Raw genomic sequence first — 72089 nt, forward strand, 5'->3', positions numbered from 1 at the left:
AGATTTGAAGTTTGCATTAGATATCTTGAGATTCAGTGTTTCTTGTGTTGCACTCCGTAGTTTTACCAGGGGAAAATGTCTAAAATAGTTTGGAGTTATCATTCATTGTGTTTAATCGTGTTGTTTTTCGTCTGATATGAAGCGGTTCCCAATCTGTTTTTAAATAAAGAGATTCTCTCGATGCTAACAAGGATAATCCTGTAACTATTCTATTCTTGCTGCACTTAGTTAATATTTTTCTAATTTGATTAATTTAGTTCTGATTTATACATCCACCCCATACCTCTGAGGCGTATTCTAATCGTGATCTATAAAAGAAATTACATCAGCGATAATGTTTTAGGATTAAGTTTCAATGTATAATTTTCTCATAATCCTTGATCTTGAGAGAAAATAATGTCTAAATGTTTGTGCTGATTTACATATTCTAATGGACACTGAAGTTAAGTTTGGGATAGTTTTCAATTTTCTTTATTATGAAAAATATAGCCTATGTTTTTGATTGATGATAATTTTCTACAACATTCTTTTAATAAAAATGGCCTTTGAAAAGCCATTTTTATTAAAAGAATGTTATAGAGAATTGTCATCGGCGTATAATCTACAAAAAGTTACCATTTTGTCTGCAGAATCGTTAATATATATCAATAATAGCAGACCAAGAACAGATTCTTGAGGACCCAGGTACGCACGTGAATGTGTCTTGAAGAAGAGAGCGAGTCCCTACATAAAACTCTCTGTGTGATAATAATTTGCCATTAATTCCATACTATTGTGACTTGAAAAGTAACCCCCGTGCCAAAAACGATCTACAGCTGTAGAAAGATCACAAAGTATATAGCCTCGCAGTTCATACATTCATGTATTTTAAAAACTGAAACTTATTTCTTAATCATTTTCAGTGCATCTTACTAACCAGATCAACGTAATGCAAGTTATAGACAATTCAATTAAGCTTCTAGTGGATAAAAAAAAAAACCTGGGCTTGGAAGGTTGATATTTGAAGTTCAAGTTCAAGAACTCAAAATACTAAATCTGGTTTTAACTTTGAAATTTCAACAAAATAAAAGTTTTCAACTAAAATTATAGTTTTCCAAAGATGTTAAAATAGTTTGATATTTTATAACTTTGAAAAAGGCATGTAGAATGTTTTAAAAATACTAAGTGTAAATTTTAAACAAATTAAAATACATTAACTTGTTCGGATTTTTAAATTGAAATATAAAGTTTCTAAAAGTGGAAAGAGTTTCACTTCTTGCAAATGAATGTTTATTATTAAAAAAAAAAAATTAGCGGTAAAGCATCACTGTTGGTGGTGGAGAACAAACCCAATATTTGATTGTGATGTCATGCGATATTGTGACGTTACAATGCCGTAACGTAACAATACTCGTAACTTTAGCTGGTAGATAAATCTTCGCCGCGCCGCGCCGTAAGTTTGTTAACTCAGTACATTTAATTTTGTTCTCATCAAAGTTATTAGATTTATACCCCTTTGGTGTTCGTAACCAAACGGAAGTCATGTGACCCCAACTTAGAAACAATACGCCGTGCTGAAGTTATCTACCTGTGCATACGAGTTTTAAATGGAGTGAAATACGGTATGGATAGTAAGAAAAACATAATGTGACAGTTGCTGTAAAAGATGAGTAGGAATAACGGTTATGGTTCCTACAGAGGAAGCAGTAGAGAAATTAGACCCCCATCAGCAGAGGTAAGAAAAAGTGTGTGCGCATTTTGAACTTTTAACGTGAGGTGTCGCAATCTGAAGTTTAACAGTGTGAAGTGTTTAAAATATAAAGCGTATATTGAACAAGTTTATTTACTTGTCATTTGTCATAAGGGATGAAAAATGAAATCTCAGAGAAGAAATTTTACAATCAATATGGGCATTATGAACAAAGTTTTAGTAAGATGAGTTCGACCGCACGTTCTAGGCTATATACGTTATAAGGGCCTCCGCTTATAATAGGCATAAATGCTAGTCTCGTAAGAGTGCACATGAATTGTTTCAAATCTATTTTGGATTTTAAACTTAAACAAAACCTTAAAAAAAAATGCATGTTAATTTATTAAAGGTAGGATGCCTTACAAAGACTAAATTATAGACAGTTTGATCATGCAGTGGGAGGGTTACGAGACATTTCATGTTTTACTGAAACAGTGGATAAAATGATCGTAGTAGTACTCGTGTATATATAATAATTTTATTAGATATTAGAAATTACACACCTATTTCTGGTATTTATAACACTGTTGTGACCCCCGTCTCTGTTTACTCTATCACTCTAAATGTAATTTTAACTTATTTATTTGTTCAGAAGGGAAATGTCTTCCTTAGGATTTATCTAATTGTGTGTGACATCGGTTATTTCAGTGAATTATATATGATTTTTGCATTTGACCTTATATCAACTTTGCAGATCCGACACTTGGGTATCAGGTGTTGTTGCAATTTAGTGATACATATAATTATTACTAGGGACATTGAATGAATATGTTTCATTTTATTTATAGAATACCGTAGTATTGATATCTTATAAAATTTAACTTAAAAGAATTTAACATATATATACCTCTAAGGCTGATTTAGAGACTGAACATTGTGTAATGAAACATATGGATTAAAAAAGGAAATGAAATCTATATTGGCTTGTGAATGTGAATTTAATTTGTATAGTCATTATGATAAAGATTAGTCCTCTCTGAAATCATTATATATAAAATTTATCAAATATTTTAGATAAATTTTTCTTCTGTCTAGTAAATTTTGCAACTTTTATCGACTGTGAAGCTAAAAATGCCTCTGTATCTAAATATTTCTCTTGAAATCACGAAGACCTCGGACAAAGCAGGCTCTTGGTGTGCCATGATTTGGTGAGGTCCTCGTTTGATAGGCCATGGTGGTCTGGCTCATTTTCAGAAGTGTCTGTCGTTGTCTCTAGGTGTGTCAGAATCGACTGTTTTCTTACACAGAGTGTAAATTGTCACCTTTAATGATCTGTCAACAGATTGCAGTGTAAAGTAAATCGAGAAATGTGCCATTTACAATTTTGATTTATTTAACCCATCATTGATTTGACAACCATTATTACTAGATAAATAAAAGACATCCATAATATCTGATATATGATTGATTTTCAAAATAGTATTGCAATGTAGGTGTTGGATTTTCATAAAGATTAGGATGTAGATTGTATTGAGATAATACTATGCTTAACACACACTGACTGTACAATAAATAAGATATATTGGCTCCACAAGTTATCTCTACATATATAAATATGATAAAGCAGTCTGCAAATTTTCATGAGACCTCATTATTTGTGCTGTACATGCAATACTGGCTTTGTACTAATTGGCACAAGAGTAACAGAAGTCATAGAGATAATTAAGAGTTCAATTTTTGCTAGCTTGTGACCTTGCACATAAAACTTATAAAAGCTTTATGTAAATAAAAAACTGATATACTGACTACTACTATGTATAGAATTTTGTCTCATATTAGTCATTACATTGGACTTTGTAAATTTTGTGTAAATTGTCACCACTTGCTCCAGGAGTGAATATCTTTTTCAACTAAAATTATATGTTCAGAAAGATCTCAACTAATCTCCTCAAACACAGTCTATTTTCGTGTGTGTGTCCAGTTTGTGTTCCAAGTAAAGAATGATGTAAACATAAGATTGAGCCTGTTCAAATGAGTCCTAATGGTTTGAAGGATTGTGTTTAAAGGACATTTTCTACCATTGATGAGAAAAATTGATAAATCAATATGATAAAAGTGAAATAGATGTGCTATAGTATTAGAGAGGAAACTTAGATTATTATTACCTTGATTGAAGTTTATTATTGATCTGATGATATCAAAGATATAGCATAATTAAGAAAATTTCTCTTCGTGATCAGTGAGAGATCAAAGCTAGATTCTGACATCTCTGTCTGGACTTTTTCTCAATTTTTATTTAGTTTGAATAATTGTCTAACATTGTCTAATGAAAATGTGAAATGATATCATACTAAGTATTGAAATTTGCAACAAAATATGCCAATCTACCAAGTCGCCAGGAAGCTATTTGGACAAGTAGGAATTTTGTGAATTACAGTCTCCATTTATGGCATGAGTTAAAATAAGTACATGCCGATTTATCATACTTGCTCAGAGTTGTCCTAGAAAAATGACAAATTTAATAGTTGGAAAGCCAATGATTTTACGTTTTCTTTTTCAAACTTTTAATGCTATCACTCATTGATCTGGCAAAGTTCAGTCATTGTATAGGGGTTTCTATTAAACATCAAGAGCATGTACATAGTAATTTGATCTTTCTTACATCCCATTTGTCAACAGTGAACAAGGTATAATACCTTCTAAAATCAGATAGCATAAGCACTGTATATGTACCACACAGCACTTGTATCTTTTAGGGGAGAAAATTACAATCTGGACATATTCCTGTCATACATGTATACTGAAATTCAAATAATGGTGAATTCTGAAAGGCCTCCACGAATAATCTAGATACTATCTGTTTAAATCTTTTGTAAATGGTGTAGTGAATTAGTATGGGCCATTTGGAAAATAAAATACTTTTATGTCTATCACATATTGAGTAAATTGCTTGGAAGGTCATTGAGTGTTTTAAGACTGGAAGATCCATGGCAACTAATAAACATTTTACCTTTAAATTAAATTTTTTTGAAGTAGCTGAAGTGGTCATCAAATCAGCTCGACGTAGTAAATCCATTACCTGGTAAATTTTTCTGCCATATTTAAATATAAAAATTTTTTTTTACATACTTAGAAACTTGAACTTTGCAATCCTATAGATAAATATTGAATTTTTTAGTCTTTTGTATTCTTACTGGGTATTATAGATTTCATTATTGATGTAAAGAATTTTTTTTGCTCACAATATTAAAAAAATGGGTAGTATTTTTCTCTGCCCAAGTTTTTATGTATGCATTAGCATTGAATTCAGCACATGTATTGATGTAAAACAAAAATTGATAGATAATTGAAGAGTCTAAATATTTTGGTTTATGTATATATATGTTGAAGTCTTAGATGAGTACACTAATATTCGTTAGACACTGCCAAATTAAAAGCCAAATGCTTTGGGGGTAATATAGAACAATTCAAGTTATTTGACAAGTTCATGTTTTGTACTCCAATAGAATTGCACTAGATTAGGGAAACACATGTTATTTGAACTTACTGTAGACAAAAAAGGTACCCCTTACCACCACCACCACCAAACAACCCCACCTATTAGATTGGTGCATATCTGTTTATAACAATTTTTCAGAGTAAGCATAAAAGTCCTTTCCATTGTACGAATATATGCGACTGCTCTCAATTGTGGCACTCTCTTTGTGCATGCACAATTGTTGTACATATAAAAGCATTGAAGATCTAATACTTTACTCCATAATGAATCTGCTTAGTGTTTTGAAAGGCAGAGCAGATTTTAAACTCATCCTTTGAAATCAAAACAACCACACAGGTTTGGCACATGTTGAAACCTTAATCCGTTATACATGTGATTTTTAATAAAGCAGGTCTATCGAATGTTAATCAATGACACATTGTTTTGCAAATTCATTTTGAGGATTAAATTTTAGATTTTGTAACCATTTTCTACTACAAATAAATGGTTGTCAGTACTTCAGTTTTAATAACCCATGTACCAAGTGAATGTTTTGTATTCTGAACCTGCTGATTAATATTTATTTATTCTCTATCAGGAACATGAAAGTGTTACTCTAAAGCTATTTAACAGCATTAGATTTCCTCATTTTATTCTCCCATATATAACTAACTGAAAACAAACATTGCAATCTACCCAGGTAAATGGTAGTTTTGTATTAAAAGCTCTTGCTACATTCACTTGCCAAAGGATATGTCCCAGCGAGAATCTATTGAACGGACATAGCAGAGGAATAAAATTTTCAATATATCCCAAGCTCTTACTCTACAGACATGCAATGCTGTATTGGAATCGAGGGATTATGTGTGTTTTAACTCAAACATTGTTTTTATCCAACAGCACTCTTTTTACAATGCAGTGTATCAGTGTAGAAGTATTTCAATATAAGGACAACTTTGATATTTGATGATCGCAAAATTTAACAGGCAACCAAGACCCATTGTGGAAAGTCGTTAAGCCATTTGTATTTTGGGGCTAGTTTAACTTTGTGTGCTTTGAGCTTTCGGTTGGTGTTAACCTCCGATAAGTAATATTCCAGAGATGGATTAAGGGGATGCCATTAAAAGTGTGGTTTTGCTGTTAAAGTACCAGTGAAAACAAGAACTGTTTTATTCTGTAGAGCCATACATTGCCCAAATTGGAATTTCTTTTCATCACAGAAGGAATTTATCTTTTCAAAATGAGTTTGATGGAAAGGTATAAAACCTTCAAGAGACCGTCATCAGGGCAGGTATATGTATAGAGAGAAAAATTCTGGATTACTTGACAGACTTTTAAGGAAGCAAGATTTGTATGCGTAAAGTATTGGTGTACATTCCTTAAATCAGGCAAATCATGCTTGATATACATGTTTTAAATTTGGGTTTCTGAGTAAACTCATGTACCAATTTGACAGGAAATATGATAGAGGGTACATGCACTGTTCATTAAGTGATTATCTTTTCAAATTAAGCCCTAGTTTATCTGCCACAATGATTAATGAATGATATCTCATCTAAAAGGAATATTAATCATGAGATCATACTTGAATTGTATACCAGGGATGTTATTTCTATGGTCAAATATGGCCAAGGAATTTTGGTATCGCCCATCATAGATTAAGTTCTTTAGCCACTGCGGTAAATTGTGACCAAACATTTGTATTGGACTTATGGGTATTCCTCAAGATATGATTAAACACTGAGAAGCAGGTAGTTTTTAACCACATAAGGTGCCTTGCCAGATTCAACAGAGACAAAGATTGGTCTTAATTTGTGGGCAAACATAGGGCACCAACCTGACTCTTCAGAAAGAAAATTCTACTCGAAATCAATTTATTATTCATATAGACACAAGTTAATACTGGTTAATCGGTCTATTTTTGAAATATAACTGACGTGAAACTTCCGAGGTCTTGAAGTCAATTTTAATAGTTTTGGGATACCACACCCATACATTACATGCACCTTCAATCTGACGTACATGGTCATGTGTAGCACTTGCTGACATTGTGTAATTATTCCGTTGAAATGACGTACTATCGTTAAGTCTAATCTACATGGAGGCACATACCACCAAGTGCTATATATACTACTCATGCTGACTTGATTCCTGTCGTGAACAAGAAATTTCTAGACTTGTTGCATAAAATCCTTCAGTGTGGTTGGGATTAAAAGTGTAATAGACTTAGAGGCTTAACTATTCTTGAATGTCATTTAAAATTTTATGTGATTAGCTTCATTGAATACTTTCACATGTATCAAATACATTGTATTTATACAGATGTACAATTTATATGTTTTTTGTTTTAAAATAGCTTTATAGTGGGTTTTTTCCTGAACCCTTCCCCATTCTGCACCCAGTTTCAAATGTTGGCCACATTAAACTTCTGAATAATTATTTAGCTATTGTTTATTTTGTAAATAAAGTAACTTGGAAACCATCAGTGAACCCACCTGCTTTATTTAAATAGTTACACTTTGTTTGATAATCTTCGTAACACATAGAACTATAACCTAGCATTTAAATGCAAATACGCCACTAAAATTTCTGAAGTTTTTAAAGTCATTAAGAAGTAATTTGAGCATTTACTGTATTGATATTTGAATGAGTTCCTTCTTGTAAACAGCTATGAAAGAATATATCTATAAAAAGATTTGTTTTAATGTAAGATATAGAAGAAAATCTATATTAAATTGCCATACTTGTATAGTTGGGACTTTTGGTACAGATTGTGTTAATTGTTGGTTTTCATTTTACCATTTTGAAATTTTTTTTCAACTTAAAACTGTTGGTTTTGCACATATGTATGATTTGATCTATGTCATACGTTGTATTCATTTACACCCATAGACCCAAAGATGTTTTTCTTTTATTAATAACTCTAGTTTTGGGATTCAATAATAATTTAACTTGAGATTTTTATCTCAAAAGGTATACAAATATATAAACTTCTGAACCATACAGCTGAGTGCTTGTGAGACACAATTTTCTGTCCCAAGTTACCCATTTTCAGTATTATGGACCAAAAACAATTTCAAATTTTTAGGTCACCTGAGTAAACTTGGGTCAGCGTGCATTGATTGTCAGTCATAAGTCATGTGTTAACAATTGAACCTTTTTTTAAAAAAAACTTTTCTTGATAATTTTTCTACCATTTCAATTTTTTTCAAATTTGGTATGAAGCATCTATTGGGGAAGGGGGACATAAATTGTAAATTTCATGGCTCCTGTACCCCTTGGGACTTGGGGATGGGGCAAAGACTGTAAAAAAAAATTTGACCAATTTTCAAAATTCTTCTCTACAACTGAACATTTGCAAGAAAAACAAAATGCATAGCAAGGGAAGAGCAAGAAGGCTTCTACCAAAATTGAAAATTTCATGATCCTCGGGGTAGAGGTTCAGACTCTAGGATTGGGCCAAATGCTTGTGTGTGTAAAACATTTTATTAACATTTTCTTTAGTGCTATTGATATTATATTGAAACTAAATGGATATTTAGATAGAGTAGATGTTCTTGACAACTACCACTTGATTTTTTTTTCTTCTTCAAATTTTGGAACCGCTGTGGTGGTGTAGAGGTAGAGCGGAAGGTCAGGGTTCAAATCCCGGTCGCGACAGACCTAAGTTGTTAAAACAGGTAGTGACAGTTCCACTGCCAAATGCTCGGCATCAGGTGTGAATGTCATGGGTCCTCGGAGATGACCTTAAAAACGGATGTCCCGTGTCACAGTAGGTGTGGCATGCTAATGAACCCTCACTGCTCAATGGCTGTAAGTGCCGAGCATAGGCCTAAATTTGAAGCCCTTCACCGGTTTTGATGACGTCTCCATATGGGTGAAAATTTTTTGAAAGGGACGTTAAAACAAGATACAAGATACAATTTTCAAATTTTGTATGAAGCATCTTGGGGACAAGGATATTTAGACGGAGTAGGTAGTCCTTTACCAAAATCGTAAATTTCATAACCGCAGGGATAAGGGATTAATGGTTCCACGGTGGGACCAAAATTATTCAAGTGATTATTGTTTTAGTTATTTGAAAGACTTCTTTAAGTTGCTGATACGGTATAAAAACTAAATGCATATATATAGGAAAAGCAGAAAAGGATGCTCCAAAATTATGAATTTCGCAACCCCATGCAGGGTTTTGACTCTAGAACAGGTCCAAATTATAGTCATATCATGTTAAATGTTACATATATTACATTATGCAAAGTCTTTCATCAGTATAGGCACTTTCAGGGACATTTAAATATATATATTAAGAACACATCTTGTTTTATACTGTTGCTGAATATCAGAATGTAGCTTAGATGTGCAGAACAGGAAATTTTTTCCTAGATTTCGTAGCCTTTGGTGCTATAATGATACTTTTTACTAATACACAGGTGACCGATAAGGCTTGTGGGCCTCTTTTCTTTATAAATATTGCAGTATTTTTCTTTTACTTATATTGAACTTAACCATTGAGTTATGATATATGGACTACCAGGAAGTTGATATGTGAATTAATATATTGATATGACATTATATGGCACCGCTAATACTATTGACATTATGTTTATAATTAAGGTTGTTGAACTTTTAATTCGCTTGTAAATTATAGGAGGTTGATCACTCAGCCTCAAACTATGTAGTGTTTGTGTTAGTGACAACTGCTTATAGAATTCAGAATAGAATATAATGGCACATCTTCCAAAACTTGCTTGTTTACCCGTGTAAATTTCATGGCATATATACCATAGGACCTCATGCTTCCCCATGGCATATAGTCATGCCATAGTATCTTTAAATTTGATTCATGAACAAAATTGTTAGTATTCTGTTTTCTTTTCATTGAGATCAAAGGTTGAGGGGCATTTTGTTTTTAGCTCTTTATGGTCAGACCATGCATTCATGATAGGACCACAGAACAATATTCTGGCAAGATTGGAAATATACGGTGTATGTGACTGTCATGATATCGGTTACAGTCAAAATCATCTGACATCACAAATGAAATGGGCAGGTACGATTCAGCGTATTGGATTGATATTGTAGTTTATTAAGTCAATTTCTTTCCACTTTGCAATTACATGTAATATGATGGGTATCAGGTGCAAACATTTGATGGCTTCTGAAATGCATTGATAATTATTGATACATTGTGGTGAATTGTAGAACTTTTATTTGAATATGACAATTGTCCAAAAGAATTATTGGATGTCACTGTGCAAAAATAGAAAAATCAACCCAAGGTTTTTGAAGAGATCCTCATTAAGTAATTATTGTGCATTAATGTTTAGTCGATAATTTGCAATGAACGTAAATTTTATTTACCAACTAATTCCTCTTGTTTTGGCATACAATTTATTGATATACATTTTGAAGGAAATTGGTCCATTATCATCGTACCTTTCTATGTTTAGTAATTAAGAAGATGTGGGACATCTCTGTTTGATATGAAATACTTCCTTTTGAACTAAAATCATAAGTTAATCTGTCTCCATCTATATTTAACTCGCTGTCAATGTAGCTCAGTCAGTTACAGCATCAGCTTCTGATTTCTGTTCACAAGTTCGAATTTCAGTGCGGGTATACTGTGTGAAGAAATTTAGAAGTGGGGCATTAAACCTTACAAATTTTGAAAACTGATTATATACTGCGGTTATCATTTGTTTAAAAAACTCAGTGTTGGACATTCCTATTTAAGATGCTTTACTTCATTTTGACGAAATTATTGTTGAAAAGTGTTTCATTGTGCTTTTAATTAACAAGGACTGCACTGAAGATTAAAAATGGATTAGAATTCAATTATAGCAAACTTTAATCTTCGAATGACGTAAATTAAAGGTAAAAACAGGATGGTCTTTTACAGTATTAATTTATTATCCATCATGTTTGTTATGATACATGTAATTGTAAAATGGATTGGAATTGCCTTCAAAAACTACAATTCAATCCATTGTCTTCAAGGTCGTCTGCACTGAATCTTCATCACCTGATACTTATTTTACATTCTCCGTCTGAATTGTGTCTGCCCTTTTCATTGTGACGTCGAGTGTTTTGACTGTAACAGATGACAATCACGAATGCTGAATCTTGTCAGTTAATGTTCTACAGCCTTAGCTTTAAGAAATTTCAAACTACACCACCCAAATCTTATGCCTTATAACTAGTAACAATGTTTATGCCCTTAAAATTAAGATTAGGGGGTGTGTGTGTGCCTGTCTTTATATCATCTCTGTTAACCTTGGTCTTGCTTTTAATACATTTTACCGTACAAGGAAGATGCTGGACCATAATGAGTAAAGGTCAAGGTCATTAATATGTGCGTAATTACTAACTTAAATTTGTTGCAATTGAATATGATCATGAGACATTTTAACATGTTTCGTTGATATATTTTATATTATTCAAAACTGATTTTTCTTATGGAAAAAATAAATAATCATAAGGGTACAACAATAACATTAATGTCCATTGACATCATGATGTCGATATAACAATCATGTTGACATCTCAGTGCCAATATATCCACCTACATTCAAGAAAGCAGCCATTTCTATCCCGTGGCTGTTACATTTTGTTGATTGACAAGCACAGAAATTTCTTGGATATTTGAAATATAAAGGAAAAATGACATTTGAATATAACACAAATATAAGTTTTAAATGGTTTTGTTTTGTTTTACATTTATTTTACAGATAACAGTAGCTGATACATGTGTATGTGTAAAAAGATCTTTATAACATGCCAATATGTGTTACATCCAATTGGTCTGCACACTAGCTGCTGTTAAATATGAATGAATATCTAATGCTTAAATAAGCTTACAAGGATGTATTACTTCATAGAAGGTATTTTCCATTTTGATTTTAAATTTTGAAAGAATTTATTTTATGTTGCAGCTTGTAGACCTTCATGTATATATAGTGCCACCAGACATTTGGAGGGAACGCTATAACAACTTCTTAAATCAGAATGTAACAGAGACAATCTCTGCAGGAATCATCAGGTGAGTGTCACTGCTAAGCTCGACAGTTTTAAACAGTCATATAAAGTTATGAAAATAACTTCTTATTGGCAATAACTTTAATGTATTCACTTAAATCCATTTAGCAGGAAAGTCAGGTTCTTATGACTTGTACATAAGCGTAGTAATGAAATAATGTTCATATAAAGTGTGTTTCGGTATTAAATCTGAACCTGATTTTTACATACTAAATTCATGAGGTTGCTTCATTGTGAAAATGAGTTCCTCAGATTCATGATAGTGAAGAAATTGAACATTCACAAAAAAAATATAGCACCCCGAAAAAGTTTGGTAGGATTGCATATAAAGTCTTGTGAAATATTGAAGTGTTTTACTGCATGGATAAATTATTAGTTACGAGCAAATTAAATGTCTTACACCTTTTGATTTCTAGTATATCTGAAAGGGTTCAATTTCATTGTTTAACATCCAGACTAATGTATAAATGATTTTTGTGTTGCCTATCAGATAGAGTGGATGCATATCCATTATTTTTATCTATGATCCCATTGAGGGGGGGGGGGGGGGGGGGGGGGAGCGTATTGGTTCGCACCTGTCGGTAGGTAGACCAAATGTTGTTGTAAGAACCTTTTGATTGACCAACATCAAACTTGTTTTACTGGTTTCCCCAAAAGAGTAGATGACCCTATTGATTTTGAGATCACAAGGACAAGAGATACCCTACTTAACATTGGAAGTTAATGTCTGATCAATATTTTGAGAACAATTTGCATTACAGATATCAAACTTGACACACTAGGTCAAAGGTCAAGGGTAAACCAGACATATAGTAAGATTTTGTCTGCTCAGTATCTCAAGAACTCCTTGTTTGATAGACATCAAATTTGCTACACTGGTTCTACCTATAAGCAGTAGATGACCCCTATTGATTTTGAGATTACTACATGTAGGTCAAGGGTAAAACTGAGCATAGTAAGATATTGTCTGCGCTATCTTAAAAACTCTTTTCACCTTGTCATATAATCGACATCAAACTTGGCACACTTCTTGGTTAGAAGTAAATATCCCCTATTAATTTTGATGTTGCAAAATTAAAGTTCAAGGGTTAAACTGGACATAGTAATATATTGTTTACTTAATACCTTGAGAACCATTTACTTGATAGACATCAAACTTGTTTCACTGGGTCTACCTAAGGAGTATATGGCCCCTATTGATTTTGAGGTCAAGGGACAAACTGAACATAGTAAGATATTTTCTGCTGAATATTCTGAGAACCCCTTGCTTGACAGACATCAAGCTTGGTACACTGGTTCTACCTAAGGAATAGATGACTTCTTCTGATTTTGAGGTCACCAGGTTAAAGGTCAGTGGTCAAATGTCTGCTTTGTATCTTGAGAGATCAAACTTAGTATTGTGGTTGCCCCTGACTAGTAGATAACGCATATTTTTCACTGTCATTTACAGAAATTCAAATTTTAAAGTTGATCATTTTCAATATTGCCACATGGTGGGATATATTTGTTTCTCAAATATTTATTGTTTGGAAATTGCAACATTTGGAGGACACTGTCTTCTCTGAAGATAGGGTGAAAAACTCAACAACCTCAAAAAAGGATTGACTAAATTCTCATTCAACTGCTTTGTTTGTTGTGCACTAGAAACACATGTACCTCTTCTGCCTCTCTCAAACTTCTGCATCCCATATTTTACAGGGTACACCCAGAGCGTTTAGTGTATGATCTCCGTGATGAATTGGATCAGCAAGTGGGGGTGGAAATGCTCCCCAGAGACTATGTTTTCCTCAAAAGTGTGGGTCGAAGCATCACACGGGTGAGTTGTGTATTTTACAGACCTTCCATGTTTACAAATTCCCGAAAGGACAGCTATCAAATTTAAAGTGCAACTGAAAAGGATGATTTTGAATAGTGTGTTTGTTTGTTCTGGAGAGTACCAGAATAAATCTGTTCTTTGAACCATGTTTGATTCAAAGGTTAAGTATTATACCCAGTATAGCAAGCCTTTAAATGTTTGCAAACAATTAAACTAAGAAATGGCTTTTTTATTGCCATGCAGAGAATATGTTAATTTTATAGGTAAATTGTTTAAACATCACATATGGAAATTTTAGTTTGATCCTTGCTGTTAATAGCAAAAGCAATTCTTTACTACCTTTGCACAAATTAAATTTGTTGATTTCCAATTTTCTTTGATAAAATCACGAACAGAAAAAGGGGCTATGAGTTATATACGAGTCTCAAATATATTGAAGGTTACAATTTAAGAGGCAGTGTATACAAAAAAAGAGAGATATCATCAGGTTGGGTGCTCATGCCTATTAAATATCTTGAGCACTAGGAATGGGACAGCCATTGTAGTCGTATTTTGCCTCAAGTAGATCGTATTATACAGAAACAATGAATGTCATCTTTTACGCTGTCAACACCAGCTGATTCTTGTACTAGGCACCGTTTCAAAATTGTAACACCCCCTGACTTGAGGCAAGGAGCCATAGGGTAAATTGGTATTGTATGGCATTCAATTGTAATTAAAATTCTTCCTGTGTGTAAGGAACACAGAAGGGGGCAAAAACTCTGCCTTCATCTTTTTGGGTTCTAAGACTAATGGAATGAGAAAGAGATCAATTAATCTTTTGATAATTAGATTGAATGATTTATATCTTGATTATACTGTGATCCTTGTTTGCCTGTGATTTGTGTGACTATTTGAAAGAAATGTGTTACTTTTGATTCAGTGTGCCACATTGATTTTTGTCACAAGTGCAAGGAAATATGTTATGTGTGTGTGTGTCCTGCAAAATAACTCAAAAAACCAACTGATATTTGGTCAATGTCCCAGTATATCCTTGGACATTTCAAAATTGCGCTAAAGAGACAAAGTTGTTCATGTTGTAGTCGAAACAAAGTCCATAAATGATTGTAATTGTCTTAAATATAAGTGATATTTGGATTTAATTTGAATGGGGCTTGACAAGCCGATAAGTTACCTTCCATCAAATTTACCCAAACATCACTTATATTTCAAGACAATAACCATGCCTTATATATATAATGCTCTCCATGTAGACACCTGGAATCCATAGTTGTATTCTATTGAATTCAAGTACTTTCAATAATTTACTTAAAAATACTTTCAAAGTAAAGTAGGACTTTATGTAAAGCTAATGACGTTGTTTTCGTGTATTTATGTTTCTTGATACATGTTTTCAAATACAGATCTTCAGCAAGGTTAAAAAAAGATATCATTGTTTACTTTAGCTAAGAATTTAGATATGGATATAAATGTGTAGAGGTCTAATTTAGTTTCTCAAGGGCTTATCAATAGGGGAGTGTCCAATGCATAAACATGTTCATTTTCATGAGGGCTGTTCACTCAAGTTGGGTTCTGAATGTTTGTTTAACACTCCAGTTATCCAAAGCTTGAAAACTCAGATGTTTTGGAAGCCATATAAACTTGCATTAAACAAATTCAGATGCTTCTTTTGTATCTTAAAATCAGGAAGTCTATTTTTTTTTCACAAATTGAAATAGTGAAACTTTGATGGGTGTCCTGTTTCAGTTTGATTTAATGATATCTTTTTTTTTTTACAATAGACAAACAGATAAAATGAATATAAATGCAACTATTTGCACAGGTGTAATGAAATTCAAAGAAATGAAATTCCTCCAGTCCCGCTGTTTCTCTGTATCATGTACAGATTAACCTGTAAACCAATATATTGATCATATATCTCGTGGCAAAGACAAACTGTTGATATTTTAGAATGCACCCTTGGTCCCAGGACATTTTTTATCAGTATTGTATTTCAGGGAAGCCTGTCTCATCCAACATGCACTGGGAGACAAATTGTGTGTCGTAATAGACAGTGAGTTAGATAAGACAGTACACGTATTATATATAACAAAAGTAAGAGAATTGGGGACGAAATTTGATGTTGGAATGCACAGTAAAACGGACTGGACAGGTGTAATATTAGACAGTGCCATCTGTACTTGTATAGAGACCAATTCAATATGCTATAAAAATCTACCTCCACCTGTTTCCTAGAAAACATATATGCAAATTAGAAGGTGATATACATGCACTTTCATGCTTCTCTGTAAGGGATTGTTATAAAGGGCATTTAGTGTCTATACATGCATTGAAAATCAAAGTACTGGTTAGTAATAGTACAATGTGATATATGGAGTAATGTGTTTATTTTGACATATAAGCATTTCAATCACCAGTTGTGCATTATGATGACAAGTTTTGAGATGCACCATATATATTAACTTTCGAAAACTCTCCTACTCAGTGAGGTATGAAAGTTTATGACACTTGTGATGGTATGATGATCTTATATTAGCATTTCATAAAAAGTATGCTGAAGTGAAGTCGCAGTTCCTACCCTCATGTATTTTCAAAAATGAAATTTCTTTCTTTATACAACTGTATTTACATTCTACTTTCATTTCTGTCAGAATTCCCACGTATTGAAATAGATGTACTATATGATGTTTATGAAGATTTATACGGGCATTGTTCACAACTGCAGCACATTCAGGAGGAAATGACTTTCATTACAATTTTTAAAGATATTAAATCCAAAAACATTGGAAATGTAACTATTGTAGGATTTTTATTTGTAAGAACTTCATATTTGTTATATATTAACATTAAATACTCACATGTTGCCTTGACACAGTGATTTGTCAACATTTTTCAAAAGGGTCCTGTGGCTTTCGAATTGGGGGAAAAAGTCAACATTTTGATCAAATTGGGAAAACCTAGACATTATTGTATACATGCCAAATATATCAAACAAGAAATCAAACACAAATTGATGTCATTCTTCTTTTATTTTACATATATTAACTTTCTTTTCTTTAAGCTAGCTGTTAAATTTTCAACCATTCTTTCTAAATCATCTTACTAGAATTGATGCGTCTTTGTCATGTCGTACATAAACTATTCACATTAAACTTAATTTTTAACAAATATGTTTTCCGCCAGTTTTTGTTATTGGGAAAAGTGCAAGTTAAATTGGGGGGGAAATGGTAACTTTTGGGAGGGGAAAGGGCCGATATTCGGACCTAAAATGGGTCTTAAAAAATCACTGTTGACAGAAAGTAAGGTTCATATGAATAGATTTGTATATATACTTGTAGTGACCAACAAGTACATGTTTATGAAAATTGTCTCCTCACTGATCCTATATGTATATCATGCAAGACAAGATCGTGAAATATAAGTGATATACAGTACCTAACATCAGTGGCTCATTTTGTACATTTCACGGTTTTATATCTATAATCTTCAAAATTTGGTATATTCCATGGATTAGCCTATTCTGTATGGATTAGAAAGAAACATACTCTTATTACTTGAATAGTGTGCCAGCTAGGTCAGACCTATGTTCACCAGTGCTTTTATATATATAATCAGCCGAAATACACACACTCTCCAATTATTTTAAATAGAATTATAACAGGTTGCTCCATTTTGGCAAGGCTTACAGTTTACGTGTAAATATCGTTAATATGGAATGGATCTCGAACACATCATTATCTATTGTCTCGGAAATCCTCAATATTTATCTTCTAAGCCTTGAGTATGAATAAGTGATATTAAATTGATAATTAAATGTCTAGTCGCTATTTATTTAAATCTAATAAGCACTACCAGTTTATCAACTAACATGGGTAAGAGCCAAATGATATCAAATTGAATTCATGAAATATCCATAAGATTATTTTAGTACTTTAATAGGTGAACAATTACTAAAACGGGGAGGTATTTGTTTTTCCCCCAGTGTATTATGAAAAATGCATCCATTTTTCTAGAGTCGTGCAGAAAAAGTATTCTTTTTTTTAATAATTGAAATGAGCTAGATTGTACACGTACTATGTAGCACGAACTTGTATCATATAGTTGCTCGTGGTAGTTTTAAAATATTCCTACTACTGGTATGGAAAGATTAGACATTATGATAGAGTTTATATGAATGAACAATAGTTGCCTCATTATCGTACAACACAATGCAGATCTATTGTTTTGTCTCAGTCGATAAACAAAGACAGACAGACTTTCATTAGCTGCTTGGCTTCTCCTTGTGTTCCACCCATTATGAGTCTGTAAAAACTCCATGAAAGTTGTAATAACTGGTTACAGTCCATTAAATTTAAATGATAAGCTGATTTTTATGTTATATTTTACAGTGTAAGGTTTGAAAAATCAATTTGGTGAAAGATAGAGGTCTGAATATAATTCCTATTTGAACATGCTCAGTAAATGTGCTAAGGGTAATAATCTATAGAAATTAAATTTTAGTCCTTGCCGTGCATTTAAATGCGATGTGAGAGGAAATTCATGTTCACTATCTTAAACCTTTTCAATTCTAGACAGAACTGTAAAAGAAACCCTTTCTTTGTCAGATCATGGACTTTACTTGGCAGAAATCTGTCAGGGAGCTTTGATACAATGTTTTGGTGGGCTTTCAATCTTGGCAGTAGTTCACATATATATATATATATATATATATATATATATATATATGTGTTTAAATGAGTTCTCCTGTAGATGATGAAGTCACCATTGCATAATCCTTCATTTTCTATCATTCTTAATGTTTTCCTAAAAGGACAAGGACCAATATATGTACCCGTATGCCCTTCACTGGATAGTGTAGTTGCAAAAGAGTTTGTAGAATTTAAAATTGACGTATTTTCAATAAAGTTTGGTAAATTACTCTGCACTGTTGCAAATTATTTAATATAACGTGCCTCGAGAAGAGAGTACACAGTGTGTGTCCCAAAAGTGATATTCTTGTCTCGGCTTTTGACATGACGTCATTGGAGATTTATTTGTTGAATTTGGCAGAAAGAACCGATTCTTGATGGTATACAATGTGTCATGCTTATCAAATAGAAGCTAAGGAAGTGTTTTTGAATTAATTGCTGTTTTGTGACACAGAGTCAATATTTCTTTACCTATGCCCCCGATGCTCACAAATTCTGTCATAGAACAGTCACAGCTGAAGATTTACACAGTATCAATGATATCATTATTTTTGAACTTAAAATTTTTAAAATTTGTTGTTTCCTATAATGAGTTCTTTTCTGTCTTTTTCAGTTAAAACAAAAACAAGAATATCAGTTGAAAGCAAAGCATTTTATTCCTCCTCAGGTAAGTTCAGTTTTGTCAAGAAGACTCTTTTTGTATATAGGGTAATGCGATACTCAGATCTACCACCCAAAAGACACTGAATTTGTATATTCTATATAATTATATGCTCAAAGTTTGAACATCATCAGTTCTCAGTTTGTACAGTGTCCATTGTCAAATGATAACGTGACCTGAAATTGACGTGTGCGTTAGCCATTCAGAAGGTATAAATGTCTGAGAATTTAGTGATTTCGCTAATATTACACAATCACTCAATACTCAATTAGTTAAACATATTAGAAAATTGATTCGCAATAATAAAAGTATTGAATTTGGCCATTTTGTCAACTAACGAGAAACTGGAAATCATTAAAGTTATGAATTTGTTTCAACACTGAACAGGTATCACAATAAGTGTTCAACATTCTTTGATTTTGTATATTTATTGTAAAAATTAGTTTAAATTGGGACTGAATGGCAACAAACATAGTGTTTATGTCCTCATTTTCATTATGTTGTGGATTTTTTACTGGTGTGGGAAAGAAAACTAATTTCCATCATGCCTAATAGTTCCATCAGCTGAGACCTTGAAATATACAATGCATGTGTCAGTTAAAACTTGTAGCTATATTATCATGGGAAATTTCTCTCCTTCCTCAATTTTAGCAGCCACAGATTTAAAGGGGGAGCACAGCTCGTGCGACCCTCCTAAAATTTTCAAATTTAAGGTAAATTGTGGTATCTTGTGTAGAAAAATGTACTAAACAATCAAAGAAGCAATTATTTCTTCCACTCACGGAGAAATAAATGACAAAATCTGTTGATTTCTTAAATTACTTTATTGGGAGAACTTAATTCTTTCCAAAAACCCTTAAAATTTGCGTCATTTTATTAATTTCACCATGCATATAAAAATGATAGAAAATAGTACAAATGACTAAATGGGAGACATATTTCAAGCCCTATAAAATCCAGGAGCTTCCGGGGGCTTCGCCCCCTGGCCCCCCACCAGGGCTTTGCCCCCTGGCTCATAAAGTGGTGCCCCCGTAACTGCAATTCCTGGATCCGTCCCTGTTTAGTTTACCTCGAAAAATTCCCCTATTGTAGCAACAGCTAGCGTGTGTTCCAAATTTGTATGGGTGATGAATGCTACCAGTCATGCTTCAGATGCTGCATGTAACAAACAGTAATCAAAACAAATTTCATATTACCAAGAATCAAGATCTGAATTTGTATGCTTGGTGAAATAAAAGATGATGATCAAGGTTATGTGATCACTGAAGGTCAAGGTTATATCAAGGTAAAATTTCCTTATTAAAATGACAATTAAACTAAACCAAGCATAGAGCAATGTGGAGAAAAGTATCTTGTTTCAAAGTATGAGACTGCCTAGAATTTTTACCTTGTGTATGTGAATTCAAGATTTGGCCAAAAAAAGAAAGATGATATGGATGTTTATTTAAAAGAAATTGAGTAATCGGTTACTCTGTCAGCTTTCCCCAGATACTCAAACGGAACAACATCTTCATCAATCCTTCATCCATCTTGAGTAGATATTAAATTGTTGGTATATTTACATGACTGTCAGTCCTTGCATTAGAATTGAGAATTTACCATAAAATATATATGGGCAAATACAATTGGTACATGTGTGTAAACTGTCGTAACCATTTCATCATTGAAAATACCATTCTGTTGTTTATCATTTCAAAATATTTCCAAACTCGAGACAGTAGGATAACAATGACTATTTGTCCAAGGACAGAAAGAGGACATCATTCACTGAATATTTTATTATATACTAAGAAAGAGGACATCATTCACTGAATATTTTTAATTATTTTGCTACATGCCCTTTCAAACACATGACAGTCTCTATTAACTGCCAAAGACATGAAAATTTAAAGCCATTATCTCTCAATTGCAAAATAAACAAATACCATGCAAGCACTTATCAGAAAGTATAAGTTAATTAATGAATTGGTTATTGATTTCAATTTGCAGATAGAGGTTTAAGAATTCTACCAAAAAACATGCTATATTTTATCCGAGTAACCAAGTACCAATTTCGGTATTCACTTACTGGATGTTTTGAAGTGTGCACAGTTTCCCAGGTGTACTCAGTTCTCCAGGTACACAGACTTCCCTGAAAATATTTTTGTACTTTTCTATTTGCCCACAGGTCATAGTGGTGGGTCACAGAGGAGAAACAATGATTTCATTTCATTTAATAGTTGAACTGCAGTAAAAGCTATAAAACTCCACTATAGTTTAGACATACATGTAATTTCAAATGTGCTTAATTTCTTACTTGGCATTTAGCAAGCTAAAAGTGAACTACATGTACATTATTGATAGTTAGGATTAACTGTGACATTTTGTCTTCTGGCCACACAGGGTCTATAAGTGTTACAAAATAGATCTTTAAGTTGATAGATTATTCAGTTTTCTTCCAGTAATGAATTAACCCTAGATTTTGAGCAAGGTCAAGTGTTAGAAAAAATGTCTGAGGAAAAGTCTGCAGTTTTTGTGGAAGTCCATTCATTTTTGATAAATGGCATTATTTAAAACTGGTCTTAAAACGTATGTATACATGTCCTAAGCAAATTACAAGGTAAAACGCCATATTCCATCTTCAATCGATATATTGTGGTTAATTTCAGAATAGTCTCTCCATGGGACATAAGAGAACACAGAATAGGAAATTATAATGTCTTTCAACTTAATTTGTGAGATGCTGACATGCGATAAAATATCTTTTGATTTTAGCAAATGCAATACACTAAAACTTCAATTTCAGCAAATGTAATCTACTGAAAGTGATGTAATTTGTCAAAGGTGTTTCCTCTGGTTAGGTAAATGGCTTTCAACATGAATAATAATTAAGTTAGTGGTTCTTCACAGCCAATCCTGTCATTAAACCCCTTGAGAAACCATTTTATAGCACTCACTTTTACCAATATAGTTGAAGGGACATATATGTAATTTGTTCTTTTAATTTGTGGGGGTGGGGATGTTATTGGATCTGTTCATCTGTCTCACTCTTCTGGTCTGATATTTCCTCTCAGAAATGAACCATTTTAAAGCCCCCCCCCCCCCCCCCCCCCCCCCCCTCTGGCCAATGAAGTCTAGGGGAGTATATTGGAATCGAATCAGCATGTCCGTCTGTCTGTCTGTGCATGGATTTTCCTGAAATGTGTACACTTTTTATTACACCATGATTATTGATAATATCAAGATCAATTGAATATAGTGTTTAATATGAGCCTGTATCTGGTATTCAGTTGAAACAGAATCATTAGCTATCCAACATTTAAATATGCACCAATATGGATGAGACCTGTGGGGAATATATTAGTCCCATTAGGACAGATTTGATTATATGTATAAGAACTATATATTGGAAAATGTTCACCCTAATTTCGTTTTGAATTACTCTAAAGTAGTAAAAAATAGATTTTGAGGATTTGAAATGTGACAAAATTGTTTTTCATTTCAATGTGTCGGGTGAAAATATCTTCATATGCAGCTGTTGTGTCTGTCCGAGCTCATATCTCCTAAACCTTTCATCAAAAATTTATCATGATTAATCACAAATATTCCTTGGGACAGGGACTTTTGGACCAAGGTTATTTTTGGAAAGGTCAAGGAACATATATCATATATTAGGAAAAAATTCCCTATTTCAACAGTGTTTGAACAGGCATTGATTATATATCACGCAAATAAGTAACAGGAAATTGGCTTTCAGACAAAGGTCACTTATGCTCATTTTGTAAAGGTCAAGGTCACTCAAAACATACTTTATTTATGCGAGTTGAGTTTAAAATCGACAGTCTTCCACTGTGAGATCAAATATCTGTAGTGCTGTTTGATGCAATGACTTTTTGGAAAACAGATCCAGTGGTCAATTTTCTTCTGGAGAGAATAAAAAAAATTTCATTTTCAAAAATCATTAAAGAAATTGTTTGTTCCCTTGTACTTGTAATTTTGGTTTGAGTTGATAAAAATTGTACATATTGATAATATAATCTCCTTTAGAGAGAACCCCAGTTCAAGTATCTATTTCTCTTATGACGAACCAAAACTGATCCGGACTGAGGTCATCAGTCTCCCTTTTTTAGCTGAGTTGTTTAGCAAATCTCGGCTTTTGAATTGGTGAAAAAAGTGTACACATTTGAATTAGCTTGTCCGGTCTCTAACTTTCATACTTTTTGGTGCATCTTTGTGGGTTCCTATTTATATTGAGGTCAAAGGTCAAGGTATCTTTTTCACCATATACTGTAGATTTGCCTCTAACTTTTATACATGTACTTGCTGGTGCATGTTTATCAGACTTCAAATCCTGATGACATTCAAGATTCATGTTGCTTTTGAAATCCAAAGGTCAAGGTCATTATCACTCTAAATACCTATTGCGGCCATTCAAAGCTTCATACTTATAAACGATATTAAATTCGTGCATGTTTTTACTTCGTGAATGCAAGCGTGCATAATAAACTGCAACTCGGCCATACGCATCTTTGATGTGTTTTAGCGATTTTTCTTCAATTCATCCATGATAAAACCTTCATCGGAGCAAACTGACTTTTAATTTCTTTGGTTTGATTTTGAAAGATGTTATAAATAACAATAAAGTGATGTCACAAATGGTTACTTTACCTTGCACCATTGGACTTTGGTGTGTCAGACCTTCGTACTTTGGTATGGTGCGCCTACAAATGATAGATTGGCCATTACATTTTGGTATCTGCAGTGTCAACAAACTATAGCAGTTTGGTGCAAGCCATCGCACTTTGGCATGACCAATGCACTTAAGAGTCTTGCATATATACATGAAATTGTATATCATATAATGCCCTCTTGTAGACATTGAGTTCAACATTTCTTATTTCAAAGAAGGGAATTAAAAATCCTTGATTTTTCAATTCCTTTTTTTTTTCTAAAAGTAAAAAATAATTGAATCAATGGGTCCATAAACCAACAAATTAAAAAAACTGTGGCTTTAGAGATGTCAAATTAGGTAGAATTTAAAAGTAACTACATGGTTACTTGTTCATCACCCTAAACTGGATGGAAACAGTATCATTATGAATTCTTTTACAATTGTCATTTTGATTTTGTACACAGTGGATCCGTAATCTTTGCTCTTCATTTTTAGGCCTATGCCCCTGAGTTATATTTATTAGAGATCAGCGCAGATGACCGTGAGAGCAGTCGGACCTCAACACGCCCACAGTCTCCGTACTCCCAAAACCCAGAAAGTAAGGAAGCACGTTCTTGTCACATTTTCTTCTTCTTATTTTTAAATGTTTGAAACTCATAAAAGTAACAAATTAATAGGCATTTTTAAAAATAATATTGTAGATGTTATTGTATGTATAATTGCCATTAACATTTTACTGCATAGTACTTACAAAGTGAATGCTAATTTTGTATGAATATTGATTTTAAAATGTATGACATTTATATTTGATATATTTGTTGAACGGTTTTGATTGCTCACCCTCACGTGAACACTGCATGCGTATTCCTTTTTCCCCTGGGTATGGGTTTTTAAGACATGTTCCATCAGTAGATGTTTTGTTGGCTAGTTTGGACATTGAGTGTGTGTCTAGATGGTAAAGGGGATATTTAGCATTGCAAGTGAAAGAAATTTTCTATACTGTAGTTTTCCAATTAATCAATTAGTGAGAAATTTGCTAGTTATAAAAGATTGTGAAAAATTATGTACCTTTTTTGGCAGATACTTTTACAAAACCTGGATGGTCTTACTTTTAACAAATACATCTACCGGTAATTGTTTAAATTAATCGATATGCTGTTAATGTTTGAATGTCATAAGTCCATGTTTTTAATTTTGATGTCATTTGATTGTGCATTTTCATTGTCATGGTGATACATCTGGGAACTTCTAGCCTCAAAGTTAATTTTCTTGTAAGTAGCTATGCGTCTTAAACTTTATGGTGCATGGAAGTCTATTGAGAACCTTTCATTTCAATTTTATCCATGGTGATGGTTGTCATGGGTTATTTATGGTGGCTATAAAAGCATGGCAACATTTTACATGTTTCCTTTTTTAACTGGATTTTCTTTCATTAATGTTTTTTATTGACTTTTAGGAACCTATTTTCAGCTTTTTATCTCAAAAATGCAAAATTGGTGTCTCACATATCTCAAAACAGATAACACAGTTACTTTTTGAATCTATACTAGTTTTTCATATTAATTAGACGTAATTGAAATATATCATAGTTTAGAGAAATTGAGTTTTATTTAATTATAACTAATTATAAACAGTTTCATATTTTTGCAAGTATCCATATATTAGATATAGAAAATTTATAATGTACAAGAATTTTGCCTACATTTTATTCTAGCTTTGTGGTGCTTTCATTGGGAAGGGGATCAGTATTGTGTATTGGGTGTTGGAGGGGTATAAGGGAGTTTGTAAAAGAATCTGCCAGTTTTATTTTGATCTACTTTAATTATTATACAACAGTATGAATAAAAACTCTAAATTGATATTGAGCTAACCTACTGCTAATGGAATTTCCATGTTAATTTTGCAAAATCAATGGTATTAACATTATTAGAAATCTACAATCTTTCACCCAATATACAAATTTGAATTATTACTTCATTGGAGAGGGGGAAAAAACCTTTTATGCACATTACAGTCAAGAAAGAGCAGTAAATTCCTCCTTTTTTTTCATGGCATTGAGGAAATAATTTGAAAATAGTGACTTTTTCATAAATATTCATGTCTTTTAATGGAAAAATATGTTGAAAAATTCATAATTCTGAATTTGTATGAGGTCCCTGTCCAGAATACCTAATGACTGATGAATTCATATTATTTCTTAGTAACACACAATTTTGTGAGAATTTTATATCCTAGTTATGCACTAAGTTTAGTTTTGAATTTCACGTAAGATATATATATTTCTTGAAATGACTTGGTAACATGAATGTAAAGCCAAATTTTAAAAAAAAAGGAATTAAAAAAGGGAATTGAAAAAATGAACAAACAATAAACTAACAAAAAGCAACTTTTATATCAAATTTTGGCATATCTAGACATTTCACTGGTGGTTTTCCAGGAATAAGATTTCAGGAAAAATGATCACTTGGGAAAAGGTGTTATCTATGAATTTTTTTTCAAGAAATATGTACATACTGCTTTATGGTGTCTTAGTTAACAGTTTTGCACATGCTTTGTGTATGCTCCCTATAAGATTTGTAATTCACTTCAATTACTCTGGAGTTTTCTCTGTTTAATATTTTATTCAAGTTTAAAAATGTTCAAACTTTGTGTACTTCAATATTTATTGATCCACATCTTATGAGAAATCTTCAAGATGATGAGGCTTTAGAAATGTTTTTGCAGTGTATAGATTTTAGTTTGTAAATAAAATTGATTTCCTTTAAAGAAAAAAAATTCTCTTTTGATTGCATGAATTTGATTGCTGGCCACTGTCGTTATCTGGGAGATGTATTTATTTGATGTGGAATGTCTGTGTATACATGTACATGTGTATTTGGTGATACTTCTTGTCTTGTAAAAGTATGCCAGCAGCTTGAAAAATTTCAAAGATGATCCAAATATTGCTTCTTGAATCAGCCACTGAAGCATTAAATTGAAATTTGATTGAATATTTGAATTTCAATTGATACATCTTGGGAATTTTATACCGAGTATTTAATTAAATGGTTACATGAATTTTCATAGCTCATGTAGGGAAAAGAATATATTCATTAAAAAGAATTGCATTTTGATTGAAGTTTTTAAAGGAAGAGTTGCTGATATGCTTTGTAATGTTCTGCCAGTCTATAAACTTTTGCACAGTAGATGTTACATCTGTGTTTTTTCTCTCTATCTCTTGCCAACAGGTGAAGATGAACGTCGCTCTGGCAACAAATCTAAACATAGAAATAACGAGTCATCCCCATACCGCTATTCCCCCCTCCCCAAAATTAAACCTACCCATAGTCCCCCACACAGAGTTGAATACAATCACAATGGCGATATAAAAACAGAAAATGGTCGGTTATCAGATTCCTGGGGCTCCAATAGAGACAAACGCACCCCACCCCCACCCCGAAGTGTGCCAAGAACCCCCACCCGCCCCAAAGTTTCTCGGGAATTCACTCCCCGTAATCAAACCCCAAGAGAGGAGTCCCATAGGGCTCCTCCTAGGTCTTCACCATCTCCAACAGATCATAGAAAGCGAGCAAACCAGAACCAAGAACCAGGATCAGGGACATATACTAACCACACCAACGAAGATTCAGGGATCAACGTAAACTCACCAGAGGACCACTTTGATGCCTTAGACAGGTCAATTGTTAATTCTTAAGTTTGTAGAAGATAAAGAATATTACATTTCTCATTAATAAAATCCACTTTGGACATGATTTGTCTGTTGATTTTCTCAATGTAACATAGTATTTTGTATGTAAATGTTTTCAGAAGGAAACAAGATGAGGACAGAAATGATGACCTTCATCGACGTCTTCACCCAGAAAACGATGAACATCGAAGGAATGGTGAAGAGGATAATGATGAGTGGGAGCGACGACGTCGTGAGGATGAGGAACGAAGACGGAGAGAAGAGGAAGAACGTAGGAGGAGAGAGGAAGAGGAACAAAGGAGAGAGGAAGAAGAAAGACGTCGTCTGGAAGAAGAAAGAGCAAGGATATCGAAGCAACAGCTGACAGGTTCAGATGAGGTAAGCATGGAATATTTCATGTTGTTACACTGTTAAAGTTAATGGTCATTGGAAAGTTAATAGTCATTGACACATTCTCATAAGCAACTGCAGATGTTCCTCTCAGAGGGTGGCAAATATTGAATGTATTGAAAAGTGACAGGATGTTTACTGTGCTATCATTTTTTTGGAATGTGTAGTTAATGGCAGATAAAATCGAAGGCTTGGAAACGTGGAGATTAATGTTAGAAAGGTGACTTCCCAATAATCAATTTCAAATTCCAACATCAACCCATAAAGAGATAAATAAAGCATGTTGATTGCAATGCAATTATGGAATCCTATTTTTCAGAGGAAAAGTTCATTTTTTTATGATGAACTGAATGATGTGTAGCTTATTATACGGTAATCTTGCTATTGATTTCTCATACAGGGTATTTCCCTAGTGGTTAGACTTTCCATCAGTGAGAGATAATTTGGATAACTATATAATTGGCTGTAATTTTTGGTGTATTTTACAGAATTATGTCAGTATGACACAGACTTGATATTGTTATTTTGTAGGAGTGACAAGCAGATTTTTTATTTAGGATTTAGGCATTAGGTTACGAATTAATGATGAAATGATACATAGCTGATACAATTATATCTTGATGTTGAATAAGAGTTTTTCTGAAGTGAATTAATTTTGAATAGAAAAACTTTTTTTCACCAAAAGGATAAGCTAGACGTAAAGTTCTTTTTCTATCAATCAATGTAATGGGATATTCTTTATGTCTGCCTATGACGAACTGAGTATTGATGACTGTCAATTTAATTGTGTGGCCCCATACAACGTAATGATAATATACCAATATTAATCTTTTCAATGAAGTTTTATTTCATGTCAATAGTATATCCATTCATGAAATAGCAATTTTATACTCTTCTAAAAAATCCAATATGGAAGACCCTCAAGGCCATTGTACTTGAAGTTGGTGGAAAATCTTTTGTCTTGAAAAAGGCATAGAAGTTGAACCACCATTGGTTAATCATGACTGTAGTCATGGTTTGAACATGCACATTGTCTCAGAACTAACATTTATGTGGCAGTTCTGTGTAATATCTATGTAATCTCAAGTATAAAATTTCAATATCCCAGGTATCAACAGTAAGCTCCGAAAACACACCAATTGCTAGTAATGAAGGGTCAAGAAAGCCTACACTGGTAAAGCAAACATTTGCATGCAGAGTTTGATGTGAACATTAATAATTAATTATTAATTTTTGTAAATAATCAAATGTCTGACATTTTAATAATTGTTGACTAGATGACTATTACCGGTATGTAAGTGCTAACAACTGATTATTGATAGAATGAAACTTGGATTTGCATTATATGTGAGGTCAAATTGGGGCCAGTAACAGGTAGATCTCATTCCCAATGAGAAAACGGTACTCGTATCATTTTTCCCACCAAATTGGAGGGGTGTTCTTACTAATAAACATAATACAAATAGAATTGAGTGTAAAGTTTCAATCTATTGTCATTTTACGTATAATCAGTAGAAGTAGTTAAATTATCATTGCTGCATGCATGTAAAACTTATCTATCTGATAACAAAATTCCCGATTTTTCACAAGATATCACTGCCTTTTCCACTTTCATGGCCCAGGCTTAGCCCAAAAATGTGTTTGAAAGCCCTGTGTATTCACAGAGAAATTGCATATGTGGGAGTATTGGTAGTAATGTGTGAATTTTTGTTTTCTGAACACAACTTTAGGGACACCAGTATCAACAGATTCCATCATCTGCTTTCACTAAGAATTCATTGAATTTCAATGAAGGGGGAGATCCTTCAGTAAACCCAACTTCAGTGAATTATAGCAAAGAGCAAAATTCAACAACCGTTGATAATTCAGTATATGGTGGTAAACACAGAATGAAAGTTCCAGGGGGGAATAAAGATTTAGTAAACACCTACAATAAAGATAGAGAAAGATCTCTCCAAAATCCTGAAAATTCAATGAATTACAATAAAGAGAGATTGAAAGTTCCAGAGATGGTAACTTATGGAATCTACATATTGCATGCCTAGATGTTTCCATGCTTCACATGTATCACTTTATGGCAAATCATTAACATTTTGCTGTAAAATATATGGTTGAGTTTTGATCAACCCAAAGTATGATCAACATAAACTAAGTACAAGGCATTATTTTGTAACGTATAAGCAGAATTTTTAGCGAGGATTTAATTTTGGCATTATTGGCAAAAATGATGAGGGGAAAAAATGGAATATTGCCAACAATTTATTCCAGATAGGAGGTAATAGTTATTTTTCCTGGAATTATAAAGTCTCAAAAATTAGCTCTCACAAAATATATATACCCATTTTAATGGAGAAATCTCTAAATTTGTGTCCCGCTAAAAATCCACTTATACAGTATATAACTGCATGAAATGCATGTTTCAATTATAATGTTGAGTGAGATTCATTATTCAGAGGAAGAAATGATTTGATGTAATGCTTACAATATCATGCTTTAGGATACTAGGAATCAGATAGAGGATACACCTTTATCACAGTATGATGAGACTTATGGCAGACAATCCCATGTAAATGATTTACAAAGGGATGGAACCAAGCCAGTTTTAAAAGACTCCAACGTAGTTGTGCAAATAAATGATGAAATTCATGGTAAACTGACACCAAGGGTTATAGTTCATGTCAATAGTGGTTCATCCAATAGAACAGTAGAGGAAGAGAGTTACCGTAGAAACAGACTGAAGGTTTCTGACACTGGTTACCACAGTGACCGTGATTGGGATGGCAGAAGTATTAAAAGTTATCACAGTGATGGTTACCTTTCTGATACAAGTAGTTACAGGAACAGACCCCCTGTGAATGACCGGACATTTGTTAATGCTAATGAAAAATTGGGTTCACAGAACAAAAATGGCAGAGAGGGGAATGGTAATCAAAATGGTTATAGATCTGAAAGGAGGCGATCAATACCAAGCAGAGAAAATACTCAAGATGGAAGGAGAAGTAAGAGAAGGACATCTCTGGGAAATGGAGACACCTCTGGTCGATTTATGATAGAGGAAGAGGAAAATGGAAATGAGAGGTCTGCTGAAAAGAGCAGAGCCAAAAAGGAGGTGTCCTGGTCAGATGGTCGCAATAAGGAAAACAATGAGAAAGGAACCCTTGAGGATAAAATAGCAGACTCAAATCTAACAAATCAAAACCAGAGGGTCACTCCCAAGATTGTCACACAGCCAACTAGTTCTGAAGCCGTTGCAAGACCGGCCAAGGAAAATCCTACCCAGGGGCCAGATCATGAGAATGAAGCTCAAACCTTTTTGACTGAAGATGTTAATAGTGGTTCCAATAAATCAGATTACAATGTTGCAAAGTCTAGTGCTGTTGAGACAAGGAGTAAGTTTGGTATTGAGTCATCCTTTGAGAAATCAGAAGCAGATACCATGATTTCCAATGCTAACAGTGGGTATCAAGGGGATGTCAGTGATATTGGACTAGATGAGAAAACAGATTACAGCAAGGTGCCAAAGAACACATCTAAGGTTTTACAGTGTGAAAATGCACAAAATGTCCCAACTAATATCACAGAATATGAACAGTGTCAAAACTCACTTTTGACTGTGTTTTAATATGGTTGACTTTGAAAAATAACTGCATGAGTCCGTAAAGCATATAACCATCTTTCCATCATTAAATATAACATTTGAGGTACTATATTCATACACCAATATTTTAAATGTGTTATTTTTTTTTTTTTTTTTTTTAACATGTAAATAGTCTTTAAACCACAGATGATTATATACGTGTGAGCACTACAAGTCTTATTTATTGATACTTATTTGGTTCAGTGCAATGATTCAATAACAGATCCACAAAAACACTGAATGAAAGTTGTGTTCTCACATGTCATGTGTAACTGCTAATGAGATATTTGAATTGAACATTATGAATACAACTTGAAAGACCTAATTAACCATGTTTGAATTAGTTAATTTTCATATTACTAATTGATTAATGCCAGTGACCTACTCTTAATTTTGTTTTTTAGGACCTAAACAGATTCCCATCTCCTCCTCCACTACAGATGAATGACTCTAATGAGGGCCATGATACAGAATCATCAAAGCAAAACAGAAAGGCTGAAAGTATGTCACCTTGTTAAATGCCAAAATAATAAGTGAAATATTTACAGGTTTAGTGTGAGTAAGAATGTATTTATGACAGAGTGAACCCGTTGTAGATGCCCCAGCTGTTTTTGTGACCAAGCATTCCCTTTCTAAGCAGGAAACAAAGAAGGAAATAAGTGAGAAATTTATGCTTTTGGTAATAGGTTCAGTAAACTATTGGTTTAGGGAGCACTCACTCTGTACAATCTGATACACCAAATTGAAAGATACAGTCGTTATTTAAAAAAGTTGATATTGTCCAGTCCTAGGAGAAGGGGTTATCAAGTTAATGATATTTGAAAACTCATCTTTACTCTTAAATAAGTATTCCTTTTTATTGCAGCTGAGTTCTTTTAAATCTAAATCATTATCAGGCGTCTTTACATGTAAAAGCCCTATTGAAAAAGAAACATAAATTCAAACCTTGCACTAATGAAAGTTCATGCCATATTTATGGATGCAATAAATCTTTGTTAATTGATTTTTCCAATAGAGATGAATTAACCAGGAAAATTTAATCTGGCAGGAATCTTCAGCTTAAGATGGTCACTTCTAACCTTAATGTTTTCTGTCTCTTAAATGTATAATAAATTTGTAAATTGTACAGTTCAGATCAGCAAATGAAAGACGCTTCTTTCTGTTGACTTCTTTACTATATGATACAATTGAACTTTACTCCACTACACCAGGAAATTAAACACTACATGGTGATTTATAAATGCCAGTAAGACAACACAATGCTGTCTTGCTTCCTGTGAAGTTTTCATTATCAAATCCACCGAGTTGTTCAGCAAATCTTTAAAAGGAATTTCTCAAAATTACAATTATGTTGAAGCAATTTCCCAAATAATTTTATGATTTTTGAGCTCGTTGTGGCTGGGTTTTTTTTTGGGGGGGGGGGGGGGGGTGCATTAACCTTTATTAAATTCTTTGATGACAATTGCCTGCATATATGACTGAAATTTAGAATCAATGTTATTTGACTTTACATATTATAGATTGTATATTTGTTGTTGCAAAATGTTGATAAACGTAGGATGGAAATTGTAAGTTTTAACCTTTTATTATCAGAACCTACCAAATTTGATGCTCACCTGGAACGTGAAATGGCATCAGTGAACCATACAATATTATTTAAAAGAATACACTTGATACCATAAATAAAGTATGTAGTTTTGCATGTTTTTAATTGAGATCAATAGACAGAATCATAGAATGGTTGCTTTTTTTCCTTTTTAAACAAAGTAGACAGCACTTAATTTACATCACACTGCATGGTTCATGGAATTTTTTTTTTTTTTTTGTGGGTGACAATCCTGCACATCTTAATATGCTCTTTTTTTTCCAGGGAAAATACGTGTAGCTATTTGCCTTATTGATGCAAGAGTTTCATTGAATTATATTTACAGAGGAGCGACTGTTGAAAGAACTAGAAGCGGCTCGTGAAGCTAGGAGAGCTGTAGAAAAACAAAGGGAAGAGCTGGTGAAAAAGGCCAAATTAATGCAAACAAAAACTCAGAACAGGCGAAATCATGGTGAGAAGCCACGCAATATTAGTTCTGTATATGTGGAATTGTCTGCTTAGTAATCCCTGTGTCAATTTACCAATTCTTGATATAAAAAAGATCATAAATTACCCTTTAATCCAAAAGCTTGCCTTTCGTTCTTTGATTTTTTTAAATTAAGAATTCGATGGAATGGTTTCAAGCTTTTACCATTTTATCGGAAAACAAGCATCCCTTTACCCCAATTTTTATGTTTGGTTACAGTATTTTATTAATGAAATATTTGTTTGGTTGTTAAGGAGACATTAAATCGCTGTTTTGGTTGTTATGGTGATGGCATATGCTGTTACTGTTTTGGATTGTGTGTGATAAATATATTGGAGATGTCAGAAGTGAATGAATGGGCATGTTACTAGCAACAAAGATTTGTGCCGAAGGCTCTCAAGAGTTTTAGTACTGAAATCACAGAAATTCAATTACTTTCACAGTTGGCAAATTACAGATTGAGATATTTCAGTGCAGTAAAATATGCATTTAAATATTTTTTGGCTAGAAACTGCCTTTGCAAGTAAAGGGAAATTTTTTGTTTAATGAGCTGATGCACAAAAATAAACAATAAAGAACATACTTTAATCAAATGCAACAGGACAACCAAACTTTTAGAGTTTCCTCAAACAGTTCAATTTTGTCTTAATGATTTGAAACGTTGTATATTGTGTACCTATAATACACCTGCATGGGACAAAAGTTAGACAGGTTCATGTTCCGGCATAGTGGGTGATGCCAGCTTTTTATTAATTACATGTTGTGCCAGGTTCTCTGAGATGTCATAAAAACACTTGGTATAATTTGGATGTTTACAAGGCTAGGATGAGGATTAGGGTAACTCTTACATGAGACAAGTGTTTTATCGACGCATGTTTGTAAATTTTCTTTCAATGGCCACCAGCACCTCTGTATTTTTTTGGGAATTCCTCACTGTTGAAGTATATTGTATTTACTAATAGGATGGATATGAATACATAATACAGTAATTATCCAATCTTTCACATAATTAGTGTAATCATGTGATAAGTAAAATGGGAAATGAAATTTAACTAACAAGAAAATAATATTTTTTCTACCTCTTTTTGCCAAATTGCAGACATGATGAATATTTTTGATGGTAAGGTTGCATCCTCTGCATGAAATGTAAATTAAAGAACTAAACTTCTCATATTGCACAGTTGTACTAATATCTCACACACCACAGTAAATCAGCCAGCATCCCAAGTTTGGTTAAAATGAGATGAGACATGTACATGAATGTCACTGTGTGGAATATGAGAAGTCTTCACTGAAAGGATTTTAATATCTATATATATATGTATAGTTCTACTCCAACTTCTTGAAAATTGCTTCAAAAGTGTTTGGGTTTTTTAAAGTAAACAACTCTAGCTATTGATTGCATTATTTTTATTTATTTGTATATTTTCTAATTCTGCTTTGAGTGTGAAAGTTTAGTTGAAGCATTGATACTCATTTTCGTTTTTGATAGCAAATTAGCTTTCCAAACTTTACATCCGTTTAATGAGAATCAACTTCATTTCCTGAATTGGTCCTATCGGTGCATCTATGTAGTCAATATTGCATCACAGTTTTAAACATTAATGATGATTAAAGTGTTAGTGGACAACATCTCATTTCTTGCTTCAGTGGTTCCATTTGAGAAATGAGTGCATTGACATATGTGATCAATTTTCACCATCAGGAAATGTAATTTTAATGAATTTTAAAGTGGAGCGGTTTGTATCGTGTGCAGTCTACCACTTTTGAAGTGTAATTTACTAATAAAGTACTAAGCTATTACAGAAGCTTATGATTAATTAATTTCCCCAGGGTATTTAAAATTATCAGAATCACATAACATAATGCACCTGATATATATTACACAATTTCGCGCTATTTTTAAGGCTTTGTGAGATGTTCGTACCAGACACTTGTCATTTATTTGCTGAGTAAATGTTGATTGCATGTAAGAAATTATACTGAAAAATTCTCTAATCTGAAATAAAAACATTCAGGTAATCAAAAAAGTATTGTAGATGCATGAAATACATGTGTACATTGTTTAAATTCAATGGCAGCTATTTTCAAGTTTAAAATTTGATTGAAGAATCAATAATCTTGGACTTCAACCTACTTTTTAAAAATATATCCTAATGGAATCTTTGGCCTGCATTTTTTATGGTAGGGTTACAACTTTTTTAAAAGTAGAATATGCTTAATGTGTATGGCTGCTTCCAAATCTGCTCCATTGTATAGTGTAAAATGTAAATTGCTTTCAGACAACCTCTGGTTAAGTCTTCAAAATATGCGCTGGCAAAATAATGTTAGCTTTTGTTTGAAAGAGATTTAAGAGAGCAGTGGCAGGTAGATGAAGCAGATATAGAATGGCTTTGCCACGGAAAAAGAACTTATAAGTTTGACGATTACAAATTGTATCCAAGATTCAGCATTTTGTAAAAAATGAGCTGTAAAAAGCTTTAAATCACCACAATGTCACTAGACAGTAATCCATAGGTCTGAAAAGAAACAAAACATTACTACATCTAAAATCCTGATATTAAGTAACACAATGAACAAAGAAAATACTTATGCCATTGTAAGGAGATCCACCATCACTATTTATGTGCATGTGTTCTGGTATTTGTACAGTATAATCCTTATTTATGCCGGTTTGAATCTTTCTTTCAATCCTTCATTCTGTGTTTTGCAGCCAGGGATATATGGAAGAAGCGTTATTTTGAAGAAAAGAAGAAGACTCCGCCATTGGAAGAGCAGTGCAACAGATTACGACATGAACTAGATATCATTCATAGGAAATTAATGAACACGTTGGAAGGACCTTCGAAAGATAAATCCACCAAACATGGTGACTTGAAACCTTCCCAAAAGGTTGGTGACAAGCAAGAACCAGGACAGTTCTATCCTGCTAATTATAGAAACACAGGGCAAGCGCCTCCATATAATCAGAATTACGAGGATGGCTTAATCAGACAGGGCTATCAGAGAGCATTGCTGAATAATACGACTGAAAATTATCAAGAATACCAACCACACCATGCTAACAATTATTATAATGGACAAGTAATTCCCAGGAAAATGGGGAGCCCAAAACTTCCACCTATCTCCCCTCAATCAAAAAAGTCCAGTCGACCCTCTAGTTATTATGATCAGACAAATACCTATCGAAGCCCACTTAATTCAGCCTATCATCGTCCCTATTCCTACCAACCCCCAACTAAATCCGGGTCAAGGTTTTCATCACCTAATAGTGTATCCCCTAATGCAAGAGGGAATTTTCGTTCTCCGGCTAGCTCTGGTAAAAGTGTACGATTTGAACCTTCAAGGAGGAACTCAAGAGGAATAAACTACTATTGAAACTGCGGAGAATAGGTGTAAATTGAGGCGGAGAAAGTTCTAAGATTGCTATATTTCATACTTCATGTTAATTTTTCTTCAACTCCGAGCTGTTAATTTTTATGGTTTGATTAGTTTTGAGATGATGAGATAAATGGATTACTATTAGCAATCATGCCATAGATGTAGTCATTTCCTTGCCATTTTGATTTCTGTGATATGTTTTTATTGAATTTAATGCGTACTTGCATGTAAATACTCTTTGCTTTGCATAATATGTTTACAATATTTTATTAGCAATTAAGATCTTGTTTCATAACAGTATTTCATTATGCTGGATGGAAAAATTTGAAATGAATAGCAATGATAGCAATGATCCTACTTGTAGTAATTCCAAGTATTAAGTGTCAGTGTACTGAAAGGTAGTCGTTTTATAAAATTAGAAATCAAAAACCTTCATCTAAGCCCAAGAATTAAAATTATCCATAATCTCTTGTTAGGTTTTAGACTTGATAAAGTACTGTAGAAAATAAAGAGATGTGGATTCATGAAATAAACTGACTTCTAGCAAACTAAAGTACATGATCCTCTAACTTTATTGTTAAATCATATCTCACTTAGACTGCACTTTAGGAAATCAATTTTGGTATACTTTAAGTTTTAGACGGATTCTCTGGGTTATCTAACTTTGCTGATAAATTGCTTACCTTAAATTGGAGCATTTGTTGGTGCATTTGTTGTGTGTACAAACTCAGAAGGACATTACCAGTATTGTTTTGTGACACAATGTCAATATATCCTTGAACTTGTGTGTGATATACTGTATTCAGTGCCAAGTTTTCTTGTCCATGCATAGAGTGCTGCAATATGTATTGTTCTACCAACATTTTATTCAGTGATACACAGACTGAATCGACACACTATATGATTTTGTTGACATAACCTGCTTGGGTGTTAGTAGGGCGGAAATGTCTCTCATGTTAGGGAATTTATATACATATTTTTTACTAGTATATGATCATGGATAAATCTGATCCTCATAATCATTAAGTATAATTCTGTTAGGTGCCAACATTTAAAACTATAGTCATTTTCTTAAATGTCTAGTGAAAAATTTCCATCAATGGTTTAATTATTTTAAACCTTAGCGGCACCTTATAGAGGACACAATCTTTCCATGATACAGATATTTTTTGAAGTGTTCTGTGATATATTTCTGTCTCATATTTTTATATTTGCTGTTCATTTGGTACTAATGAATTTATGATGTCATGATTTTTCAAGGGCAATATTATATTATTGTATGATTTCTTGACTTAACAAAATAAAGTATAGACTGTCTTTCACACGTTGTGTTTTTATTTTGCAGAATAATTATAAGATACAAGCGACACGGTTGACTCATGAAATCGATGACATGAGGCGGAGACTAGAGAATGCCAAGATGAAACTGACCGCTGAGATGAAGGTATGTCACCTGACTGCCCCTTTCACTGGCACGAAATTTACTCCCACTCTGTATTTTCTTAACCACAGTCCCTATGGTTGGGCAACCTATTAAGCCATATTCATATTCAACCTGAAATTCGACCCTATTTAACAATTCTTCCATATCATCATTTTATTGCTGCATGCTGTAAGAATGTTGTTTGTTGTAACCCGTCCACTTTTGAATGTTGTCTCGTGCTGTTGTTGTCTTTTGCTGATACCATGGACAGTGATTAATGTTTGCAATGTACTTTAGTGTGGTTTATTTTCTGCAAGTGTATTTTTCTCAGGTCGTGTTATTAAACCTGCTGTATCTATTCGTACAGAACCATTGTAACTAATTCAGTTTGAGCTATAGTCATGATACAGTAGTTGTAGGTTATTTGTTTATCATAATATCTTCTGACATGCATTTTTCATCCCTCTCATTTTTTTCATTCAAATTTTCGGTCACTTATTTGTTTTATTAACCAGACTAACAGTACAGATAATTTCTAAACGTTAAATACCAACAGAAAATTCAATGGAGTTTTCATGAAAATTGAATTTTCCCTTTTTTATCAGCCAAGGCCCACTAGAGAGTTGCACTTCCAAGACAATCCAGGATACCAATCGAATTATTATCAATAGAGGTTAGAAAAAGGAATCCCCTATATCACTAGAGAATTCTCTTTCCTCTTTTTGATTTTGGTCTACTCTCTGTTTTAACTTTCCTTTTTCTTTAAAACATATACAGGCTGACAAAGATTTGTATGTATTGAAAGTGTTGTGGTATTCCAGTAATTTTTGAATGGGAATTAGAGGGGTGGTATCTTGTGTCCCAAACTTTCCTAATTAAACTGTCTTTGTGTAGAATTTAAAATGATATTTATGTGTGACATCAGTAACTATATATAGAATCTTTAGAAATGACAACAAATGGTTAAACCATAGAAATGATGGGAATTTTTTTTAAAATTCCCATGTAGAGGAAGGAAAGTGTTTTATATACATGTATAATTTTTGTTTGCTTTTACTAATATTAATCATAAGATATACAGCTTGCTGCAGTAATTATTATTGCATATTTGTGCATTTTTTTTGGTTTGTTCCAAGTTCTGGTCACAGCATTCACACTATTTATAAATTTTTCATGGTCAGGTGACATATACTTTCGCTCAGTCAATCTTGTTAATAGTGCCGTGTTTTCATTGTAAAATTTGTGATGGCATGCTAATATTCAGTTTTAGACTTTTCAACTTGCAGTTTAAATGAATTTATTATTTTCCTGCAATATATTTTGATTCTTTATCTTGTGATCAATTGAATGTACTGAACATTAATTTTTTCCAACGAATGAAAAAAATCAATTTTAATGCCATAGGCATTATGAAAAAAATTGCATATCATGGCCATAAAGTTTATTATATCAAACATAAGTACCAAACAAAAAAGTTAAAGGTCTTAGAACTCAGATGCATGGATGGTAAATATGCTTAACTACACCTGATGAAGAAAATGTTGTGATATAACTGTTAGAATGTACAGGTATTTGTAAAATATTCCTTTCTTTTTTCACTGAAATATGTTAATTTTGAAAATTTCAGAAAGCAAAGACATCAGATCTAAATTGTGTTTACCGACTAAACAGATATTATGAATGCAAGTCTGTAATTTCATAGATGCACTTCTGTTTTGGTTCATTTTTTCCTTTTCGTCTTTTTTGATTCAATATTGGTTCATTTTATAGAATTTATCTTAATTGATTTTTATCAAACAGCACATTCAAAACAAATTCAATTGCCATAAAATTGTAGAGCTAGCAATTCATGTGTAATTTAGTAGAGTGCATAATTTTGTGCATTTTCTTTTTAAAATATTTTCAGCTACGCAACCAGGCAGAGACAGAACTTCGAGCACTGCGCGCAGAACTGACTCAGCAGAAAATCCAGTTGACCTTGACCCGAAACCAGCAGCTGGCTAAAATGACACCCACCACGCATGATTCACGCCTCATGACCTCATCCTATTCGTAGCAATTTGCTGTCGGCATAGATTGTATTTCATATTGATATTATTGGTTAAAAAAATGTTCAGCTTTACAAGTAGAGAGTATATTTTGTATGATAGTGAAGTTTAATTTCATGCCATCATTGTAATGAAGGTTATATACAAGACGAAATAGGAACTAAATTAAACTAAACTATCCAAATATATAATGTGATCCAACTTATTGTAATGATTGGGTCAAATGTTAAAGGTGGATAATTAAAATAGATTTTTAGTTAATTGAAAGCTTTTGTTTTTTTAAATCGTGATTCTATTTAAAAGACTCGTTCATTTTTCCCCCCTGTTTTTGCCTTTCCAATTATTAGGCTTAAATATGCATCAGCTTTGGGTGTTGAGCCCTTATTAAAACTGAAGAATACTTTGGAATACATTTTGCAATCTTCCTATCAATCGTCTCTTTAAAATTCCAAAGTACAATTGATGAAAGGGAAGTTAAGAAGTATTTAAAGATATGCACAACATTTGTGATCAAAAAGATAACTGTTTCTAAATTGTGTTAATGAGCATGGGTAATCGAATCAGTCGTTAATTATACTCGTAATGAGCTGTGTTACGATTTGTTAAATATTTTTTCAGTGTCTGATCTATATGCATGTAAAGTTTGTTGATCTGTGATATTTCATCAGTTACTTTGATTCATTTCTGATTTTAATCCTGCATGTTTTGAAAGATTGTGATGTTATTTTTGTGTTTCTCTCAATAATCAAGATGTTTTTCTATACATATATTTATAACCACTGCATACTACAAGACTCCTTTTCATTCTACATTCAAACCTTAGTTCATTTTAATACGTGTACAAAGTATTATAAATTATTAAATGTGATTTTTAAGGATATTTGTAGCAAAACTGTTATTAATAATGATCAGGAACACACATAAATTATAAAACTCACATAGATTATTTCTTTATATGCTTTGTTTGTATTTATATACATGTACTGAAAGCTTTTTTCTTGTATACAATGTATCAGTATTTTCTCAAACTGTCTCTTATCAAGATGATTTATTTTATTCCATCCCTATCTATATTTATGATTTGAATGACAGTATGTGGAACACAAACCCTAAAGTCTTTTGAATAAATCTTTTACGGATTAAAATTTTGTGCTTCATTTTTATCCCTTTACAGCAGATTTGCAGGTACAGTCTACTCCACTTATTTTGAAGTTGGTGTTTATTGAACTATCTGTTAGAGTGAAGTGAAAATGAATCCTCAATAACATTATATTATATAGTTTAACATTGGTTATATTGAACAATATACGTTGTTCCCAGGATTTTTAAAAGTATATCCAGAAGTAGACTGTGATATAGAAATTGTGTTGATTTGGGTATGTGCATCTGTGACAATATTGTGAATATCATATTAAAAAACACCATTCCCAAACATCAGTCAAGTGATGTTTGCCACAAAGATGGTAGCTGGGACTTCAATTCTGAGTAATTCAATTAAAGTATATCATTACAATGATGCAGTATACACTATCAAGGTCTTGACTACAGATACTGAAAAATAGATGTTTTCAAGAAAATGAGAACTATGGAGCGCCATATTAACATAAACTCAAATAATTGAAGATGTCTTCAATTATTTGTAGATATCATCAATTCAATTATTGCTTTCTTTAATTGAATTAATGCGCGCATTAAATCAATTATTGCTCTCATCAAATGAATTAATGTGTGCCTCAATTCAATTATTGCTCTCATCAATTGAATTAATGAGAGCAATAATTGATTGTGCGCATTAATTCAATTATTGCTCTCTTCAATTCAATTGATGAGAGCATCAATTTCGTAGAAATATTGCTCGCAATAATTAATTTAGAGAACGGTATAAATAATTTGATGATCTCTTTAATTGAATTGAAGATGTCTTTAATTATTTACAATGCTTTTGTATAAGGAGTTAATGCTCGCATCAATTCTTTTAAAGAGAGCAACAATTCAATTAAAGAGATCATTAATTCAATTGTGGATATGTTGAAGATATCTTTAATTATAAAGTTGCTCTCTCTAAAAGAATTATTGCTCTTTTCAAATGAATTTAAGATATCATTAATTAAATTGCAGAGAGCAATAATTGAATTAATGCGCGCATTAAATCAATTATTGCTCTCATCAAATGAATTAATGTGCGCATCAATTCAATTATTGCTCTCATCAATTGATTTAATGCGTGCATTATGTCAATTGCTCTCTTCAATTGAATTGTAGCGCGCATCAATTCAATTGTTGATATCATTAATTCATTTGAAGAGTTCATTAATTCAATTAAAGCGCTCAGCAATTCAGCTGAAGAATTAATGCTATCATCAATTCAATTAATGCGCGTAATAATTCAGAATTGAAGATATCATTAATTATTTGAAGAGATCTTTAATTAAATTGTTGTGCGCATCAAATGAATTTATGATATCTTCAAATTATTGCAGATATCTTCAATTATTTGAGTTTATGTTAATTTGGTGCTCCATAGAGAACTAGATGTGTTGTAGAAAGTGAGATCTAGATTTGTTTAGGATTATGAGAAATATATGGAGCGCCAAATTAACATAAACTCAAATAATTGAAGATATTTTCAATTCTTAATAGCACTGCTTTTGGTATAATGGGTAGTGGTGGGGAAAGTTTTCATTTCTTTAAATGAATTGTATATTTAGTTTCTCCATTATTACTTCAGAAAACTTTGGACTTCAACCTGTAATGTAAAGCTTGTTGAATTCCCTTTGGGATTATGTTCAAAGGGTGTGGCATCTCAGTTTCTCAGCAACAACTTGAGAAGCTAGGGATTGGACAATTCTCTTTAGAGAAGTGGACAGGCATAGCCTACATCCTATGCCTGTCCATTTCTCTAAAGAGAATAGGTTATGGACTTCAATGTTCATTCTTACACAATGAGCTGATCTTGTGAAAAGCTTGTCCAATTTCTATGGGGTCAATAAGCATGGTCTCTTGTAAAAACAATATTGATAATGGCTTTCTTCAGTGTAATGACTTGTTTCCCATGTAATGAATGATGCATTCTTATTCCTAGCAAATCGGGGGCAAATTACCATACCACTCCCAAAAACAAGTATGAAGAATATGTCACAATGCATTTTTCTATATACAGTGTATATGCAAATAGTTTAATACTTTCAAAGTGTTTCCTTATATCAGTACGTTGTTGCATAGCATCTGCAATGATGAAAATAATTTCATTATACTCATGGGTTATAGGAAACAAGGATATAAGTAAAACTGATGGATGCTTCCCAAACTGCATCTAACCAATGAACTACTTCATGTGATGAATGACTCGCATAATGATCAACAACTGTTGAAATATTGAAATGAAAGGTGTGTTTTTTTTCATACATATGGTGTATGTTCTGAGCAACCTTGACCTTTACAAAATGACCTGGAGTGACATGTCTGAAAGCCATTTACCTATTACTTATTCATTAAATATGATCAAAAACTGTTGAAATAAGAAACATTCTCCTTATAAAAGGTACAGGTATATGTTCTACAGTGACCATTGTCATTTAGTCTAAAAAGTCCCTGTCCCAAGGAATATTTGTGATCAATCGTGATCAATATCTGATGAAAAGTTTAGGAGGTATGAGCTCGGACAGATAAATCCACAAGAGAGGTTAAACATGATCAGGAACACTATTGTATGTTTAATAATGGCATTATCTCGCTATCCAGTTTACTTCTCTGTGCAGCTGACCGTACAGTAACAATAAATAAACCACAAGATCGGTGAAAAGAGTGGGCTTCAAGAGGAACAACTCTTCACCAGTACATCACAGTATTATCTGACAAAAATATACAGATGGTTAAAAAATGGATTACTGTTACACACTAAAGAGCTGCAAGGTGAAAACACTTAGTGTATTAAACTATGAACATTATCCTTGGATTTATTTTAGAGAAACAACCTGTGTGTGATTAATATACCTCTTTGTTGTTTGATATAGTAGCTCTATTACACTGTAAAAATCTAAATTGAGCATGTAATTAAAATTATAACACACAATGGGTTTTCAGTGATTTAGCTTGTTAGGTCTCCCCTTCCCAGAAGGGGGACATTGTTTTGGTGTGAATTCTTTTCCGCTTCTCATACAAAGTTTGTCCAGGCCATATCTTTTTTGGTCTTTTGCCATAGATCTTTGATATTTGGTAAATGGGTGTCACGTATCATTTTTGATGACCCTTGACCTTTTGTAACGGTCAAATACCAGAATTTTTTGGGCACTTTTTTTTGTTCGGACTATAACTTTTTTGTCTTTTGACATAGGCCTTTGATATTTGGATTTGGTATACCATGAGAAGACAGTGTGTCACGTGCCATTTTTGATGACCTTGACCTTTTATATAAAGGTCAATAATAAATTTTGGGGGCTTTTTATTTTGTTAAAAAAAATATGAAAAATGAAAGGGGAGACTGTGCTAAAAGAATTCTTCCTGGTTTTTGATTTAGCGCTTTTCCATCTTATATACAATGTATAAAGTCCAAAACTAAAATATGGCCATGTACTCAGTTCAGCAGAAGCTCCCTTTCACCAAAGGTACAAGAAAGAATATACAGCCAAATGTAATATGCTTATATTTCTGATAATTATAAAGACTAACATTGATTTTAAACATTTATTACATTCAAGTACAATACATACTGCTGGAGATAAACCAGAGTGTCTTGCATAACAAAGATCTTTTTCTTGTAATTTAAGGAACACATAATTTTTCTTGTTAGTTTGAAATAAAATGAAATTAAGATACATTTCAGGGAGGGGGGAGGATCGCCTGCTATTATTAAGTAAAACTTCATTTATCTTTATAACATTTCTTTGTGATTTTGTAAATAAACATTCTTGATACAGATACTCAATGAAAAACATTCAAACACTTAATACACATGCATTCAATTAGAAAAATGTACATTTCTACTCAGTCAAGTTTTTTTAAAAAGTGAATACAAAACAACATGAACATAATGTGATCCATTAAGTCTCCTGTACAAACAAGTATACATTCTGTTTACAACAGTCTGAACACACTGCGGGCCCCATGTTTCATGACTTCTTGAAGAAGCTTCTGTGTGCTTTTAAAAGTACCCAACCATTCAAAACTGAAAATAAGTATGTCCATACTGTCTGTCATGTATGATCGATAATCAATCCACACTGATGAGTGACCGATGATCAACAACACCTATAAAACGCATCTGCTGCCTTTAAATCTGACGTGTCTCAGATGTCTCTAGATATCACTGTTTGTCAGACATCCAGGAAGCCATCTTTGTCGTTGTCTTGATCTCCATCAAAAAATTCATTGTTGGCCTCAATTCTGAATAAAAATAAAATCAGTACTGTATTATATTCAATTGTTAATTCTCAAATATCATAAAGCTGAATATCATTGATAAGCCTACTGGACTAACTGCTGAATACATCAATGAAGGAAACTACTTTATCTAAGAATTTCAGTAATTTTTGAGGAAAAAATCAAAATTGTGAGGAAAAAAACCAATTAAAGATAATCAACAACATAGCCACCAAACCTGGATGAGAATATTTAATTTGATTCTTTGACTCAGGTGAACTTACAATCGACCGGAGTATATCGCTTATATTTTCTGATACTTAATTTCCCTGACCTAGGGTTTCCTAATTTATAAGTGCAATTTAATTTTTGTAAACGTTCAACAGGCATAGTTTAACACAAAATTATTCAAGGGAACCTTACTTTCATATCAAGATTATTGGAACTTCAGATAATTAAGTGAAAATAAAGTCCTTGCGAATAAACAGTGATTAAGAGTATTTGATACATGGTGACTTGCCTTTTGTCCGTCTGATCTTGGTGATTTCTAATATCTGGATCGTGTTCCTCCGTGTTCTCCAGACTCAGAAGATCCGGAGGAATATCCTGCATCTGGACGCTGGGGGAGTTGATCAGGTTCCGTAGGTGCTCATGCACTGTCATTTTCACATTATCAAGGTACTGTTAACACAAATGTCAGAACTTTAGTACAGATCAATGAGCATGACGTGATAGTGTCCTATTTTCAGCCCGAAAAAGAATGAAATTCATATCGGTTAAACTAAAGGAAACTCCTAGTATTCCTATCATAGTATGTAAGTACAGGGACTGAGAAGCACATGCTTGATTAATGTGTTATTGTTGTCTTCAACCAGCCTGTTTTCCACATTACTTTGAAAAATGTAAGAAAATGAACAATTTCAACAAAAATTTGGCCCTACAAGATAAAGTGTATATGTTGAGCAGCACCTAATATACATTGTACATAATAGTGTTTACTATGAGAGTAAATAATCAATAATAAATTATTTTCACCCCATGTTCATTCCCATTAGACAAGAGGTCCATGGGCTACATTGCTTACCTGAGTACAAAGGCATATTAATGCATATTGTACACTTAGGGTTCTAAATGGATATCCATTATATGAGGAAGCTTTCAAACAAGTTTCAACTTTCAGGTTTGGAAGTTTTTGAAATTTTTTTTAAACAATCACTCTGCCTATGATTATTCATTTCTTTAATGATGAATGAGTTTTTGGGAAATCTTGACCAAAAACTGCCCATTTTCATATCATTTTCCTCTCCACTATACTAAACTCTATTTTCAATATTACAGATTGTATTTAAGGGCATTCCAGAATTTTTTGTTGTAATTTCACTTTAAGGAAGAACCTCTGGTATAAACATTGATCAAAATTTACCTGTTTTGTGTTAAGATTCTCTTGTTTAATGGAGACATCAGGATGAAGAGTGAAATCGGGAGCAAAATACTGGATATAATCTGCAATTATACAAAACACAATCTGCACTTCAGAAAATTTCTTCAAAGAATATAACTATTCATCATTCAAATTCTCCAATTTAAGAAATACCCCTACATCAACAGTTACATGCCATGCACATATTTATATTGTGTAGAACATGGCACCATAAAGTCATAAATCAAACATTGCATATATATATATATATATATATATATAAGATTCATGTGCACACAAGAACATACCATGAAATATTTATATTGTATAGAACATGGCACCATATGACATCATGAATCAAACATTGCATATATATATATATATATATATATATATATATATATATATAAAAGATTCATGCACACAAGAACATACCATGAAATGGAATCTCGTTATTGAGTTCCTCATTAAGAAGCACTGCTGTCTCATGGGTCCAGCATCGAGCCACATTTCTCTTTGTGTATCCCCCTCCTCCTAAGACCAGCATAGGAATGCCAAATTCCTTAACAATCCTCACACATTCACTGGAAATAAATACATTGGCAATAAACAAATGTCTTAAACCATCAGAGTGCATCACCAATCTGAAGTTTGTTATGTTGCACTCACCCATGACCTTTTATACTCAAGTTGAAACACCCTAAACGATCACTGCCCAAGGAGTCCGCACCACACTGAAAGAAAAAACTCAGAGGATTAAACGATCACTACCCAAGGAGTCTGCACCTCACTGAAATAAAAAAAACTCCCAAGATTAAACATAGAATCAGTTTACAGCTACTAAATATCTTCATTTCAAATATTTGATATCAGTAAACCGAGAGTGAAATTTCTTTTCCATTATTTACTATCTTGTTTTCAAATAAAAATAACTTCATGCAAAAATTAACATCCACACTGTCATCACTGTAAGACCTAAAAAAAAATTCATTACTTGGTTGGTTCTCAGGTCCACCTGCATCTCTGTTTAAACAATGTACAACATAGTAAAACATTTGACTAAGTCTGGGTCACAACGACTGCGTCAACAGTTAAAATACTGCAAATGGCCAGCAAGGTTATGTAGTTCCAAAAATTTCATCGCAACGGCATTAATATATGTACAGAGACACAATAGCTATTCTGCCCTGGCACATTGTGGAAGGTTTATCCAAAAATTTCATCATTTCATCATACAGTAAAATATTTCTATCTCGAAGTCCGAGGGACTTCGAAAAAACTTCGAGATATCCGGGGGTTAGAGATATGCAAAATCGATCTTAAATATCTTTTTTGAAGGAGGATATTTGATGCATAGTAGGGGATTAGCATTATAAACAACAATTCCATTTCCGTTTCTTATAGTTAAATGCAAGTTGATAAATTAATATTGTGAAATTTCAAAGACAAACATTTAATTTTTTTTATCTATAAACATCCCATTGAATTTACAATGTGTTTCAAAATTAAGATGATCGTGCAAATTTGTATGCTTACTTTACTGATGTCCAGGCTCGACTGGGATGTAGCTATTGCGTTGTAGTGAAAGAACTTTATTGTGAGCATTACCATCAAGCGCACTTCGACAATTTTGTGCATTTATCTAACCCACATGTTAATGATATAGTGGGTATCATTCAAAACACCATCCCTGGAATCGGGCGAGGTAGTTCATAATAGGCGGTGGACTTATTCTGTAATGTTGGAAGGCTTCACTAATCACCTAAGCTGTTGAACGACCTGGGTCTACTCAGAAAAGGCGAGCATGGATTAGAGGTCATTAATTATAATTGGTGTAGCCACGGGAGTGAATGTGTGACTTAACGACGTCAGGTATGGTAAGCAGAGCGGAAAATTGACTGCACTTCGAGATAAACCACATGAATTTGAAAATACTTAGATATAAGTGGGGTATTCGAGATTACCGTGTTCAAAATATTAAGAGTTTTTAAAAATCATTTACATAGGGAAAATGGCGGTCGACTTCGACTCAAGCGGGGTATTCGAGATAAACCATATTCGACATACAGATATTTTACTGCAACTGCATGTACAGAGACACAATGGCTATTCTGCCCTTGCACATTGGGAGGTTTTTCCAATTCTTGCTCTGTACAATAACTGTTTAAAAGTCATGAGTTTTCAATCAAAACGAATCCCTTTAGCCAAATAGAAAGAAAAATAATCTTTCCTCTGCCCAAATTTTTGTCAACATTGGCCTTAGAGTCAAGCAATTTATCTTTATACTGGTATGTAGGTTTGGATTTTTTATCTGTAGAGGAATTTATGGTGTATTTGTTATCTCTTTACTATCTATTGATAATGAGGTTTGTTTGATAGTAATTTGTTATCCCCCTTGTTTGTTTGATGATAATTTGTTATCCCCCTTGTTTGTTTGATGATGTTATCTCACTTGTTTATTTCATAATAATTTATCCTCCTGTTTGTTTGAAGATAATTTGTTATCTTCCTTGTTTATTTGATAATAATTTGTTATCTCCCTTGTTTGTTTGATGATGATAATAACTTGTTATCCCTCTTGTTTTTTTATGATAATGTTTTATCGCCTTTGTCTGTCTGATGATTATATAAATAATGCATGTAGTTGAGGGTAACATTGAAAATTTTCACCCCGAAAAAACCATTGTCAACCAAGCGTAGCCAAGGTTGACAATGGTTTCTCAAGGGGTGAAAATTTCAATGTTACCCTCAACTACATGCAATATTTGTTCTATTATACTGAATGTTATGGAAACTGGAAGGCAGAAAAACTTACGTCTGTTGACATTTTATCAATCACTGTCATGCGATATTTCGTATTTCGATGCGGGTACTCGCATTTATTACAAACGCTCAAACGACGTCATTTAGCAATCTACGGCGAACCGTACGCACATAAATTTGACGCATGTGATAATATTTTATAATATCACAAGTACTGTTACCCGTTGCTAGATACTATCACCCTGGGACGCGTGTTTTCTGTTCTCAGAGGGTAACAATATGTTTTTTCAAATGCTTCTCGGCCAATCAGGTTCGAGTATTTTACATGAAAGTATAATAAAATGTTTTATCGCCTTTGTCTGTCTGATGATAATGTGTTATCGCCTTTGTCTGTCTGATGATAATGTGTTATTGCCTTTGCCTGATGATGATAATAATGACCATCCCTACCTGTAGAACGACACAGGTTGGCTGATAGAATTCCATCACTGACTTCATTATCTGCTGGAACAGCTGAATGTAGGCTACAAAAAACATCAAGTCCAACAAAATATTCAATGCACTGGTTTATGAGGATCACTTTTGAAAAAAAAAAGTTTGTGGCTCTGTCTATGATCAATATGAATTTTGGATATTTCCTATGCAAATATTTGTTTTGTTTTCCGAGATTAATTTTTCTGTCGCTGATGGCCCTTACTTTGATCATCGATTCCTTCCTTCAGAGGCACATTTACTGAGTAATGTCTGCCGCTCTCTGCTCCAATCTCATACATATCACCTACAAGAAACAACATGAATCTCATTATGTACAACACATACTTCCTTATATTCTTCTAAACTGCAAAGTACACGTATATGGCATACTACATAATCATGCTCTGATATGTAGCGTATTGGTAAACAAATTCATTACTCTTTGTCTAGTGTTCATTTATTGACCAAAAAAAATGAAACCTGTGCCAGGAAAGAAATAATTTCCGTATTTGTGGAAGGACACCGTCATCACTCGGTCGGTGAGGTAGAATGCTTCCTGTACACCGTCTCCATGGTGAATATCGATGTCAATGTAAAGTACCCGGGGATGGAATCTTCACAAAAAGAAGCATGCTGGTAAATAGTTTGAAATTTACTACAGATGTAATTAATGTGTAATATTCTCTTTCTTAACTTAAATCTAATCGGTAAGGATACTTATAATTAATGGAAAATAAAATTCCAGCCATTAAATTTTCTACATGATACATTTGCCTACTTTAGAAGCTCCAATATTGCTATAACAATGTCATTCACATAACAGAACCCAGAGGCCTCAAACTTCTTGGCATGATGTAGTCCACCTGACCAATTGACAGCTATGTCACAGTGCTGCAGTAAAAAAGTTAATCTCATCCATACAAGTGATAAACCAATACATAGCATAGTAACTTCACAATTTTAGCCATAGAGAGGTGAAAAATAATATTTCAAGTTTCATTTTTATAATAGCTCAGGCTCAGATTTCTCAAAAAAGAATCTCAAACTGAAGTTTGAGTTTTCTTTCATTTGAGCAGTCAAAATTTAAAATCTTTTGACTTTAGTATCTTTTGAGAAATCCAGGCCAGGACTCAAGATCAATACGTTAATTGTAAAATGCGAGTTGATATTTCTGATTTGCAAACTGAAAATCTGAAAACTTGTAAAAAATTTGCAAGTTGATTTTCTATTGACATTTTTCAGATAGAAGTTATTCCAATCATGTCGTAAATTATTTTGTTCAATCTTTTTTGACTTCCCATTGTCATTTATTGAATACTTTTTATTGTGAAAGATGAATTCCAACAGTGTGTAAATTATAATCTGGACTTTTCATTCTTGGGTAGCATTTATAAGCACTCGCAAAAAAAATTTCTAGCAAAAAAATTATTAAATATAGAAATATATGAAATTACTATTCATCATTGTATACAAGTTTTGAGAATGAAAATGGTTGTTATGCCTGCTTACTTTGTTGTTGAGTTTGACAGCTCCTTCTAAAGAGGCACCAGTGTACATAGAACAAAAGTCATACAGGCCATCAAATACAGGGCTGAGAAAAGAAACCAGAACACATCATAAGTAAAATACTACGTACATGGAACAAGTCATACAGACCATTGATAACTGGGCTGAGAAAATGAACACATTTCAACACAAGTGGTACACTTGTACACTAAATATCTGTACAAAACACTTGGAATTATTCAAGAATTTTTCTTCCTAATCTAAATACAAAATCAGAATTTTTTGTTTACATTATAAATTTTTACACATCAAAACATTCTTTCAAAAACTGCCTATTTGGTCGAGATCCATGTTTAAAATGACAAAAAGGTACAAAATCTACTTACCAATCATCCCCAACATTGAACATACTGAGTTGTTTAGTGAAATTGGTCACATTATTCGGTGTTACTCTTTGTAAGAAGTCAATGTACTCTTCTGAGTGAAATCTACACATATCATGGGCCGAGGCTCTGTATGGTCTGTATATCTATCAAATATATATATACACATATCATGGGCCGAGGCTCTGTACGGTCTGTATATCTATCAAATATATATATACACATATCATGGGCCGAGGCTCTGTACGGTCTGTATATCTATCAAATATATATATACACATATCATGGGCCGAGGCTCTGTACGGTCTGTATATCTATCAAATACACACATGAATTTCTTTACCATTCTCTGTCAACTGAAGTTGCAAACGCATGTATGTGCATTTCAAATCTTATCTCATGGTGATTTTTCAGTGTTGCTTTTTACTTTCACTTTCCTCAATATACATATAGTCTTCTGCTTATTCAAAATCTGGTACATGTATTGAAAATTCTGTAAATATCTTTCACCAGAGTATTTGGGGGAGGGGGGGGGGGGTTGTGTCAGGTTGATATTGAAAACCCTATACATATCAGCCAGCAAAACAAAGAGATAGAAAGGGTCCAAATTATTACAATCATACTATTTATATTATAGCAGGCATTTCAAACACAATTTTATGACAAGATGGTACATCAATCCTACTGAAACCAGTCTTGCACAACAAATAACAATGTGCAATTATTGCCTTTTGAAGACATGAAGTACAAATGAACAAAGCAAAATTGCTTTTTAATACAATACAAAGAAATCTGCCATACCTGTTCATAATCAGTATTGTGAAAATTCAGCCTTCTTACTTTTTTCAAATTGATCAAATGATATAACCACTGATGGTCTTTAGTATCAAACTTTAATACTGTATGCAAATGCTACTTTTTAGTCTCAATGTGAGTGAAAAAATCTCTATGGGATGTTAAAAAAAAATAAAAATCATTCAATCTTCAGCAAGTCTGCAGATACAAAGAAATGTATATTTAGAAAAAACTGCTTATTGACATACTTCCATCTTCTTATGAAGGTTGTAGTGCAACACCAGAGAGTGAGTCAGAGCTATACGATGTGGCTTCATAGGATGACCTGGTCCTATAAAAAATAAAGGCATTCATATCAAAATGAGTCAAAAACTTTCTACCTCACCAGAATAGGACTTACTTAAGGAATAACTGCTAAGTTTGCTCAATATTATCAGGTACATATTACGGAAAGCACTAGGTAATTTCAACTAATTTGCATATTTAGCCAAAGATGTATAATTATTCCATGGCGCTTCCCTTGCATTTATACACTACATAATTCACAAACTAGACAGCCGTTACTAATATTTCTATTCTCTATTTTATAAAAAATATTTCATGTTCTGAGTACCTTTAATTCCATACATGTCAAGCCTCCAAGTTTAAAGTAAAAATGATTTTTGGACTATTTGTGTTTATTAATATTTTGCAAAAATAGAAAAAAACAAGATATGTTTGTGAAACACAAATGACCCCGATAATGGCCAATTCTGAAGATGGCCAAGGTCACAAGGGCAAATATCTTGGTACCAGTAGAAAGATCGTGTCAAAAGAAATGCTCATGTACAATATGAAAGCTCTAATATTTACCATTTTAGAAATTATGACCAATGTAAAAAAAAAAAAAAAAAAAAAAAAGGTCAAATGTCAAGGTCAAAAGGTTCAATACCAACGGAAAGGTCTTGTCACAAGGAATACTCATGTGAAATATCAAAGCTCTATCACTTATTGTTCAAAAGTTATTAGCAAGGTTAAAGTTTTCAAAAAGTAGGTCAAAATCCAAGGTCAAGGTCACGGGGTCAAAAATGTTGGTACCCACGGAAAGGTCTTGTCACAAGGAATACTCAAGTGAAATATTAAAGCTCTATCACTTATTGTTCAAAAGTTATTAGCAAGATTAAAGTTTTAAAAAATTAGGTCAAACTCCAAGGTCAAGGTCACAGGGTCAAAAATGTTGGTACCCACGGAAAGGTCTTGTCACAAGGAATACTCATGTGAAAATATCAAAACTCTATCACTTACTGTTCAAAAGTTATTAGCAAGGTTAAAGTTTCAGACAGATTGACAGAATGACAGAATTACAGAATGACAGACAGGACAAAAACAATATGCCCCCCGATCTTCGATCTCAGGGGCATAAAAAGTAAAGGTATCTGTTGATATTGACACTTAACAAATTCATAACCCGCTTTGTCTCCATGATTCAGAACAGGCAGTGCAATTCGGAACTGAACTATGAACTCAGTTATAAAAACACGGTACCACTATCAAACCAATGGTAAAAATTCTGCTGATGGTGACTTTTGTCAACCAACGGTAGTACTCTGAACGCACAATCTACTGGTAATAGAGGGCAAAGCCCTCTCAAGGTCCATACCGTGAGAGCAGAGCTCTCCCTACAGGTAGCACGTATATACATGTTTAAATGGAAAATACAGAAAACTAATGAAAAATTAAACTATACCTATGAAACTTGAAAATTTTGGACCAAATGACGTCAATTCGAATGCAAGCATGTGGACACAAGTATTTCTCAATTTTTAAACTCATGTACCCAAGTTCACGTCGTTCTGAGATGTTGGTACATAAATTCCGTAAAAGCATGTAATATTATTTTCTTAATCATATATATTCACTCCTCGATTAACGCAATCGTACCATGTCTCCTACGTTTGTGAATTTGCTAAACACCGACGCTAAATATGACATCACAATGCACTGTTTGGATCAATTGTTTTGTGTTTCCCGCATTCTATGAATAGGCAGATCAAATGTCTATCAAAGTCAGGATGATGCTTTGATAAAGCGTTAGGTGTTAACTTCTGGATTTTTTTTTCCTGTTATGTATCATAGATTTTATACTCATATAAATGCCAATACTTTTTGCTTCGCACTCAAAATCGATCACACCATAAGACATATTATTTTTAAAATCAGGTAAAAGTAGGTAGAAGTAGCTACTTTAAGTAGGTTTAAATACCTAGGTAGCTATTAATAGCTACGTAGCAGGGCTGCAACAGGTACCCGAAATAACTGAAAACCGCGGGTTGCGTCGTACGGGTCGGGTTCGGTTCCATTTTTCCGTATTTCGGTGCAGGTCTGGTTTTTAAAATACAATCATTATTAGAAATCCGTTTAAATGAAATGTCGTCAAAATCCTCAAAGGTGGCTGTATTTTGATCAATTGTCAAATGATGGCATTTTGGACAAAACTGTAAACAATGACAGTATGTAAGATATGTCAAACGCATTGAAAATACGCCACAGGATTAACATCGTCAATGACAAGACATTGAAAGCATAGAATGGAAATGAGTAGAAGTGACAATGTTGTGTCTAGTACCATGTTTGTCGAGTCTAAACCTCAGTCCACGTCCCTGAGTAATTATTTTAACAAAATACAATTAAGGTTTCTGATTTTTAACTGTATATTTGATTTTTAAAAGAAGTTATTTTGACCCGAACCGAAATACCCGAACCCGAAGTTAAAAATTTAGAAGCGACCCGACCCGAAGATTTTTGGAACCGTGGCAGCCCTAGAAATAGTCTTATAGACTGGGCCTGTATATAGTGAAACCATATCCGAGATTAATCTTACGAATAAGAGGAATTTCTGATAACCCGATAACTATATAATTATATATATATACATACATCATTACATGTATCTAAATGTTATCCATGTCTTGGCTGTAACGTATGCAGATAATTGGGGATCTGATTTTAGAGAAAAGGGGGAAAATTAGTTATTTTACCATAATGAAAGCTTCCAACTTCCGGGTCCAGGAAATAAGCCACTGTTTTCGACGGCGAATCTATTGACATTTTTCAATCTTTCAGTTTTATTTTTCAGCTTTGTTAAGATACACTAATTCTATCTCCTCGCACAGAAGAATGACACTCATTCTAATACTCGAATATCATGGAATTACATCCCGGTATTTTATGGGGGAATCTGACTAAAGTACAAGCCTATATTATTATATCTTTAGTCAGATTGGGGTTCCACTCTATGCATTTTTTTCCAGGAGGTCTAATGTATCCTCAGGACGTATTTTACAATCACATGCATATAGTATGTTGACGGTGTTACCCTTATTAACCTGAGGGCGCGGCGAGCGCAATCTTTTCCCCATCCTCACAGTTTAGTGATTACATACTCTCAAGAGGGCACATGATGTCCTTTCCCAGAGTTTAGGTGAGGGGGGAGGGGGTCACCATATTTCATCACAATTTTCCCAATCTATTCTCGGGATTTTTCAACTGGAAGTGAATATTGATTTGTTTAATATTTATTTCTAACAAGCTCAGGGGATGGAGGTAGGACCACCCACCCCCTTCCCCAGTCTATATATGCGCCTCCTAACATAACTTCTACCAATAATGTAACGATGTTCAGGGGCGTAGCCAGGGTACTTTTTGTGTGGACGCCCGAGTAGGCACTCGGGAGGTTTGGGTGCCGCCTTAAGGCCCCCAATAGGGTCCAAGGCAAAGCCCTGGTGGGGGCCCAGGGGGTGAAGCCCCCGGAAGCTGGTAAATTTTACACGATTTCGATGTGTATATTCGACCCTCCTGAACGCATTTTTCGTACACTTTATAAAATTTGCTACGCAGCCGTATTCAAGGTCTGTTCTGTTTTCGTATGAAATGCGGACTAACACTTGTAAAATCTCAAAATTGAGAAAGGGTCTGTCAAATAGCGTTGTATGACGAACTCACTACAAAATACGTATGGTATTGATCCGGTTTAAAACAGTCAGATAGAGTGGTTAACTGGTTTAGACAGACCAAGTAATTGACTGATCTCTCTCTCTCTTTCCTTTTTTGTTTTTTGGCAAACATGATGTGGACGTTTGTGCGTACAAACGTACGCCTGTATGGAGCGCCAAATTAACATAAACATTAACATAAAGATATCATCAATTCAATTATTGCTCTCTTTAATTGAATTAATGCGCGCATTAAATCAATTATTGCTCTCATCAAATTAATTAATGCGCGCTTCAATTCAATTACTGCTCTCATCAATTGAATTAATGCGCGCATCAATTGAATTGAAGAGAGCAATAATTGAATTAATGCGCGCATCAAATCTATTATTGCTCTCTTCAATTCAATTGATGCGCGCATTAATTGAATTAATGAGAGCAATAATAGATTTGATGCGCGCATTAATTCAATTATTGCTCTCTTCAATTCAATTGATGAGAATATCAATTTCGTAGTATTATTGCTCGCAATAATAATTAATTTAGAGCTCGGTGTAAATAATTTGATGATCTCTTTAATTCAATTGAAGATATCTTTAAATCATTTACAATGCTTTTGTATAAGGAATTAATGCGCGCATCAATTCTTTTAGAGAGAGCAACAATTCAATTCAGGATATCATTAATTCAATTGTGGATATGTTGAATTGAAGATATCTTTAATTTTATAGTTGCGCTCTCTAAAAGAATTATTGCTCTCTTCAAATGAATTAAAGATATCATTAATTCAATTGAAGAGAGCAATAATTGAATTAATGTACGCATTATATCAATTATTGCTCTCTTCAATTGAATTGTAGCGCGCATCAATTCAACTGTTGATATCATTAATTCATTTGAAGAGATCATTAATTCAATTAAAGCGCGCATCAATTCAGCTGAAGAATTAATGCTATCATCAATTCAATTAATGCGCGCAATAATTCAGAATTGAAGATATCATTAATTATTTGAAGAGATCTTTAATTCAATTGTTGCGTGCATCAAATGAATTGATGATATCTTCAAATAATTGAAGATATCTTCAATTATTTGAGTTTATGTTAATTTGGCGCTCCATACGCCTGGCTACGCCCCTGATGTTTATATATATGTGGGAGAAAACAGTAAATTGAAAAGCCCTGTGCAGAACGTAATGAAGACTTAGAATATAAGAAATTATTCATAAAATCATGGTGACGATACCCTTATGTAATAATCCTCGTGTACCATTATTGATGTATTCTTCATACAGCAAATTAGAAAAATGTCTTATTGTACATAATCCTAATCTTTCACCCACTAATTAAATATTTTAAGATATCAAAGTAGATTCAAGCTTGCTGTATGTTACACCCCTCTCTTCCCTCACACTCCCTCCTTTTTTTTCGGTTAACGGTACATTCAAAATCTGACCATGATCATTTGATGTAATGCTTACATCTTTTCATATTTCTCTGTCATGGTAAGTAAACAATCGTAACTACTATCGACCATTTGTTTGTGTGTGTGTGTGTGTGTGTGGTGGTGGTATTTTTTTAAAAGCCTTTTCGTGGAAAATTAATCCTAAAACAAAATGGGAGGGGGTGTCACCAGATTCCACCAATCGTAACTAAACGGCCATTTCTGCGAGCGAAAAATGACCGAAACTTGACGTGAGTGATTGCTATTTTTAAATGCGGACTCAATGTTTGTGTTTTCTGTTGCACAAACAAACTTTAAATTTAGATCCGCCACTGATTCGGTTGTACTTTGACATCAAAACATAGACCTCAATGTCATATATCTATCCATATTCCATAATCACCTGCATATGGTGTTTACTAGTATGTCTCTCAAGTTCTCAACTGATTCAATACGCGAGAGCATCTTCTACGTATCTTAAAATTAAATCGAGAAAAGTTACCGACAAATAGACCCCCTACGTTGATGTTAGAAGGGTTTCAACAGTTTTGTTTGAAGTCAGTCTTTCGCAAACTTCCATGGTTGTTATGATAATCTTTTTTCAAATACGGCCTGTCGTTGGGTCGAGTGCTACCTGGTGTGTTTCATGCAGGTTTTCAGGCCCTTCTTTACACACTGATTTTGACTGTAGATTACTCCGTTTACATGATCAAGATATAGTGTTCTCCTACTAGACACCTGACTCCACCTCTGGTGTGTCCAGGGATCCGCATTTGCCCTACTCTTAATTTTGTTTTCTTTAAGGGATTTATGAGATTGATCAATCATATGGAGACGCATCGAGTGCCACCGACCGTGGGTTTCCGACGATGATGGAGACGTCACCGTTGCCGATGAAAGGCTGCAAAATGTAGGCCTATGGTCAGTGCATGCGGCCTTTGAGCAGGGAGGGGTCTTCTTCGTGCCACACCTGCTGTGACACGGGACTTCGGTTTTTGGAGGTCTCATCCGAAGGACCCACCCCATTTCGGAAAATGACAAAGCCGGGAATCCACGGACGCTTGCATCATGTATTATTCTTCATGATAAAGTTAAGTTATAATGATTTTTTAATATATGTATATGCGTTAGTATGAATTATATGAACCGGTGGATTCTGATGATGACTTCCCGCCCAGTCCAGCTGTCTATAATTTCTACTTTCCTTGTTCATATTTACAAAATGCTGACTTCCTTCTGACATTATTTTCCGTTCCGTTTCGTTTTCCATTCCGCATTTTAGCAAAACCTCAAAAATTATTGGATGTAATGCGTATATAGACTTGAATTGTCGTAAAATGGAGTGTATCAGACTGTTTTAACACTTGCATTCAAATGGTAAATCAGACCTAGTTTCTTCTTCTATATAGGACTGCTAAAGATAGGCCAACATCAGAAAATCACGCATTATAGTAAAACAGAATAAAAATAGATAAAATCTTTTTAAAATAACGAATTAAAAAAAAAAAATATATATATATATATATATATATATATATATATATATATATATATATCTGTGTGTGTGTGTGTGTGTACAAATTGATTGTGGATATTAGAGAAAACATATAGCGGAATAAATACCAGCATAGGAGTTATTGCCCTCGACAACAGCTTTTTTAAAATCATAAATGAGAAATGATCGATTATCTATGGAAAATATACACTTCCCAGCAGGCAAAGTTAGTTGGATTGACGTTGTATTGACGACGATTTCTGACGTTGGATTTACGTTGGATTGTTGTTGAAAATGAAAGTTTTTTAGACGTCTTTTTCTGACGTCTACACAATGTCAGATTTCAACGTCTACACAACGTCAGATTTCAACGTCTACACAACGTCATATTTCACCGTCACACAGACGTTCATAATCCCATGGGGATCCGGGTTATAATAGGTCTTCAATACCCCTTGCTTGTCGTAAGAGGTGACTAAACGGGACGGTCCTTTGGATGAGACCGCAAAAACCGAGGCCCTAGCTGTGTCAAACTAGTTGTGGCATGATAAAGATCCATCCCTGCTTAAAGGCCATATAAGAGCCGAGCATAGGCCTAAATTTTGCAACCCTTCACCGGCAATGATGACGTCTCCATATGAGTAAAAAATTCTTGAGCAAGACATTAACAATATACAATCAATCAATCGACATCAAACTGACACCATTTTTGCAACATCAATAAGTTGAAATGTAATCATTTGAACAAGAGAACTCTTATTCTTGTCATTTTCCTTCTTTATTCATTGTTCATGAAATAATATTCAGTCAGTAACACTATCAAATATCAGGGCGTCAAGTGAATTTTGGTCCAAAAAATATAGGACAAACCTCAGAAATATAGCACCTTTTTGAAGTAAATGTTGTATAGTTACAAATAGATGACACAAATTGTTTGTAATATACAGTACTGGTTTTGCTTCAGAATCCAACATTTTTCGCTTACCCTAAAATATAGGAATCTATAGGAATTTCACAGAAATATAGGAATTTTTGTGGAAATATAGGAATTTATAGGAATAACCCCCAAATATAGGAACTTAAAGGAAACTTGACGCCCTGAAATATAAATCAAAGTTATCATTTGATTCCATTAATTATTTTTCGACCCGGCCACCTCCACCTCTCCGGTCTGATGCATATTTAAGGTACTTCGCAACAGCCTCTTGGACTTCGTGTTCCGTCGCATTAAATTGATGAACTGCACTTGCTACAAAAATAAAGAAGTATTTATTAAAAATCATCTTTTACAATATCTAGTGGTAACAAGTTAGAAATTTAAAAATTCAAAATTTATTATCAAGGTTAAAGTTTCAGACAGAAAGACAAGTGAAAAACAAATTCATACCCCCTACTTTAGTTGCAGGAACATAAAATTTTTAATGACATTAAATTTAATGAAACTGACATAGATAAACATACCTATCACTGCCTGAAACACTGATGTCGTGCCAAATGCCATCTTCCCTCTTTGCCCTTTATATTCATAAGGGACATTACATCATTTGTCATTATCCTGAAAATGTAATTAAAATATACAGTCCATGAAACACTCTTTCCCACATTAATAGTGAGTGAATGGGAAAGTAGATCGTTACAGGGGCTTTGAAGTTACACAGGTACAGCTGTACATATAAAATCGATGTGCACATACATGTGAATAAAATATCCATAGTGTCAGAATTAAAATGCATAAATATTACTATTAATAGTGTATGTGCATCGGTAAGGTGTTCATTTCATAAGCTACAATTCAATAGGCTATAGAGTGAATAAATTAAGCGATATATATATATATTACAAACGAGGACAAGAGTGATGTACATATACGTTTTAGTTTATTGTTATTTTTTATTTGATATACCAAACTTGTATATTGTTTAAACTTACTAAGTATGATTTCGTTCTACTCAAAAATTCAGAGTTATCAATCAATATAACCATGCATATCATGCTAATGTTGCATACTTTGTGTATTAGTAAATGATGTACATTTGATGTTATAGTATTTCAAAATTAATGTTCTTAGAATTTGAATTTCTTTTGTTTACAAATCAAATTATACACAGGTCTTACAATTGCCAAATATACAGAATGAATCATTTACATGTCGATGCTGGCATTTATAAGATATTAATATTAACTACAAAACTATACTCACATTACTCGACTGTTCACCAGCTCTCAGACTTTGTGTTACAAGAATGGCTTGGGTTTTCCAAAACTTTGACCTACACAGCATATCAAATCCCGAAAAAATTGCATAACTAGGATCGGCTGTATGAGTCTTGGCCATAGCATCCCGCTGTGCCATTCCTCGTTAACTCTCGGTAAACACATTGCATGAAAGGGGGATCCTTAATTAGAATTCCCAGAGCAGAGCATGCACACCCACAAGCAAATGAAATGAATTCATTTGTTCAACATATTGTTGAGTTAAAAATACACTTTTATTATTTTTTTTGTATATTTTAAAACTGACATAAGATATGATTACCGGTATACGGTAGATGTCGTAATTTTTCTCTCTGTAGCATGGCTTTCTGCATGCATGCTGCACAATTTACATGGGTTTGGGCAAATGCGATTACTTTTAACTTTTCTTTCACAGTAAACGACCGACTGAAAATAAGCAATTGAAATAGGCCGACTATTGTCTGGCGTTCTCTTTTGAGTATAAAGATTGAACCAAAATTCTTATCGTAGTCGTAATCTACGTGAAATAAAATATCCGGAAAGTTATGGTTTAAAATAAGTATTACAACTCTAATTTGAATATAGGCTTTTGCCTATTTTAGACGACCAGACAAAATCAATTAATTACTATATCACACGCAGTTTCATAATTTCCACAACGTTGAAGAACTGACGTCGGGATATCGTCGTTTTCCCACATCAGACTGACCACAACCAATTATCAACGTCATAACGACGTCAATAGCCGACATTGATTAGACGTAGCAATTTGACGTCCATCCGACGTTGGAATTTAGTCATCTGACGTCTCGACCTAAATTCAACCAAAATCCGACGTCGATTTGACGTCACGTGTTTGCTGGGTTTTTTCAGTATCAATAGTTTACCAGATGATTTATTTTATCCATGCAGTACATAGAATTCATCTGAAAGATATATTTCTATTGTGTGCAAATTAAATTTAATAAAGATTTTTGCAAAAACCTATGAGGATCGATCGTCAGTGATTGTCCCGAGAGAATGTCCATTTTCACAAGTCAGGGTTACTTCGCGTTAGTGACGTGTGAAGATGGAGAATGTCATGAAACTGGTTTTAATGTAGTATATTTGTAATTTGCATATTCTTTATAACAATATTGTCCAGTAATATCTCTATGCATTTCTTGTGATGTAAAAAGATTAAGCACCCCCCCCCCCTCTCTCTCTCTACATACCCAAATCGTTAATCATGTGTACCCTATGCCAGTATTGGCATTTAAGGTAAACAAGGCCTTTTACGTGAACGTGTTTATTTTTGTGCCCCTACCCTCTTGTAAATGCCACCTCTTTTAATGACGACAGCACACACATAGATCTAGTCATTCATAATTTTGTTACCGGAAGAAATTATGTAAATTTTAATAAATATAGCAGGCATTCTGCGTGACTGACACCCATAGCCTGTGTGTGACAAGCCCCCTGTACACGAAAAATATCACACAGGGTGACACATGGTCCACGTAACACCAATGTAAAACCAATCCATCAGCGGTAACGTTACACCCGCCAAGAACTTCCCTTATATGTTCAGGAATCTACTGACGCGTCATGACGTATTGAAGATTTAGTCACTTGTCGATTTATATTGAAACGTACACCCGGAGAAGTGACCATTTCTCATTCAGAATCTGATACGAACTTGTTGATATTGTGACACGAATTTTTTCCCCGTTAATTTTAATTATCTAGAATATAAAGACAAAATGAATGCATTGACTGTGATTTTAATAATTTGGAGTGTGAATATAATCTACGGACAATTTATCCCACCTGGACTTAATAATCAAGGAGGCTTCCAAGTTGGTTTTCCTCCAAATGCAGGTCCTAACCAAGGTTTTCCGCCAAATAATCAAGGATTTCCTCCCAATGGACCAAACATTTTACCAAATGCTGGAGGCTTCCCTCCGAACAATGGTCCGAGAATTTTCCCGAATGGACCAAACAATCCAGGATTGACAGGAGGATTTCCGAGGCCATTCCGTAAGTTATGAATTTATCTAAAGCGCTGTTAAAAAATCCATGAGCATCTAGTACATTTAAAACTGCCAAATATTCCGTGAACTATATGTATTGCCACATATCAGATGTACATATGTACATGTACAAAAACTTATAAAGCTTTCTGATTTCCTTCATATTCTAGGCCCCGGACAAAGACCTGGAACAGTGGTGTCAGGAAACAATTTTATTTACGGAACATGCTATTTCAATGAGACTGGTTCCAACGTCAGAGGGCGAGTGGACGTCAGACAAGCGGTGAGTCTCGGATTCATCTTTATACATTATATACATATGCGATGGATATTTCATGTTTCATATACAATGTACCAATATTCATTGTAATGGGAGTGGTATTTTTTTAATATTACAGAGGACAGGCGGTCCCTGTCAGGTGCGTGTTCAGGTCGTAGGTCTGCCCCCAAGTCTGATGAGTGATACAGAACACGGAATTCATGTTCACGAATATGGTGATCTGGGAAGAGGCTGCTATGCCGCTGGACCTCACTACGATTCAGACTCGTTCTCCTTCCATGGATCTCCTAATAATCTTGGAACGTAGGTTTTTATAAACGACTTCTATCATTCTCTCTCAATTTCCTCCGAGGGGTCTCCGCGGTCGAACTTTTTGCCGCAGCCGACCAAGAGAACTCTCTGAAAATTCTAAGAAAAATGCATTTAAGCATTCTTGTGAAACAGTTCAAAATAATCTGAATTCCATTTACGTTATCAGAACTTTTCCAATTTCAGTGGCAACAGCCATGAAGGCGACATGGGCAATCTGCGACAGTCAAATGCCGGAATCATTGATGCGGAATTGACATTACCTCTCATGACTTTAGCCGGGGACTTGGGAATCGTTGGACGGGCTATCGTGGTGAGTAACCAATCAGCTTTTATTTCTGATATAACGAGCGATGTAACACTGACGGCGACGCTTTGATATAACTTTACCAAACGGAAGTTGCGCAGTGCCCCAGGGTATCGCGTGTTGATCTGGAAATGTCTCGTTTGGTAAACAAATCTCACCATCCTACATTGCTATGGATATTTAATGATTAAGGAGAATATTCGAAAACAAAATCATCTTAGAAATCCATATGTACATGAGATGTGTAGCCGGCACATGCACGATGAAAAGAAAACATATTGTTAATACTGTCTTTTATTTCCTTTAGTTACATGAGGGTCGCGATGATTTAGGACGAGGCGGAAATCCAATGAGTCTACAGACCGGAAATGCAGGTGCTCCCATTGCCTGTTGTACAATAGGATTATCTGACGCGTCGAATTGGAACAACCCATTCATTCCAAGATCTAATGTTGTAAGTCAGAATGCACCAGCAGGCAATGGTCAGTTTTCAACGCTGAATACCCAGGGCATGCAGTTTAACCCTAGTCCCAGAGGTCAACAGGGAACTCTACCCAGAAACACACAAAATCAAGCATTTCCCGGAAATTTCCAAGGGAAGTAACTCTGACGTTCTGGTTTAATAGAGGATTAAGTTCAGTGAACACACGGGTACTGGTGATTTGTTGACAACAAAGCTATAGGAAATATCCTAAACAAATGTGATAAAGTGCAAATGACCTTAATTTGGTGCGCATAGTATGATATATTGAGAGAGAGAGAGAGAGAGAGAGAGAGAGAGAGAGAGAGAGAGTATTATTTATTGTTGTATTACTTTTGATGACTTTAATTTTTCTACAAATAAAAGTTTGAATTTCACAAAAAAGAGTTTTTTATAATGTTATAAGTATGTCAAGCTCATATACGGACAAAAGATTAATCAGTTTGCTTGTCACCGAAATAATATACACAAAACAAGCAGATTCAAAGAAATAGGGAGGGGACTATTTATCAAAAATCACTTGGTGTGCCGTCTTGCAGTGAATATACAATATTTTTTATTTGATCGTATTATTGTGCATCAATTTTTAATAAAATGCTCATCAGAAATCTTTAATGTCTAAATTATTAACGATTGTATCTCACTGTCAAGGAGACGGAAGGAGTGGTACACGCAGTTCCCATCTCTTTCCAGTCACTCTCCAGATTTCCTCCCTTATATAGTTCTATATCTCTTGTTTTGATATATCCCTATACTTTCTTCCCTTTCTCCCCCCTTCCCACTGTCCCTCCCTTTGACTATACTCCATCTCCGTGGCCGAGTGGTTAGAGCATCGCGCTCAAAATCACACGGCCTCTCGCCTCTGGTCGGCGCGGGTTCGAATCCTGCTCGCGCCAGTAAGTGAGAAAGTTTCCCAGTTTACTTTCGGAAGGTCGGTGGTCTCTTCCCAGGTGCATTGTATCTGGGTTCTCTCTTCCACCAATAAAAACTGGGCGCCACCAGATAACTGAAAAATTATTGAGTGTGGCCGAAAACAGCAAATAATCAATCAATCCTTCCTCCTCACCGATTCTCCCTTTACTATACCCCATTTCCCCTCCCTTTGCACTGTCCCTCCCTTTTACTATACCCCATCTCCTCCCTTCACACTGTCCCTCCCTTTTACTATACCCCATCTCCTCCTCCCTCCCCACTGTCCCTCCCATTTCCTATATCCTAGGATGTTGACGAATATTCACTGGATGAGGTGATATTGAATTCGAATATACGAGGGTGAGTCAATAAGTAACCAGCCTATCCCATTACCGATTAACCGAGACGGCCACGATTTTTATGCCTTGTTTCAATACATGTTTTATACCTGGATATAAGATTACACGCGTATCGAGTCATTCTGTGATAAGATATTGAATGTCAAACATGGCTAGTGATGCAAAGGCATGCTTTTCATCTAAAGTTGAGTACCGTGCTATAATTCGGTACTTGTATTTAAAAGGTAAAACAGGCAAGGAAATGCACGGCGAGTTAGCCGATGTTTATAGGTCTTTTGCACCATCTTATGCTCAGGTTAAATCCTGGGTAGGGGAATTCAAACGCGGTAGAACGTCTTTAGAAGATGAAGCAGGTCTGGACGCCCACTGGATGCCACCGACGACGCGGTTGAGTTAAGGCTTTCCCCATAAAATTTTTAATGCCAGTGCTGTACATAAATATGCTTTACCGCACTGGCACATTGCACGACGTCACAATGAAAATTACCTCATGACGAAGGTCATGACGTACATATCTACAGTCCTTTTGTGGTTGGAAATGTCAAAATATTGTTTCGTTATTTACCACCGCTGTCAAACGGTAAACTGCAATCGCGTAAAAGTTTCTGTCAAATGGGTTATATTAATTCTCTTTGATATTGAAAAAGTTTCAATTTCTTCTTTATATAGCATACATGCTAAAGTAATATCCATATTATATTGTGATATTGATATCGCCCCTAATCTACACGTATACATGTAGTTACTTTCACAATGGACTCATTTGCATAAACAGGGTTTCCGTACATAAAAATTTCATCATTGGCACGACACCCCGAGGTTTTTAAGTGAAAGATGTTTGATTTATGTGACATGTGAACTTCAGTGCCAAAGGAAAGTTAGGGGGGCAAGTTCTGGCTTCAACAGAAAATATGTTTTTCAGGCTAGATTCAACTTCGTGTGTGCAAAAATCGCTGCATCTTGCATATCCAATGCAAAAATTAGACATGTTACAAGTCACAATAAAGTTGCGCTCATCACTTTTCAAATTAAGAAATTAATATGCTTTGAAGTTATTTTAACTTCAACTTGCATTGATATCTGGATATCGTGCCAATTCTACGATTTATATATACACGATACGTTTTTATCTTGGTATTTGATCACGTGATAGAGAATTGATGTGGAGACTGTCGGTATGGTGAAAAATGTATAAGAGGTCAATATGCACTTAATGATATATACATATTGTTTTTGTATAAAAGGGTTGTGTTTACAGAATTTGTCACAAATTGATCTGTTTATTAATGCTTTTTTCCTGATATATTTCTATGGCCCTACTTGACACAACTGCGGAAGAAATGTGAACATAAGAAAGTCCGGGATCTGGTACACTCTGGTAGGCGAATTCAGGTGGAAGAAATAGCGCAGGCATTAGGCATTTCACTTGGTAGCGTTTCAACAATCTTACATGATCGTTTAGGCATGCGCAAGCCAACAGCCCTTTGGGTCCCCAAATTCCTTTGAGATGAGCAAATGACAACCAGAGTGTCAGTATGCAGCTCCTTGTTGAAGCGTTTTAGGTCAAAAGATGATTTTCATTTGTGTCTGGCGACTGTAGATGAGACTTTGGTTCATCATTATGAGCCAGAGAATAAAGCTCAGAGTCATCAGTGGGTAGAGCCTAGGTCCTCGAAGTTCAAAATGCAACCATCTGCTGGCAAGGTGATGACCACTGTATTTTGGGAAGCACAAGGCTTTATTATGTTGGACGTTTTACCCAGGAGAAGTACAATAACTGTAGTGTACTATGCAAACTTGCTAGACCAGCTGAGAATTGCCATCCGTGAAAAACGCCGAGGTAAATTCTCTAAAGGTGTTTTGCTGCAACAGGACAACGCGAGAGTCCACACTTGCAATGGATGCTGTATAGAGCGAAACGGATATGAATCCAGGGCCGTAAATTACATGGAGGCGGAGGAGGCAGCTGCCTCCTCCAACTTTTGAGCCAAAAAAAATTAAAATTTAAAGTTCATTAGAATTTATGTTGTTTCCAATAACTAAGAACATGATACCTCCCTTAAAAAGCATTCCAAATCTTTCTTTTAGAATGAGTTAGTCAAGTAACATCTTAGAAGGGCCTAGAATCAAGGATTTTGCACGAAACGTGTTCAGTGTGCACAAAATGTGCTCAGCGTCTGGGGGCCGCCCAGGCCCCCAGACCCCCGCCTAATTTCCTGCCTCCTCCAAATTGAAGGTTAATTTACGGCCCTGGAATCAATACCACATCCTGTCTATTCGCCTGACTTAGCTCCTAGCGACTTCTTCCTATTCCCAAACTTGAAAAAGGGTATCCGTGGACGTCATTTCCGGTCTGAAACGGACCCCTACTTTTTCAGTTCTGGACTGATGGCACTTGAACACCGTTGGTCTGAGTGCATTACACTAGAGGGCAATTACAATGAAAAAGAAGAGGTGGATCTCAACAACCGGAAATAAGTTAGGCTAGTTACTTATTGACTAGCCCTCGTGATATGATGTTAACACAAAAAAGAGAGTTAACTCCGCTGAGTTTTGCCATTTAGATCCGCCGATTTTTTTATGGGTATTATTCAGTAATAATTACAAGGTTATGAATGGTCGATATCATATCATTTTTAGTTTAGTTGAGTGATTGAGAAGAATAGTCATGTATTCCACCGAAATCTAACTTTTGGCGATATTTCAAAAAGGAGAGTGAAGTGCGAGTCGACTAGAGTTATCGCGGAACAGTGTCAAACCTGCTTAGTCATTTAAAAAACAAATTTCCAAGTCACCGAACCGAGGAGTCAGGCAACATCCGTTTCATCTGTAAGATTTTATTGTACGAACGATCCCAAAACTTCGAAATCGACTGTCGGGGGGGGGGGGGGGGGGGGGGGGGGGGGGGTGCGCGCTCAAGAAATTTGTTTGGCTGCTGGACTTAGCTAAACTACATACTAGCATGTAAAACGCACAAAAAGGCTTAGAATATGTGTTAATTCATTATTATTATTATTATTAGAATTTTCCACTGGAACCAATTACGATGAAGCAAACTTTACACCCCAACTCACACAGTAAACAGATAAGAGATAACCTTCAACTGAATCAAAACGATTTTTAAAGACAAAGTATCAGCGTATACAGACAACGTGTCAGTGTATACAGACAAAATATCAGCGTATACAGACAACGTGTCAGCATATACAGACAACGTGTCAGCGTATATAGACAAAGTATCAGCGTATAGAGACAACTTGTCAGTGTATACAGACAAAGTATCAGCGTATACAGACAACGTATCAGCGTATAAAGACAAAGTATCAGCGTATACAGACAACGTGTCAGCGTATACAGACAAAGTATCAGCGTATACAGACAACGTGTCAGCGTATACAGACAAAGTATCAGCGTATACAGACAACGTGTCAGCGTATACAGACAAAGTATCAGCGTATAGAGACAACGTGTCAGTGTATACAGACAAAGTATCAGCGTATACAGACAACGTGTCAGCGTATAAAGACAAAGTATCAGCGTATACAGACAACGTGTCAGTGTATACAGACAAAGTATCAGCGTACATGTATATAGACAAAGTATCAGCAAATATAAATATATTTTTGGTTACAATGAGTTTTATATATTTATGGTTACAATGAGTTTCGGGTCAAAACGGGCTTAGCCCCTGTGGGTAATGGGGACTCAAATTGTTTGAATGAAGGGTCACAAGTTTACGACTTGTGACAAAGGCGGGCCACAACATGAGTTTTGAAGTTTTGAAGTTTACATATGAGCCGTTCCTAGCAAAAAGGGCCCTTAAGTATATTAGTGCTAATATGTGAACTATAGAGAACATCCCTCAAAATATTAGAGCAATCTTGGTTGTCGTTAAAATATTGCAGTCAATCAAAGATGACAACCAACTTGTGATTGGTAATCATGACCTTTTTCTTTACAAGTATACAAAAAATGACGTTGCGTTTTTTCATTATGACGTTTTTTGAAAAAAGCAAAAACATTGTTGGATAAGATAAGGGGCTTTTTTGCTAGGAACGGCTCATATAATAGGAATATACAGGAAAACGCCTTAACATTGTCTCTAGAACAACAATGGTATATACATGTATTTCAAATTAATATACAAACATACTCCTGTAAAATATATTAAAGTTTGAAATACCATGACCTGGAGTTAAGTGGGCGCACAAGAAGGGGAGGGGGTTCATATTGTACACGGGACGATGCAATGGATGATCATGTGAATGATGTCGCCCGTGGGTATCTTGTTTACCGTCTGCGGTCTGGTGGAAGTGCGCAGTGACTGGGCTATCGTTTAATATTTTAGAAATATCGCATTGGAAGTTCTAATCGAACACGGTTTTCTCTCTCTTAACTTCATGTTGTGCACATTTGTTTACAACCGTGCTTCGCATGTGTATGCATCGCTCTCGCTGTATTTATCGTTACCCACCGATGAATATCTATTTAAACATGTTTAATAGCTATTCAATGTTATATGATACATTTTTATTTCTCTCTCATGAGTCTGTTTGTAGAAGATACATGCATGTATGTCTAATGGTATAAAGTTATGAATTTCCAGTAATAGCATGCCTGAAAACTTTTCCGAAATGGGAAATAATTTATTTTTAAAAAGGATACTTATCGTTGGGTAGTAGAGCGATGGGTACAAATGTGAAATACGAGAGAGAGAGAGAGAGAGAGAGAGAGAGAGAGAGAGAGAGAGTTTCCATTCCTGCATACCTGGGTGAGATTTTCATGGAGGAATCTTAAAACTATTGACGCAAAATACACAATCTAATTAAAATCAGAACCGTTAGTCCAGTGTAATTCTAATTAGATATTGGCAATTCCCCAAACAATCTAGTCCACAATAGTGATAACAGTCAGTCACGAACATCAATGTATGCCCTAACCATTTACAA

The 72089-nt window shown here is 34.1% G+C and overlaps 3 protein-coding genes and 1 long non-coding RNA gene across 28 annotated transcripts; 2 read left to right on the top strand and 2 right to left on the bottom strand.

Annotated features, from left to right (window-relative positions):
• Positions 1–1509: 1509 nt before the first annotated feature.
• LOC125668506 (spermatogenesis-associated protein 1-like) lies at positions 1510–41782 on the top strand. Of its 25 annotated transcripts, XM_048902735.2 has the most exons (17): positions 1510–1714; positions 12080–12186; positions 13881–13998; positions 19300–19353; positions 24494–24596; positions 27226–27673; positions 27806–28064; positions 29185–29250; positions 29807–30088; positions 32118–32214; positions 32310–32372; positions 33645–33770; positions 34885–34905; positions 36499–36677; positions 38512–38610; positions 39195–39262; positions 40496–40631. In XM_048902735.2, exons 1-16 carry the CDS (start codon positions 1646–1648, stop codon positions 39258–39260), a joined length of 2157 nt encoding a protein of 718 aa, XP_048758692.1. In that variant the 5' UTR covers positions 1510–1645; the 3' UTR covers positions 39261–39262; positions 40496–40631. The 25 variants fall into 25 exon arrangements, with proteins under 25 accessions (XP_048758692.1, XP_048758685.1, XP_048758687.1 ...); XM_048902728.2 differs by lacking the exon at positions 39195–39262 and having other exon boundaries at positions 40496–41782; XM_048902730.2 differs by lacking the exons at positions 34885–34905; positions 39195–39262 and having other exon boundaries at positions 40496–41782.
• Positions 41783–45306: 3524 nt separating this feature from the next.
• On the bottom strand, positions 45307–56496 carry LOC125670750 (histone deacetylase 3-like). The gene is made up of 13 exons (XM_048906102.2): positions 56354–56496; positions 53585–53667; positions 52545–52687; positions 52162–52243; positions 51431–51543; positions 51133–51266; positions 50876–50956; positions 50629–50702; positions 48085–48149; positions 47851–47999; positions 47419–47498; positions 46516–46676; positions 45307–46019 (listed from the first exon to the last, which is right to left on the bottom strand). The coding sequence occupies exons 1-13, from the start codon at positions 56421–56423 to the stop codon at positions 45950–45952; spliced, it is 1305 nt and encodes a 434-aa protein (XP_048762059.1). The 5' UTR covers positions 56424–56496; the 3' UTR covers positions 45307–45949.
• A 4511-nt stretch (positions 56497–61007) lies between these two features.
• Positions 61008–62014, bottom strand: LOC130054221 (uncharacterized). The gene is made up of 2 exons (XR_008802508.1): positions 61707–62014; positions 61008–61494 (listed from the first exon to the last, which is right to left on the bottom strand). It is a non-coding gene; the product is annotated as an uncharacterized LOC130054221 (long non-coding RNA).
• A 1771-nt stretch (positions 62015–63785) lies between these two features.
• LOC125670940 (uncharacterized) lies at positions 63786–66253 on the top strand. The gene is made up of 5 exons (XM_048906386.2): positions 63786–64499; positions 64663–64775; positions 64891–65075; positions 65268–65394; positions 65696–66253. Exons 1-5 carry the CDS (start codon positions 64223–64225, stop codon positions 65990–65992), a joined length of 999 nt encoding a protein of 332 aa, XP_048762343.1. The 5' UTR covers positions 63786–64222; the 3' UTR covers positions 65993–66253.
• Positions 66254–72089: the final 5836 nt, after the last annotated feature.

Source organism: Ostrea edulis, chromosome 4 (genome assembly GCF_947568905.1).
Source record: "Ostrea edulis chromosome 4, xbOstEdul1.1, whole genome shotgun sequence".
Classification (NCBI taxonomy): Eukaryota; Metazoa; Mollusca; class Bivalvia; order Ostreida; family Ostreidae; genus Ostrea; species Ostrea edulis.

What these genes read in the sequence shown, in the direction of transcription:
- LOC125670750 (XM_048906102.2), bottom strand. Translation starts at nt 56,423, where the DNA reads ATGTCAATAGATTCGCCGTCGAAAACAGTGGCTTATTTCCTGGACCCG. An exon ending in TTCAATGTTGGGGATGATTG is followed by an intron (nt 52,244 to 52,544) that starts GTAAGTAGATTT and finishes TTCTTTTCTCAG; the next exon opens with CCCTGTATTTGATGGCCTGT. An exon ending in AGAATCTTAACACAAAACAG is followed by an intron (nt 46,677 to 47,418) that starts GTAAATTTTGAT and finishes TTGTGTTAACAG; the next exon opens with TACCTTGATAATGTGAAAAT.
- LOC125670940 (XM_048906386.2), top strand. Translation starts at nt 64,223, where the DNA reads ATGAATGCATTGACTGTGATTTTAATAATTTGGAGTGTGAATATAATC. An exon ending in TCTCCTAATAATCTTGGAAC is followed by an intron (nt 65,076 to 65,267) that starts GTAGGTTTTTAT and finishes TTCCAATTTCAG; the next exon opens with TGGCAACAGCCATGAAGGCG. An exon ending in TCGTTGGACGGGCTATCGTG is followed by an intron (nt 65,395 to 65,695) that starts GTGAGTAACCAA and finishes TATTTCCTTTAG; the next exon opens with TTACATGAGGGTCGCGATGA.
- LOC125668506 (XM_056163206.1), top strand. Translation starts at nt 1,646, where the DNA reads ATGAGTAGGAATAACGGTTATGGTTCCTACAGAGGAAGCAGTAGAGAA. An exon ending in TTAGACCCCCATCAGCAGAG is followed by an intron (nt 1,715 to 12,079) that starts GTAAGAAAAAGT and finishes TTTATGTTGCAG; the next exon opens with CTTGTAGACCTTCATGTATA. An exon ending in CATGATGAATATTTTTGATG is followed by an intron (nt 34,906 to 36,498) that starts GTAAGGTTGCAT and finishes TGTGTTTTGCAG; the next exon opens with CCAGGGATATATGGAAGAAG.